Source organism: Phyllostomus hastatus, unplaced genomic scaffold (genome assembly GCF_019186645.2).
Source record: "Phyllostomus hastatus isolate PE091 unplaced genomic scaffold, TTU_PhHast_1.1 phas_contig_402, whole genome shotgun sequence".
Classification (NCBI taxonomy): Eukaryota; Metazoa; Chordata; class Mammalia; order Chiroptera; family Phyllostomidae; genus Phyllostomus; species Phyllostomus hastatus.
Genome location: NW_025333873.1, coordinates 877554 through 948229, shown reverse-complemented (window position 1 = coordinate 948229; position 70676 = coordinate 877554). Strand labels below are relative to the sequence as shown.

General features: G+C 49.7%; 1 protein-coding gene across 3 annotated transcripts; it reads left to right on the top strand.

The window, feature by feature from the left end:
• Positions 1-11594: 11594 nt before the first annotated feature.
• Positions 11595-50023, top strand: LBH (LBH regulator of WNT signaling pathway). 3 transcript variants are annotated; one of them, XM_045844624.1, is made up of 3 exons: positions 11595-11745; positions 27134-27236; positions 47393-50023. In XM_045844624.1, the coding sequence occupies exons 2-3, from the start codon at positions 27159-27161 to the stop codon at positions 47579-47581; spliced, it is 267 nt and encodes an 88-aa protein (XP_045700580.1). In that variant the 5' UTR covers positions 11595-11745; positions 27134-27158; the 3' UTR covers positions 47582-50023. The 3 variants fall into 3 exon arrangements, with proteins under 3 accessions (XP_045700580.1, XP_045700581.1, XP_045700579.1); XM_045844625.1 differs by lacking the exon at positions 11595-11745 and adding an exon at positions 18576-18694; XM_045844623.1 differs by lacking the exon at positions 11595-11745 and adding an exon at positions 24327-24566.
• The last annotated feature ends 20653 nt before the right edge of the window (positions 50024-70676 follow it).

Genomic DNA, 70676 nt, shown 5'->3' with positions numbered 1-70676 from the left:
AAGGATGCACTGTAGCTGGCCTTCAGGTGATGAGCTCTTTCTGGGCATTTAACTATGAAAATCTTGCTATCAGAGACTCTGACTTAATTGGTCTGAGGAGGGACGGGTGCACCAATTTTTAAAAAAGCTCCCAAGATAATTCTAATGCAACATCCAGGTTGAGAACTATTAGACCACGTAATGTCAAGTCTCCAGCTTTAAACTTCAGATAACTTGTTGTTCATGTAAACTCAGCACACACTTCTGCACACCGCTGTATGCCAGGTACCATGTGAGGCTCCAGAGACAGGGGATCAGTCCCAGTTCTTATCTGGGAGGTTCCCGCAGTCTAGCAAGGGAGATAAAACACACAGAATTAATTTTATCTGGAGGCCCCACAAATGAAAGAGTGAAACAGAGAATGAAAATGAAAAAGTGAAACAGAGAAATGTTGCTTGGATCGTACAAATAAAAGGAGAGGCAGGGGCAGGGGCCTGAGTCTGTCTCCTCCATCGTCGTTAATCTACGCCCCCCCCTCCCCCAGGCCCCCCTTCCTCCCAGAGGGAACAGAACAGGGATCAGATAGGAGCACAGTGAAGTTGCAGGGCAGACACCTGGCTCTCGGATTTGAATTCTGGGAGCGAATGAGCAGGGCTCTGGGAGGCTGCCGTGGGTAGCCTTCCAGACTAGGTGAATCTTAATGCAGGAATGCATTACCTTCCCACAGGTTGCAAAGGCTGAGCTGGGGGTGACTTCCAGCAGTTCGCCTGCCAAAACTGTCAAGTAACTAAAGTCACCTTCTTACCCTCCTCCCACCTCTTTTTTTGAGTACTTCTCCAGCCCCCCCCCCCCACCTTTGGGTGCTTGTCTTCCCAGATGGCCTCAGCTGGTCCCCTCACTGGTCTGTGCCCCTCACCCATCCATCCAGGCTTACCTGTCCCCAGATTACCTGTGCTGCAGGCGTGAGTGAGCTGGGTTGGACTCCACATCGGGCTATGAATGACCAAGAAACCTGCTCAAGAACATTATGGAAGTCTGTTCCTCCAAATGTCAGCAGGAATTCAGGAAGGACATATATTTTAATAAATGCAAAGCCAGGCAGCCCCCAAATTAAATTATTCCACTAAATTGGGCAACTAGATTTTGGCAAAAGAAAAAAAATAAAATACACCCTAAGCATGACCCTTGCCCTTACTTCTGGGCTTCAGCCCATGCGGTCATAGCAGGTCCTCTCCCACAAGGACAGAGCCCTTGCCCGCCGGCAGAGCCAGCCAAAGAGGAGATGGGCTGCTGCCTGAGCGGATGTCTCCACTGGAAACCTTTCGTGAGGTCGTAAAGGGAGGCTTGGGAGCAGGACTCTCGGAACAATGGGTAGGGTGTTGGATACTTTTAATGTGCCTTACAGGGAACCTCTAAAAACCACTTGGTGACCTGTTTTTAGCTGCCTTCCCATTCTGCAATTCTTCAAAATATTTGAAAGGAATCCAGGAAGTCTCCTACAAAAGTAGGAGAGCAATGACAGTCCTGCAAAGCGGTAAATATGTCCTCGAATCCTCTCTGGGACAGGATCACTCCAACAGGTGGCTATTATACCGGTTTTACAAATAAGGAAATTGAGGCTCAAAGAAGCTGCAAGATTTGCCCAACATCCCACAAAAGACCAATGGTTCGCCCTGGCCGAGGGGCTGAGCTGGGTGGAGCACTGTCCCATACACCGAGAAGGCTACAGGTTTGACCTCTTGTCAGGCGTGTGCGGGAAGCAACTGACCGATGTTCTCGCTCACATCGATGTTTCTCTTTCCCTTCCTCTCTCCCTAAAACCAATAACCACATTCTTGGGTGAGATTACAAAAAAAAAAAAAGGATAAGTGGTTCGAGCCCAGGTTTCCGGCCTTTTAATGTGATGCTCATAGTATGATAGCGTGACTTGTATTCTGCTCAGACACAGTTTTGCTCTTACTGAGTATTTATCTTCAGGAAAGAAAATGATCTCAAAGAAGAAATGGTTGTGGGGGAATTGGATGGGTGGGTTAGCTGTCAGGGCAATGCTCAGGAGTCACCAGGAGGGGGCAGAAGTCTGCCATTCTAGATGTTTACATTCTTTCAAGTCAGCCTGGGAATGAGTGTAGTGAGACCTGTTCACTGAGAGGGACAAGGAGAAAGCAGGAAAGAGCCAGTGCGGACTGTTGGGGAGGCCAGTTGCAGGTGGCATGCATCTGAGAGCCAGCAGCTTGGAAAGAAAAGCCCTCCCCGCTGTGGCCACACTCAGAGACCAACAGCAGCTCAAAGTGTGAGCATACACAGGATTTAAATACAAACCACCCAAGATTCGGGTCCTCCATCTACCATTGTCCAGCCTGTGCCACCTTCTCCCTCTGTGCCTGCTTCTGCAACCATGAGAAGAACATCATAGCAACTGCCTCACAGCAGCATTGGAATAATTGGGTAAAAGCACTTAGCAAACGTTAAAATATGCCCACTGGCTAGTGGAGGTGAATTCAAATGCTGCCCCACCCCCACCCCAGTGCCCCTCACTACTACTAGCACATGACTTGGTGACAGGGTGGTCACGAGCGGCCTGTGCTGGGAGGCTGGGGGAGGAGGCCTGGGCTGGCACTGAGGTGGTGGGCAGAGGGAGAAGGAGATGCCGCTGCTCCCATTCTCTGGTCAGAGTCACTTGACCTCAGGATGCTCCATCTTCATGTGGTGTGCTCCGGATGGGCTCCTGTCCCCTAGGGTCCTATGTCCTCAGAGGAGAGCCCCAAGCATCCCTGGGCAGGAGCTGAGAGGCCCAATTCAGCAACATGACCCGGCTCCCTCAGCTCCAGGGACCACGGTGGGAGTCCCTGCGCAGCCTGATGGCCCAGAGCTGAAATGCCACGGTGAGGCTAAGCACGTGAGACCATGCCCATGACCCGTACCCCTTGTCACAGCAACAGGAGCTTACAGCTCTGCCGGGAGCAGGACTTCCTGTCCCATCACAACAACATCCTGAGAGGCAGGTCAGGCAAGTACAGCTTTAACCCGGGTTTGGTTGGGTTTGGTTTGTTTTCTTCAGATGAAGAAACTCTTGGCAAGTTTAGCTGATTTGCCCAAAGTCACCAGCGGTTAAAAACAAAACAAAACTCAGAACCCAGTGTCATGGCTTTCAAACATCCCCTTGCAATGGTGTTCCCACCAACAGAGATCTGCCCTCTCTCTCTCTTTAAACTTCTGCTATATAGTCATCATTTTCAACTTCTAGTACATTATCATTATCAGGCTATGCAAAGAGCCTCTCTTGTTTTGTTTGGTTTACTTTTATTTCATTCCCATCATCCCCAATTTGTATTTGTACACTCCCTCCAATTTGGTTCCTTCCTTCCTTCCTTCCTTCCTTCCTTCCTTCCTTCCTTCCTTCCTTCCCTCCATCAGAAGCCTGAGTCACATACATTTCTGTGTTTATGATTTTTAAAACAAGCATTTTGTTGTTTCTGATTGTTCACAACTCACGGATGCTCATTTCTGGTCCTTTATCTGCTATATTCCCGGTCATTTCCATCTTATATTCGTGTGCTACGTTCATCCTCCACTCTTGCCGTCCCTAGCTGTATTACTTGCTGCTCATACTCACTTTGTTCTATTCTCAATGGCTTCTGATTTATTTTATATTCTTCTGAATGTAAATGATCACCTTGGAGTTGTTCCCCTGCTTGTTTTGTATTAGTTGTGTATTTACCAGACATGCTCTGAGTCCTTCACGCAAGTCGGTGACAGTGATGTCCAGAATCAGTCACTTGAGGTCAGTTCTCAACTGTCACATGAAAGTCCAAGGAATCCCTTCTAAGGCAAGCAGCATCGTGGGCAGTCCCGCTTTCATCTGGAGCCTGGTGCAGCCCCCACACACTCTCTAACCCTTGACTGAGGGAGCGGTGCCGTCTGACAGAACTTCCACAACGAAGGGAATGTTCTCCGGTTTGGGCCTCTCCAGTGTGGTAGCTACTAGCAACAGGTGGCTTCTGAGCAGTGGCGCTGTGACTCATGTAGCTGGGGAGCTAAATTTTAATGAACTAAAATAATGCTTTACAAAAATCCTAAGATGCTCATGAAAATTATTTTTCAGTTCATCAGTGGTAAAGATTACGTTGCTTTATTTTCACATTAAACTCACCCATATTCCAAAAGAAGCCTTACTTGGTCACAGCTTTTAAAATACACCGTTGATACCATTAGCTAACTGTGTTTTTTATTTTATATTTTATATTATACAATTATGAAATTATATTTTATTTATAATTTTTATATCGACATTCAAACATGAAATAGCATTGTAATTTTTTTTTAAAGATTTTATTTATTTATTTTTAGAGAGGGAAGGGAGGGAGATAGAGAGAGAAACATCAATGTGCAGTTGCTGGGGGTTATGGCCTGCAACCCATGCATGTACCCTGGCTAGGAATCGAACCTGGGACACTTTGGTTCCCAGCCCGCGCTCAATCCACTGAGCTACGCCAGCCAGGGCTGCATTGTAATTTTTTTAACTGTTCTTATCTGACTTTGTAATAAAAGTTAAACAAATCTCATAGCAAAGAAGAAACTGATTTCTGTTTTCTGGAACAATTCATCTATAATCAGGGGACTGGCTTATCCTTACAAGTGAGTAAAACTAATCTATAACCATCTGACACCTATGGGTCTTTGATTATATTATAATTCTATTTTTTAAAAAGATTTTATTTATTGATTTCCAGACAGAGGAGAGGGGAAGGAGAAGGAGAGGGAGAGAAACATCAGTGTGTGGTTGCCTCTTGCACACCCCCTGCTGGGGACCTGGTGTGTAACCCAGGCATGTGCCCTGCCTGGGAACTGAACTGGTGACCATTTGGTTTGCAGGCTGGTGCTCAGTCTACTGAGCCACACCAGCTGGGGGGTAATTCTAATTAAACACATGATACCTAGGTTTGCTATTTGTTCTTCCAATTTTGGAATTTCATATTTCTCTAGAATTCCATCAATTTTAATGAGTCACCAAATTACAGTTCTTCATAATATTGTTAGTTTAAAACTTTTCGTTGTGTTTGTTTCTTCCCATAGTAATCACATGTTTACATCTTCTCCTTTTTCCTCCATTAGTTGTCATGCATTTGTATATTTTATAACTTTCCTAAAAAAGCAGCATGTTTAATGTCTTGTCGCTGTACTCTGTGTCTCTGCTGACCTTATGTATATGTTTCTCCCCCTCCTCCACTTTTTCCTCCTCCTTCCCCTTTTCAGGTTTACTCTGGAGCTTTTTTCTAGGTTCCTCCTTGCATGGAACAATTAGCTTCAAGAATGTTTCACAAAGGGGTTTGGAAGAGCCATCCGAAGCTTTATCTCCCTGATACCATTTTTATGTTTCTTGCTTTTAAATGAGAGTTTGGCTAGATACAATATTTAGGTTTGGAGTCCTTTTCCATCAACACTTTCAAAGATTACTTCATTGTCTTCTTGCGTCCACTTTTGCTGCCAAGGTTTCCTGTCATTCCAATTCTTCTTTCTCTGTGACTGATTTACTTTTTTTCATTATAAATGTTTTGAGAATTTTCTCTTTGTCATTAATATTCTTAAATTTTACTCCAGTACATTTAGGTGTGAGTTTCTTTTTTATCTACCTTGTTTAACACTGAGTCCTTTCAATCTGAAGTTTTATGTTTTCTTTATTCCTAAGAAGTTCTCAGTCATTATACCTTCAAATATATCCTTTCTGTGTAATTTGTTTTCCCACCCTGGCTCCAAAGCCTGTGACCCCAACCACTACACTCCTCTCTCTCTGAAAAAAACAGTCAACATGTTGCTGCCAGTGTCTGTTTACGTACCGCCTCCCTTCACCACCCTGTGAGGGGCAGTGACAGTGTCCTATCTTGTCTCTGTGTCCTTAGGGCATCCGTGCCCCCTGGGTGTTGAATGAATGAATGCATGAATGCATGAAGAGCATGGAGGAGTGGGGCAGCAACTGAGCAGCATGACTGCACTGCGTGTCTACACCCTGGTGCATGACCTCTACCAGGGTGGCCGCCCCTTTAGCAGACCCCGCCCTGTGGGAGTAAGCACCTGGGGCAGCTGGTCTAGCCTAGCTGTGCTCCAAGATAGTAACCTGGGATGAGTGCCTGCCGCATCCTCCCCCAGCTCCACATTTGGCCTGAAGCTCCACCCAGACAGCTGTGGGATCCTGCTGGGAACCCACCTGACTTCTTCCTGTCCAGCTGGGGAACCTGGAGCACGTTGTCCTCTTTGACCCCCAGTTTTCTCTTGCATAACTTGGGGATAACGTCACACCCTGTCCAGTTGCCAGAGGTGTAAGGGGCAGCAGAGGAGATGTGAGAGTGCTTTGTGGGTGTGGAGGGCTGCACATGACAAGGTGCAGCTGTCACCGGGGACAGAGCACAGTGTACGTAAGAACCGTGAGCCTGGAGTCTGCGTTCTGAGTCCTTAACCTAATTCCACTTCCTTAGGGGGGCGGGGACCAGGCTCCCCACAGGTCTGTGGCTCTTCCTGTCCTTGGAAGGAAACTTCTGGGAACCAGAGTCAGCTTCCGCCCAGAGGGAGAGGCAACTTCAGGCTGGTGATTCCATCCACTCTTCACCCTCCCCTCCCACACCTCACCTACCCCTTTGCACTGGATCACCGCAGTCCATCCCCTGAGTGTCCCCTCCTCTAGTTTCCCTCAGTCCACCTACTGGCCTTCCCTGTTTGTGAGAGGGCCCCGTCCTCTGAGCATTTCTCTTCTCCTCTGCCCAGCAGAACTGCCTTTGCTATATCTCTTTTTAAAAATGTATTTTATTGGTTATGCCATTACAGTTGTCCCATTTCCCCCCTTTATTCGCCTCTGCCCTGCACACCCCCTCCCACCATCATTCCCTCACCTTAGTTCATGTCCATGGGTCATACATATAAATTCTTCAGCTCCTCCATTTCCCATGTTATTCTTAACCTCCCCCGTCTATTTTGTACCTACCATTTATGCTTCTTGTTCTGTGTGCCTTTTTGCCTTTGCTATATCTAATGACCCTGCTCTGAGCTAGGGTTAAGCTGAGGAAGTCAATCGAAGGGTCCCCTGGGTGACAGATGATATGGGCTCAGTCCTCATAAGTTACATGCTGGTATTCTCTCTCTCAATAAGGCGCCCGAAGTCTCACTCCAAAGGGGCAGCCACGGCGGAGATGTCAGGTCCCGCAGCAGCCCAGTGCCGGGGAGGAGAGAAGGAGACGTTCTAAGGCCTCCAAACAGCCCCCTTGAGTGGTGATGTCGAATCTTGGGAAATGCTCTCTTGGTTTCTAAGGCACAGACATTTTCCTGGATGAGATTCTTCTGGACCGAGGCTTTCTGCCCTAGAACCACCCCCTCACTTTCAGCTTTTCTGAATGGCCACTCCCAGCAACCTTTGAACATTTATCGATTCATGCTTTTCCTACCATCGCCTCCATTTGTTTTACCTGGATCTGAAGCCCTCTCAGTAGTCCTGCCTTTCTGATCTTCTTTCATGAAAGTCTTTCTTGTCTCTAATTTGGGGGGTGGGGATCTTTTTAAATAGCTTTTTAGAAAGAAGGTTTCAAGTGTGAGGTAGGAGATTGGGTTGGGTTATCTTGGGCGCTGTCCTGCCCTAAACGCATTGATTCTGTGAAATCTGCAGTGTGGTTAATGCTAAACTAGCCCCACTGAAAATCACGAATGATTCCTCCTTCAACTATGTGCCTGATGCCCTTTTACTTAATGAGGAGATGCAGCACTAACCAGCAAGTTCTTGTCTGGTGTTAAGATTAGTGGTTTAATCGGGCATTATCTCATCTGAACATTCAAACCAGCCACATTTTCAGTGTGTCATGAAAATGCTGTCTTAGCAATGACTATAATAGATAACCTACAATATACCAGGTACTCTCCCAAGTACTTTACATACATTAACCTATTAATTTCGCACAGTCCCGCCCTGAGATAATCAACATTTTCATCCCTACACTACAGAAGGGAAAACTGAGGCATAGACAGAGGGGGTGAGTAATTTGCCCTGGATGGGAATCAGTGCAGGATAGAGCAGGGGTTCAAACTCAGCGGTCTGCCCTCTTACCCATGACCCATACTATCTCCTAAAACCCAGCCAATATTATCATGCACCCCCCATACGGAAGGTTGCTGGCATCTGCCCTCCCAGGAGGCTGTTACAACCTTCTCCCTTACCCCCTTATCATTGCAATGCGTGTCTGGGTTTGACTTTTTGCACACTGGCAACATTGGCAGAATGAGGAGACAGCTGAAAGAGATAACTACTATCAGTCAAGAAAATGAAGCCACAGTAAGAAATAGGAAGTGAGCAGTTTTGAGTCAAAGTTAAGTCCTGCTGGAGAGAGGGGCAGAGGAGGAAATGAGGGGTGTTTGGAAGGCTTGGGAATTATAAGTGCGTGCCATACAAAACAAAGTGAATACAATGAGACCATCAAAATCCTAGAGATGTCGATTTCATCTATAGAATTTCAGCTGAAGTCCCACAGGGTGTTGGGTTTTGTTTTATTTGGTTTGGAACGAGACAATCTGATCCCTGAATTGATTTGGAAGAGCAAAGGGCCAACAATAACTGAGAGGGAATTTTGAAAAAGTACAAGGTGGAGGAACTCACCCTATCCAAACGTATTATGAAAATATTTAGTAACGAAGACAATGCCTTGGGCCAAAGGATGGACCAGCGGAGCAGAACACGGAGCCCGGCCTCCGGCTCGCCCATGTTTGGGAACAACGACGGCAGAGATGAAGTTACAAAGCCACGTGGAATGGGCGGCTGTTAAATAAAGGAGTCCTAGGAGAACTGCTATACACGAGGAAAATACAAAGTTAGATTTCCATTTTAGATCAGGGAGATGTAATCCAGGTGGATTAAAGATTTGAAATGAGAAGCAAAAAACACAAGGTGAAAATATAGAAAAATTCTTCATGACCTTAAGATAACAAAGGATTAAAAAAACCCTACAAAATAGAAACAAAAAACTGATCATTTTGATTACATTTAAATTAACTTCTGTAACAAAAGGCCACTGTTACAAAGTGAAAAACAAGCCATAGCCTGGGATAAATATAGAATGTTTAGAAATCTCTCAGATTAGCCCTGGCTGGTGTACCTCAGTGGACTGAGCACTGGACTGCAAAGCAAAGGGTCACAGGTTCAATTCCCAGTCAGGGCACATGCCTGGGTTGCAGGCCAGGTCCCCTGTGGGGGTTCACAGGAGGCAACCACACACTGATATTTCTCTCCCTCTCTTTCTCCCTCCCTTCCCCCTCTCTAAAAATAAATAAAATCTTTTAGAAAAAGGAAAAGAACAACAAAACAGCTTAAAAAATCTCTCAAATTAATTAGAAAAAGATAACAAAGGGAAATGCACAAAGAACATGAACTATCAGTTTGTAGAAGAGGAATGCTAGAAGGTCCATAAAAATGCAGAAAGATGCTTGCTCTCACTATTCATCACAGAAACGCAAATCAAAATAATAATAAAGTGCCATTCATACCTACCAGGTCTGCAGAAATTTACACCAGCTGATGTCAGTGTCAGCACAGACCTGTTAAATCGCAGAGCCTCCTTCCCTGCTGGTGGGACCGTGAGTTCATACCAGTACTTTGGAGAGCAACTGAGCAATAACTAGTAAAATTATAGGTGGTCAGGTCCAGAAACTGCACTTCTAAGCACATAGTCTTGCATGTGTGCACAAGGAAACGTGTGCTGAATGTTTGCTGCGGTAGGGGGACAACCTGAACGTCCATCGACATGAGAGAATGAGTGACTGAAGTGTGTTCCACGACGAAATACAACAAGCATGTGTCCGCAGAGATAAAAATCTCACAATTGCAGGGCTAAATAAGAAATACTTATGCAGAATATTGCGATTATATATATACATATACATATATGTGTGTGTGTGTGTGTGTGTGTGTATATATATATATATACATATATGGTTTAAAAGCCAGCATAATAATACTTTAAAATTTTAATGGGTACATAAAAATTTACTCAAAATAGTAAAAATCTATAAAAACATGCCTAGAATAAAGAACACTGAGTTCAAAACAATGCTTAGCTCTGGGAAATGAGGGAGGAGAATAGGATGGGGAGGAATACAGGGAGAAGGTCAGCTGTGTCTTTAATATTTACTCTCTTTAAAGTTAAAAAAAAACTTGAAGCAAATAAGGCGATCTGCTAATATTTGCTAAAGTTGATGTGGACATCATTAATGGTGCTCGCCAAATGTTTCTGGATCTCTGTTTTCCTACTGGATTGCATTTCCCGCCCATTTTGAAATTAGGGGTGGCCTAGAGACTTACTTGGGCCCATGAACTGGAGTGGAAGGGGCTCATGTTTCTGGCCTCATGAGCCAGCGCACAAAAGCTTTGGTCAACACAGTGGCTCAGAGACAACATTTCTCTCCTCCCCAGTCCCTGAGCAGCCTGCTATCCCCAGGTGACCCATGGAGGACAGGTAGGTGAACGAGAAATGAATCTTCATGGTTTTCAACCACTGAGATCTGGGGATGTTTGTTACCACAGCACAACCAAGTTCATCCTGACAGATATAACTGGGAAGTAGATCCACAGGGGTCTGCCGTATCAGTCTGTGGTTTTACCTACATGTTAACAATTACAAATACAATTTTAGAACAGTTTCTAAAATAGCCTGGATTAATTATATTTCTCCGTTCATGGCACATTGTCTTTACTGGTCTGGCAAGGCCCCTCTCTTGTTTTATTAGCTCTTATTTTCTTGATGAGTACTTTAGACTTGGGATGGAAGCAGAGTTGAACTACAGGAGCGTCTGCATCACCCTCCCAGCGGGAGTCCAGGTTTCTCCAGGACTGTCTGCTGGCCATCAGCTTGTGGGGGCCAGAAGTCCAGTTAGAAAGTTTAGCTCTTCTCCAGAGAAATGTAAACAAGCAACCGTGGTCAATGCAATGGCCCCACCTATTGCCGACTCTTTGTTTGGCCTTCAGAAACATCATTTCATCCTTTGTCCCCAGTCTCTGATGTATGTGGAGGCAGTGGGCTCGGCCCCAGGGAGTCCCTCTCCTACCCTCCAACCCCAGAGCCAGCACCTGCCTTCCATCCCCATGGACCAGCAACTGTTTTCCCAGACTCAAGTCACCTTGGTGAGAAATGCTAGTACAACTTTCCCACACCTCTTGGACTCTAGCTTCCTTTTCTGGGCTGCTTGCAAACCCCTTCGGGGAGCAAAACCCCCGAAAGGGGTGGGGGGAGGAGGTGGAGGGATGGGAGAAGGAAGAGAAACTCCACGCTCTCGTCCAGTTCTGTTCCGTACTGCACAGCAAAACACAAGCGGTGCCTGAAGTCGCCGTGAAACGCGATGCCTTTGAGAAGTTCCATGGAAAGAATGACATCATGACCAACCACTCCCCCACCCCACCTTTTTTCCAGTGGGAGTGAGAAATAAATAGACTGACACATTTTCCAGTCAGGGAGCAATTCTGGAGAGCAAGTTTACCTTGGCACCGGCGCTCAGGTGGGGCTGTGAGAAACCTTATCTGTGCTTGCCCAGTAAACAAGGAGCCCTCAATCTCCCTGGAGCCTTGGCCACTCAGCAGGTAACCGCAGGAGGCAGGTGAGCAGGGTGAGCTGAGGGCTGGCCAGAACCACTGCAGAGCCAGCCCGGCCCCAGCCCTGTGTTGGGTAAATAGCACCGCGATTAGATCGACAGACTCGTCTGTCGACTTGGTTTCCAAGAGAAATGCCATCAAATCCGGATTCACAGGTAAAATTGACATGCCTTAATTTGAGGATTCTCAAACTGTAATGTGCATATGGCCGCCTGGGGAGCTCGTTAAAACGCAGCTTCTGGTTCAGAAGAGTGGGGCAGTGGGGAGAAATTGCACTTCCGACAAGCCGCCTACGTGGTGACGCTGACGATGCCGTTCTAAGGCCCACACTGTGAGCCAGCAAAAGGGGGATGTTCGGGTGACCGTGTGCCTGTTACATAGTCAAAATAGCCACCACATAAGGGGCTCCGCCTGCCTCTGGTGCTGACGGGTGCTGCACCAGGTATTTTCTGTCCTCTAGCTCTTTCACGCTTCGCACCAACTCTGCACGGCGGGCGTGACTGTCCCTGCCCTCTCCTTGGCAGGCAGGGACGTTGAAGCTCAGGGAGGTTAATTTGTGCTATAGATGTGTCATTTCCAAGAGATTTTATTACTACCTTTCCTTCCCTTCCCAGTGATCTGAAATAACCCAAAGACAAAGGAAAATAAACACCCCAGGGTAGGGCTGAGCATTGTCTGCTCGTGGCGCTTGGCCCTCTGGACACCCGACGATGAGTAATTCCCTTTGTACAGAATCATCAGGTCCAAGTGCGGGAATTCAGGAATCCTAGACTCAACACTTGACCCAGTAAGTCCCAATCTCTGTAGTGATAATTGCTCAGAAAGGTGGACAAGTCTGGTTTGCAAACCCTTCCAGGGCTGATGTGTTCACCCCCAGGACATGCCGTTTGAGGCTCTTAATACCAGGAGGAGATGCCTGGATGAGTCAGCTTGGAAAGAATGCCTCTTAAGGGCCATTCAGGACTGCGGGAGGAAAAGAAAAAATGCCCCGACTTGTGGAAACACCAAAGCGAAGGCAATTAGAACCAACTGACCCACCTGGAAATAAATAATTAAATGCCTCGAAGAACTGTGATGTGCCCTTGCAAAACCCAGACAGCTTCCAAGTACGAACTTGCGTCATGTCTGGATCTCAGGGAGCGAGGTGGCCTGCCTGGCCGATCCGGGCTGCACACCACACGCAGGGCCTTGTGGGGAAAACGTGAGACTCTCCCCCGAGACCCTTGGAAGACCCGCATTGTGGTGACCGGCAGCCAGTTGGGCTGCTCCAGGGCTCCCTGAGCACTGGAACCTCATCCACGACAAGAGAAGGCCCAGATAAGCCCAGGATTTGCACAGCAGGGTGGGGAGGGCTCCGGCCCCCCTGGAGCAGCAGCTCACCTCCACCGTTGGACGCCGCTACACGGAACAGACGCAGAGGGCAAGTGTCAAGACAAACGGAAGGCCTGCAAAGAAGACGTCTTTAATTGTTTTTTCTTTTCTTTCTTTTTTTTTTTTTACATATTACCTCACTCAAGAAAGTATTTGAGGGCGTTTACAGAAACCACCTAAAATAGAACAAAGTTTAAAAAATAGGAAGAGAGAATACTAGGAGGAGGGAAAATGAAAGGTAAAAAGAACAGAGCCCGGTGTGGTATCTTCTCAAAGACTGTAGGGTCCGTGCACTTGGACTAAGGTATCTTCAAATCATGCCCCAACTTCCTAACCTAAAAACCAAAACTGCAAGAAAAGCACACACGGCACCCCTTTGTAGCTATGATGTAAAATAATGAAGCAATTGCTGCAGAGAAGCACATCTGTTCCTGACGCTGAGGCTCCCCATGGGGCCTCCTGGGGACAAGCAGAAGACACCGTGGAATGTCATGGAGAGTGTCCTCGACACCAGCTCTGAGGGAAACCTTATGGGGTCGTTTCATGGGGATGTTTCTTTTAACGCTCCAGTGCATGCTGGTGGCCATGCCAATGTCTAGGCCATTGAGAGAAGTTACGGAAGACTCTAGAATGACTCTGCTGAGCTGACTGAACCCCAGGATAAAAACCAGAGGCAAAGAACTGTTTTGGGAAGCTGCCAATTTCTAAGCACCCCCTTCTTGCCCTGCCTTTCTGGGAGTCTGAATTTAGGCTTCTCTCCAGATCTCTTGTGCCCCCACTCAGTGCTTCGGGGAATGAATCCCTACCACTTCCAGCAAAAGAAATGACCCTGAAGGGCAAGGCAAAGGACACTACGTGTAGCCCATTCACACGCTGGGAGCAACGATCTCCCAGCATGCCCTGCTGAGCACAGAGCGGTCTCCTCTCCTGGGACGAGCATTGGCTGAGGAGCCAGGGGACCAAGTGCCGGTCCTGAGTTCACCATTCACTGAACTGAGAAAAGGCAAGTCCTCTTTCTGGGCCTTAGTTTTGTTGCTTGCAAAATAGAGACAACGAATCAGTCTCCAATCTGTCCCTTCCCTGAGGATTCTACCAGCTGCAGTCCTCTGCAGTGCATGGCAAACTGAAGAGAGGCCATGAACAATCGTTGTAGAATTTGTGGTCTGTGACAGAAATAAAAATGTGTCCCTAGGATCCCCTTTCCAGGGAGGACCTGCTGCCCGGCTGTGGTGAGTGGGGTCTGCAAACTACCTCCAGCTGTCAGCTCCTTCCAGGTCCGTCTCTGTCCAGAGAGCCACCTCTCCCAAGATCATGCTGTCCCCCAGGACGGCCCGCAGTTAAGATGGAGAGAGTCAGGGGAACAAAGGTCTGGGCATTGTACTGCCATGCAGGACACTCTGACGGTTAATACTGGCTCCGAACTTCCACGTAGGCTTGCTTGGCTGGGATTTGCTGAGCCTGCATCTCGATTAGACTTCTTTCTTGGCCCAAGCCCGCATTTTCCCCATTCTGTCCATCCGCGTTGGTCCCAAACCTGTCTCTGCATCTGCCTCTGAAAAGCCCAGCCTGCAGCAGGGGCCAGCACCCGCAGCACAGACTCCCAGGCACAGGCCCCTTGGAACAGAAGCCTCAGTTAGCTGCCGCGGACCCGGGAGCGAGAGAAACAGCTAGCGCAGGTGGTGAAACGGCCCGGGAGCCGCAGCGGCAACTCTGCGGGCAGTCGTCATGCGGAAGCCCCAGCCGTCGGAACCAGACAGGACCCTGTCCTTCTCACGCCAGCCTCTGGAGTCGGCCTTCCCTGCAGATGGTGCCACTTTTCCCGTCACCCAAGCTCAAGAACTCCAAGGCTTTTCCGGTTCCCTCTCCCTCCTGCTCCCACATCCAAACAGTCCCTGAGTTCCAAAGCCTCCATCTCTGCCTCGCCTCTCACCGTCACCCGCACCTCCCACCAACACAACCTCCCCCTCGGGCCTTCGCCATAGCCCCCTCGCTGACCTCCGTCTCTCCCGGTCACCCGCCCCTTCTTGCGATCGAGGTGTCTCTGTGAGCACGGAGACGCCCCCCTCCGCTGCTCCCTGCCATCGCTGTGCAGAAGGGAGGGATGCCAGCTCCTCTGGAGTCACACCAGGCCCTCACACCTGTTTCCCCTGAAGTCACTGGGAGGTGTTCGTTGCTGCTTGTGACAAATACCCAAACACAAACAAAGGTGGTAAAACAATGTGAATTGGATGAGAGGTTTCTGTTTCTATTTGCATTGAGGTCAGCGTTATTTCCAGAAAACAGAGCGCTCGTTCGACGGCCGCGATGCCCCTGGCACGCAAGTGCGTGTGCTTGTGTGGACACGCAGAGGTCCCGAGAACAAAAGACCTGGGTGACTTGCTGGCAGCGGATCCCAGGGTGTTTCTTAATGTTGCTTGTTGAACAAACGGTGCTCGGATGCCCGTGTCCCCATCTGTGGAAGGGCGGGCTGTGAAGGTGGGAGGCTGCCCGCCTGCCCGTGGGGACTATAGTGTAACCATCCTGGACTGCCATGGGGGTGTGGTAACTCACGCACCTGTGTGCTTCGGGCCAAGGTGTTGGCAAGTGCAAGACCCGGTGCAAATAAAGAAATGTGCTACAGAGGGGGAGAGAAGGGACATCAGTCACTATGTGTGGCACCGTTCTCTTCTAAAACAACTGGCTTGGCCTCTCTTGGGGGTTTCTGCCTCTACTATGTTTTCCTGTTGACAAGCAACAAAATGAAATAACTGATGTGGCTTTCTCTTTCCCTTCTTTACTGTTCATCTTCAAGCAGATCCAGCAGAGTGTCACTTAGGACTGTACTTTTCTGCCAAGGCAGACGAGTGCTTGCCACCGTTGCTCCCTTACTGAGCGATGAGCTGAGGGCAGGGAATAAATATCAAGCCCATTTCACAGAAGAGTAAGCTGAGGCCAGACAAGTGAAGAGACCTATTGGTTCTCTTATTAAGCACATCAGACAACATCATATCTGGTGTGAAATTCATCAGTTTTTTTTATATTTGCTTCTTAAATGGAGCAGTGAGTAAGCATCATGGAAGGTTTAGGGTCCTGGGGACGAGGCAATAGCCTGAGAGGACCCTGTGCCTTTGTGGGAAGGGGACCCTGTCTAGTAGGGAGCTGGAAGCAGAGTGAGTCAGGGCTTGCACTGGTGCATTCTCCAACCACCTGCAAATGAAAAAGAGCAGATGGGTAGAAGTGGGGAACACACCCGCACCCGCCCCCCCACAGCCTCTAGAAAGACTCAAGCACACAAGGTGATCTTTTTCAACAGTGACATCAGAGGCATTAAAGAATGACTTAGAAAACAGCCTCGGGAGCATTGCCTTCAGTCTTCCTGGTTTCCTTTCCAAGACAAGGCCTGGCTAAGACATCGGTGGCCAGGCACTCGCCGAGAGGGCGGGCGGGGAGTGCGAGGCCAGGTGCCCGGAGTCCGGCAGGCTTCAGAAGTCAGGGCAGAAGGTGTGGGAGGCCCGGCACCCCACTGCCCTCAGGAGCTGGCAAGCAGTCATGTCACTGGCTCTCCCCAAGTCCCTGATGTGCCACACTGTCTGCTCACCAGGCTTAGAAACCATTCACAGAAGCCTCTGCTGCCCAGAGGGCCTGTGAACTAAGCCTGTGAAAAGGCATTTCTCGCCATCGTGACTTGTCATCAGCTTTGCACAAGCTGGCGCAGGACTTCTGCCGTGGGGTCAGGGTCACCTCTGCGGGTGCACACCTGGACTTCTTGGCCGGGCCTGGGCCTGGGCAAGCCCACTTACAGGAGTCCCCTTAGGTCTGAAGCCCTGTCCCTTCTTCGTAAACAGGGAGGAAGGAAAAGGTCGTCTGAGACCTTTTCTTATTGCCCTCCCATTGGCCACCGGAGTTAATTCACTAAAATGCCGTCGTCGTATCAGAGCAGAGGTCAAGGATTCTCAGCAGGCCCCTCCATAGGGCTGTGACCGACGCGGAAAGTCATTTTACAGTTGTTTCCGCTGACTGCGCCCACCCCAGCCCTTCGAGGGGTTTCCTTCCTCCCCCATCTCACCCTGGCTTCACACGTTAACCATTTGCCATCGCCAGCCTCCTCGACCACAGAGGTCTTACCCCACTCACCCTGCCTGGAATGCCACTCGTGGGCAGAGGCCTCGGAGGCATTGCGAGCATGTCATTCCCACAATAGCGTGAATTTATGTGTCAGATCAAGTTCGCTCGCCTGGCAGCTGCGTGAGGTTAGGGAGCTGAGGGATGAACGTTTCAATGGAAGAGGAAAGGAGAGTTTTGGAGTTGGGGAAGCTGTTATGAAGGGAGCATGGGTGTGTGTGTGTGTTTATCAGTGGGTGCCTGGGGCAGGTCAAAGGGAGGTGTGAAACAAGAGGGACTAGAAAGGGGAAGTCTCAGGAGAAACTTTTCGTATAAACCCAATTTGACCTACTTAACACTTCTGCTTAGGCCCCACCTAACTGCATGAGAAACGCTGCTATTTACTCCAATAATGCAGAGGGGAGGGAAACTGGGTTGGTTTGGCTAGCAGGAGTGCCAGAAGTTTTTTCCTGCTAGAAATGCTGTGCCCAGTCCGTTCTGCAGAGTGCAAAGCCCTTTAAGAACAAGTAAGAATTTCATTGAGCATGCAGACCTGAAGTCCTGGCAGCTCTTGTGCCCCTCCCAAGATCTAGAGTCTTCTGATCACTCCCAGCTCCCAGCACACCCCTGGCACGCTCCCCACCCTGAGCCTCGGTTTATGGCGTTCTTGTCACTGGGACGGCCCTTCTCTGGCTTCTACTCATGTTTGGAGGCCAGCTCAGTGGCATCCTTTCCCTTTAGCCTCCCCCGATACCATTCACTTGTTCAACAACTATTTCTTGAGTGCCTACTATGTGCCAGCACTCTTCCAGGTGGTAGAGGTACAGCAGGGAAGAAAAGAGAATCAATCCTTCCTCCACTAGAGTTTATAATCGGGTGGTCAGCACCCCTCTCCCCCAAATCGGAGTAATCCTACCACCTCCGTGGTCACATGCCCCTGCTGCAGCAGTTATGGTACAGCTGGGCTTCTAGAGGCCTGGCCTCTGGTCCTCCCAGTCTTCCCGGGACGGACGCCGTGCCACGCACCAAAGGTAGCTCCTGGTTTCTTTAGAAAAACAACTGGCGAGTAGCAAATCTGGGAGGAAGGGTGGAGGCTCAAGGTCTTCTCTGCGAACTGCACTCACACAGCAAGTGTGGCGTGCTCACTCCGCTTTGTGATGGTGTAGGGGATCACTAGAGCAACGTGGGCAATTTGTCTGAAAGCCGTGTTGGCCTACCACTTAAAGTGTGTGTTTATGTGGGGTGGTCGTGCGGGTGATGGAGACGGGAGAGGGCTAGAGTTCTCCTACAACAATCCCTTGAAGCACCACCATCGGGCGTGTACTAGGTGCTTGATACCTGTTGGTAGAACTGTTGAAAGGGCATCAAGGTGTAATAGGGACCCAGCTATCTGATCCCCGGGCTGGGCACCCTGTGGGTGTGAAGCACACCTGGGCCTCCAGCCGGCCGGTGGGAGCTCGGGTTACGGGGGGCTGGCACAGGCCGATCAGCAGGAGCTGCTTCTGGTGCATAATTCACCGCTGCTCCCTCCTCTGCGGAGGAGCGGTAGTGGGTGTGAAACCAGCAGGGACACAGCTGCCCCTGGAGGAAACTAGCCACATCCTGTATATTTGAAAAGAAAACTGAAAGTGCTTTTCTTCACAAGAAACTATTGTAAGTGTTTTTCCTCTTTTTTTCATACCCCTCCCCTCACGCAGAGGGGAGCTTCTCTGGTCCAGAGGTGCGGGTGAAACGGCACAGGGGAGTGGGGGTGGGGGGGACAGAGAGGTGTGAGGGAAATGTGGATGGTTCCGTGGCCGGGGCCCTCTGTCTAATCTGGGGAAGATACCAGCCTGCAGGACCCCTACCCCCACCCCCGGCCTGGGGAGCCCTCTGCTATATGATATGTGTCCTGGTGATAGCAACCTCTTTTCTGGCTGTTAAAGTGCATTCCTGGGTAGCTGTGGAAAGAGAGAAAGCATGCTGGAGTCGGGGCTAGGGCAGGAATGTGAGTATTTCCTTAATTGGACACGAGAGCCTTGAACTGGTTCCAGTTTTAGTGTTTTCTTTTAAGAGCCTGGACCCTAAAGATTCCATGGAGTTTTCTTGCTCTGAAAAATCCCTTTGCTTCAAAGGCCCCTTGATAGAAATAAAGAAAAAACCAGAACTGCATCTCTTTGATACTGGGGAAGGCAAGAGTTCACGAGCTGCCAGATCCCAGGCTTCTTATGGGGGCGAGAGGGTCCTGGGCAGGAAGGAGGAGGCTCCTGCCCCGACGGCCCAGGCGAGGGAGAGTGCCCACGGGCTTCGTAGGGGCCTCAGAGCCTCAGGGTGGGCTTCAAGGCACCTTCCTCTGGAGCATTTAGAGAAGCTGTTTCTCTCGGCCTCATCAGCACCCTGAGAGCGAAAAGAGACGTCTACTGCCTGCTTTATTGCTGTTAGGAGTCTGAGACACAGGGGCCACGCAACTTGCCAGAGGACTTCCAGCAAAGCCGGAAAGGAGCCTGAGGGTTTCTCCGGTGGGTTCGGGTTGCTTGGCATTGTGGCCGGCTAACTCCCTAACAGCCAAGATGGGAAAGGACGCCCACACTCTCAGTCCTCGCCCATTCGTCAAGTGTCCGGAGCCCACTGGACACTTGAGGGAGGCACGGGGGCCTGGAGGCACTGGGGCGGTGTGGGGCGGGAGCGGTGAGGGAGATGCCTGGACACTGGCGCCACCGCAGTGCCCGGCAGAACTAGAGCCTGACTACTTGCCTCTCCCCCCCGAGAGCTGGAGACTTCAGTCAAGGGGCTCCAGGGGGAAACGGGGTGGCCGGAGATGCAAGTGAGGGAAAAACTAAAGCAGATGCAATCAGCTCTGCCGATCCCCCTCTTTCCCCCAACACCTTAAAAACAAGCCGTGTGTGTGCTCAGTGCTTTCCAACTCGCCCAGTGTTTTCATAACATTATCTCATTTCAGCCTCACATCAACCCACACACATTCTTGCCTTTCAGATTTCTTATGTACTCAAACAAGTTCCACCGAAAATTTGGCTAGAAACTCCCCTTCTCCTATTCTTCCCCCCCCGCCCCTTAAACCTCAGGCCTTTTTGACTGATACTTTGAAGAAGCTCCCAGATTCCCCAGGATGGGGAGGTGGAATTTATTTTGCTAACCGTGCCCGCCTGAAGGACACCAGTAGTCCTGGACTCTGTTATTGGCACCGACACTTTTGTTTTTAGTTTATAGTTTAGCTGTTAAAACAAACAAACAAAGCCACAGAGGCCAGGGTGGATGTTGTATTGTGGGGAAAACATAGGCATTGGAGCCGGTAAGCCCCAGAATCGACTGCTGGTTCAGCCGAATGAGAGCCACGTGGCCATGCCCAAGCCTCAACCTCTCGGAGCCTCTCTTTCTTCATCCGTAAAATGGGGGCGATGGCGATTATGTCTTCAAGTTGTCCCGAGGCACAGATGTGCTAACAGACACAGGTGTGCCTCAGCAAACAGGGAAGTTCCCTGTAGCCAACCAAAGGACCAGCTTCACCATGACTAAGCAAATTGAACGCCATACCGTCTTCTTGCAAGCCAGGAGGGAGAAAGAGTGTGGGAATATGTTGCTAAATGAATTTAAATGGGGGCATTTTTACTCAAAGGATAATTAGCTACATGTCTTGCATACTGAGGTATGCAGACATTTGAGGTAACTTTAATGAGATATAAAGCTCAGTACCTTTATTTTTTAAAAAAATATTTTTGATTGATTTTTTTTTTAGATAGAAGGAGGGGAGAGAGAGAGAGGGAAACATCGATTTGTTGTTCCACTTCTTTCTGATTGGTTGATTTCTGACTGGGGATCAAACCCACAACCTTGGCTTTATTGGGACAACACTTTAACCAACTGAGCTGCCCTGCCGGGGCACCTTTCTTCTTTTTTAAATCCTTATTTTAGGTGAGGAGGAAAAGGAGCTGGAGAACTGGATTTATGTAATGTTAAAAAACAAAGCAGTTCTGATTACGCTGGGGTTTTTGTTGAAGCAGAATTGCGATTCGACCCTTTAGTTCCTGGGACAAGGCTGGAAGGCGGGAGGGAGTGCAGCGCGCTCTGACGGGGTATTTAGTTCACTGATCTGCGTGTAGTAGATGCTCATTAAATATTGGTGGTGGACTGAGGTGGTTTAGAGTCCAGATCGTGTATTTGCTTCTGGGGCTGACTTCTTGGCAAGCGCATTGCAAGGCGTAGGGCTGTAGTGGAAAGAACACTGGACAATGTGCCTGAAGGCCTGCGTTCAGGTTCCATCTACACCACTCAATAGCCTGGTGACCTTGGACCTGCCATTTGATCTCTTAGGTGTCTTCTCACCTGTAAAATGAGGAAACTGGATTAGGTGATTGGGAAGGTCTCTCTCAGCTTTCTGAGGCTCTAAGTAACTTCACTTGCTTTTGTTTCTGTTTCTTCATTTATTCAAAGGCCATGGGGAGAGAAACCTCACAGGATATTAAGAAGAAATGGTCAGTCTGCATGACAAATACTCTGTGTCTTTAGAGATCTGAAGGAAATGTAGTAACCCAGAACTGTGTAACAGAGTAGCTGTGTGATCTTTGGCAAGCCTCTCATTTATTTCAGCCTCCGTTTGCATATTTGTAAATTGGGGGGCTGGAAGTTGTGCTATGTTACTCTTATGTTCTCTTGGAATCTGTGTTTATGAAAATGCTTTGAAAAACCACAGGGCACTATATAAAGTGTTACGATTGAGGAATGGCATACTTGCTATAGTTGTGTCAACGTTCAGCCCTGTGCCTCCCATATTTTCAAATGAATGGATGTGTCACTGTGGTCCCAGAAGGGAAACAGAAAGTGTAGATTTCAGGTCACAACCTAAGGCTTACTTTCTATTCCAACTTACTGATGGAGGTGACATTCAGTTAAAAATGGGTATTAATTCAACGTTTCCTGTAGAGTAGGCACCAGGTAAGTATCTCAATGTTCTCCAGTGCAGGCGGTCCAGTGCAGGGCAGATATCGGTTGGTGGAGTTCTTATTTTCCACAATCTGCTCCAAAATAAGGCCATTTTGACACTTCAGAGGTGTGTGTGGGGGGGTTTACTTTCTGAGTTTTGCAAGTTTCACAAAGCAATAACCGCAGATATAACACGGTGCTATTGCTCTGTAAAAATGGTAAGGCAAGTCCTTTCACCCAGGTCTTGCCAGGGATTGTTGCTACTGAGGAAAAATGGCAGAAGACGTCTGTCCTGCTTTTGCCTAGCGCCTAGCACAGGGCCCCAGACATCCCAGCCTGGAAGCCAGCCCTCCACGCAGTGGTTTTTCCTTTGGTTCCAGTAATGACCATGCCACACCCAGCCTTTGAGAAGCTTCCCCACCCTACCCAAACAGAACAAACAGCCGCCCCCGCCCCCCAGCAGTAACCCTATACCTAGAGCACCCCCCAGCAGCTCCTCTCCGTAGAATCATTGCCCTCCATCCAGACACCACCTCCAGAGGACCAGAGTGGAGGTGGTACTTGGCAGCACAAGTCAGCTACTGATGTATCTTGTGAGGCAGGAGGTGGGGAGAGACTCCTGAATTTCACTGCTTGGAGGGAGCGATTAGGGGGCTTGCCTCGCAGCTGCCTTTTCCTAGAAAGTACACTGTTTTTACTCAGGTTGTGTGTACGAATGGCCAAAAAAAGCAAAACTGTTTTTGATTATTCTTACCACTTCTTTTTAATATATCAGTCACTATCAATTCTTACCTATGTTTATTTGGGTTGGCTGGGGAGAGCTGATGCAAAGTATGAGGGCCTGCTACGCCCTCACCGTCACTCCTACCATCCTTTACTTGAGATGGGATTATGTGTTCCCACTTTTAAGCACAAATAAATGGACTTCTATATGTTCACTACCTTTCTTTTTTTTTTTTTAAGATTTTATTTATTTATTTTTAGAGAGGGAAGGGAGGGAGAAAGAGAGAGAGAGAAACATCAATGTGCGGTTGCTGGGGGCTGTGGCCTGTGGCCTGCAACCCAGGCATGTGCCCTGACTGGGAATCAACCCTGCAATGCTTTGGTTCGCAGCCTGCGCTCAGTCCACTGAGCTACGCCTGCCAGGGCCGTTCACTACCTTTCAAAGTGCTGACTGACTTCAAAGCACGTTTAATTTTGGCAAGTTTTTGATACCCCCCCACATACACACATACGTCCTCCACCCCCAGGAAAGTGGTTTTGTAGGGCCATTTTACACCAGTTTTGGGGCAGAGGTGTGAAGCAATACACTCCAGCCACAGAGGGGCAGACTCCCAGCCTGGCTCTGGAGGCTGCGTGGACTGACCTCCTGGACAGACCCGTGGAGTTGCAATTCCTGAGCAGTGTGAAGGGGTTCCGCTGAAGTGCTTTGTTTCTTCTCTTTGTATCATATCTGGGAGCCAAGGCTGGGGCGGGGGGTGTGCTCGAGCCGCGCCCACCCGCACCCATGCCGCGTGCCGCCGGCGTGTGTGTATGTGTCCAGCGAAAAAACCCTAAGACAACACGCCACTTCCTTTCTCACGAACAAAACCCTCCGTAGGCCTCAGTGTTGCAGCATTGCGAGGTAGCCCCTTGCAAGCTAAGGCGACCCCCGCTGGTCCTCAGTCTCTCCAGCTCTGTGTCCCCTCCCACCTACCCAACGTCTCCTCTTAGGTGGTGTTCTAATTTCCCCACAGCTTGGAAGGTACAGAGAGGACGCACCTTGGGCCCAGGTATCGAGGTGCCACCGTGGGCAAGGATGTCAGGGAGAGGCCTAGTTTAGGGGATAATTTCTCAAGCAGGGTCCTCAGATGTGGCTCAGGGACCGCGACTGACTGCGTGCAAAGGAGAGTGCTGGTGCCAGGCGGCCAGGGTCGAGGTATGATGCCCTCCGCCGGCGGCAGAGCGGCCACCAAGCAGTCACATCCAGAGAGGGCCCAGCGCTCTCCTCAGGCCCACGGCCCTCCGACTCTGAGTCCCCAGGGGTGAGTGCAGGGAGGGGGCGCCAAGGCGGGCGGGTTTGTATGCAAGCGGAGTTGACATTGAACTCCAGCCCCAGTGTGTGCGTGTGTGCGTGCGCGCATGCCCACGCGCGTGCCTGCCTGTGAGTCCTGGGCAGGCGGCCGGGCTAGAAGCTGCAGCAAACCACGGCCCTCAAGTAGCAGAGCCGAGCGCGCCCCCGAGCTGCGGCTCGCAGGATCTGCGAGCACTGAAGCCATTCATGATTTTGGTGACGTTATTCCAGGAGTGGGCGATGGGGGCGGGGCCTCCGGGCCGAGCCCCGCCCCCCGCCCCTATAAATAGGGCTTCCTGGGCTCTTTGTCGGGCCGCGAGCTCGGTGGAGATCTCAGAGCTCAGTCTGTTTTGCCGACGCAACTGGCATCTGGGCTGTCTCCGGAAGGCGGACCGGCGAACGCCCAGTGCCCGTATTCGACCTCCTGCTCCCTGCCTGCCGAGTCTGTCTGCGCCCGTGACATCCTTACTCGGGACGCAGTGACCGTTTTTAAATCACAAGGGCGTGGGTCAGCCTCCCCTAGGACTTCATGTCTGTATATTTCCCCATTCACTGGTGAGTATCCTGCGCACCTCGGCGGGTATCCGTCTAGCGACTGTAGCTGCCAGGCCCAAGTGCCTGCTCGTGCCGGCTCCGGTGCAAGAGGAGCAGGCGGTGCGGGCGCCGGGCACTAACCCGCCTCCCAAACCCGCGCTGGAGTCAACGTCAAGGTTGCAAAGATGGGGGTAGGGGGAGGTGGTTCTGAGAACATCCAGACAAAGGAAGTGAACTGCAAGCCCTCACTGGAAGGACGTCTGGGAAGGTGTATACACGGTGGTGATGGTGTGGGGGAGAACCAGAGGTCACGCCTGAACCCCGCTAATAAAACTCCGTGCGCTGAGGGCTGCGGGAGGCGCGAGCCCCGCCTGGCGCTGGGGGCTTCTGCTTTCCTCGAGCCCCTCCCCTTTTTCTTTTTGTTTGCTTGCAAGTCTCAGCTTCGAGGCCGGCGGCAGCGGGGCTGAGCTGGTGCGGCAGCCGCGTTTGCAGAGCCAAGAGGGGTGGGGGGGAACCCCCCTCCCCACACGTAACCCGTCCGAAGCCACAAGCAGCAGCACAAGCGCATGCTGCACCTTCCTGACACCTTCCCTCTCCTTACCCCTTAAAAACCAACGCGCTTTTTGGGGGGCCTGGGCTGGGGAGGAGCTGCCCTCTCTGGCCCCAGCCTTAAGGAGCCTGGGCTAGCCATGGCGTGGCGGAGATTTACATCTGACTGGGGATTGGGGCTGGAAGGGATGCGCTTCGGCACCCCGCTCATTGCGGAGCGAGGCCCCAGGCCGCTGGGACTTGAGTGCCGGCTGCTGCTTCCTTCCTGCTCTGGGGAGGAGGAGGAGCGACGGGGTGGGGGGGGGAGTTGGGGGGGGTTGGGGGGCGGCGAGCGCTGGAGGCTTCGGAGCGCGCTCTCAGGTGCGGGGCCGAGAGCCCTGCAGGCTCTAGCTTAGTGCGGTCCTGCCCAGCCCTGGCACCAGAAAGTTCATGCTTCTCTCTTCAACTTTTCGGGCCCGCCCGAGCAGCGAGCGCCCCTACACCAGGCGAACAGCCCGGCGAGAGCCCTATGCGTTCTCGCTCTTCGGGCCCAGTTCTTTGGAGGGAGGCGCGGAGTTTGGGGGGTGGGGGTGGAGGGTGGGTCCGCGGCAGCCTTTCCAAGACCCAGGAGGGAAACTGCTTTTGGAGTCCCAGCTCCTGACCCGAAACTTCCACCGAAACCCAGCATCTTCTCTTAGACCCCCATCCTCTGGGGCTCACCTTCCCCACCGCCTAGCGGTGTGTGAGCAGCCAGGTGCCGGATGGGTGAGAGTGCAGGTTGGCTACTGGGGGCTTTGTGCCGCCGGTCACTCCCAACTTGCCAAGGCTCTAACCTCTTAGAGCCCATGGGGGTTATCTTCCCCTAAGAAAGTAAGATTTGGGGGTATTGTATAGGTGATTAGCACATCATAGTTTGCAGTGCTCCCCCCACCCCCCAGATGAGCCGTTTAGCGTGATTGTGAGGTATGCATTATTAGCATCGGGGTATCAGACGAATAGGGCACCTGTGGCTCAGAGAAGTTGTATGACTTGTTGAAGATCACACAGCTCTTGAGTGGCAGAGATTGGACCAGAAACTGTCGCTTCTGTTTCCAAGTCCAATGCCATTTCTATCCCATAGTAACCATAAGATGAAGAAGCGTTTGGTACCCCTGTTTTCTTAGGAATAGTCTCTCTAAAGCCTGTTCCGCTTTTTCAGTTTTTTTAAAACCATGTGTCAAGTCAAGAAAATATTGGATGCTTTGTAGCGAGGACATTGACTTGGGTATGCACCATTCGGCATTGTGCTTTCGGGACCCGGTATGTGCCCATGCGCTGTGTGAGGATAATGGGACGTTTGTGTCCTGCTTACAGAGGACAAAGCACTTTCACATGTCTGCCATCGGTGGGCCAGCTTGGCCCCTCTGGAAATTTCCTTTGCCATCAGAGTCTGGGCATCCTGAAGGCTTTTAATCCAGGGGATGTTTTTCAAGCTGTGAGTTTGCAGCTGCCGTGGCTGGGACCGAGAAGGGGGTTGCATGGCAGATGTGAAGCTTGCAGGAAGCTGACCCCTTGGGGCTTTAAATGGGACATTTTGCAGAAAGAAGCACCACAGGGACGGAGAGAAATTTAGGAAGGCAGTATTATTAGACTTGGTTTCCCTGAGGTTGACCTGTTGTTATTATGTAATAATATTATGCAGTTCCCCTGGAGAAGGGTTGAATTGTTTTTAATAGAGACAGCTGGGCTCAGCTACCTACCGTTTGGTTTTTTTTTCTAGTTTTGTCACTTAAAAGTAAATCCAGAGTCGCCCTGCCTGAGTGGGAATGGGGACTCGTACCAGAGAGGAGGGGTTTGCCGGGGAGGTTCTCAGACAATGGGCTTTGTTGCTGGAGGCTGAGAGCCCCCTGCCCCAGACTTGAAAGGCACTGCCTCAGGGTGTGAGTTTGTTTTTCTGCGAGTTCGGTTTTCGAACACCTCTCCTGCGCCTCCAGACAGTGCCCTGAGCCAACAGCAGTGGGCACCCAGAGAGGAATGTGCGAGTGTGTGTTTGTTGACTTTCGGCCTGGGTCTCTTGGCAGCCCCGACTACCTGAGATCGGCCGAGATGACTGAGGTGATGATGAGCACCCCATCCATGGAGGAGATTGGCCTCAACCCCCAAAAGGATGGCCTTTCGTATCAGGTGAGTTCAATACTGGGTTCCTTTGAGCTCTTCAGAGCCTGGTGTCTTTTGCTGGGCTTGGTGGCAAACTTGCTTCTGTATCCTAGTGCCACTTAAAAGAGCTGTGTGACCTTGGGGCAGTCCCCTAATGGCAGTAAGCCACAGTGTCTTCATCCGTAAAATGGGGCACCAATGTACTTGACCTCACAGAATTGTGAAGATTCGACATGGTGAGAGGCGTGTGGAAGGCATTCACAGTCCCTGGGACACAGTGAGGGTTCAGCCAGGATGAGCCAACGCCGTTAATTAGTCGTCCTGGCGGCTGTGGGCTCTCCCGCTCATGGCAGCTGGGAGGAAGTAATTTGTGCAGGCAGCTCAGACAGAACTTCCCTTCCCAGCCATGCCTCGGGCAGTGGCACCGTTGCTGTGAGGGGCAGCTCATGGGGAAGGGTGGTCTGGTGGAGGAATAGCTACATCAAACGCTGCTTTCGTCCTCAGGCTGATGGTTGACCAACCGATTCTAACAGAATTAATGTTCCAACTACTTAGAGTTGTGGAGAGCTTTCCCCAGAGAGAGGCTATGTCACGGGTGCCGTTGCTGGAATCCAGCCTAGCAGTTGTCCTGTGTCGGGGATTCAAAATACATACAGGCCCCCCAAAAGTGACCTAAGGGAGAGCTTTGGATTCTCAGCACAGTGCTCTTTCTGGCCTGCCATGATGCTCTTCCAGGCCCCCCACCCTCACCCCGGTGGCTTCAGAATACCTTTGGCTCCCTGTGGGGTAGATGGGAGGAGAGTACTGAGGCTGTTACATTTGGGGGAGGAAGGATCTGTTTTTAAGGGAAGATCTGGAGGCTAGGGAAATTGTGTAGCATATCTGGTCTGGGGGAGAAAACTGGGGGTGTGGTGGGACCACTCAGCAGACATTAACTGAATGTCCGCTGGGGGCCACACCCTGTACGGGCGGTCCCCATTCACTCGTGGCCATCACGCTGAGCTGGGAATTCTGGCTCTGCTCCACGGATGAGGAAACAGCCTCAGACTGACTAGGCTACTTGGGTCTCAAACTACAAAGCCTTGCTCTTCTGACGGATCATGTGTCTGTACCTTGGGTTGGTCCTTGGCTAGAATCCAGACTTGCTCCGGCTAGACATTCCTTAGAACCATTCCAGAGGCATGTGTTTTGTAAAGGAAGGAACAAACAGAAAACCAGGTGGGTGCCGTGGAGGGAGGGTGAGCAGAGACTGCCTAGATGAAAGGTGAGTTCGGGTGAAGTCGATTGGCAGGTGACAGCAGAGCCACCCACAGACATGACTGGGAGGTTCTAGAAGGCCCCTTTGTTTTGTGTCAGTGTGGTCGCCTCTTTTGATGGCTGGAAATAAATATTCAGGTGGCCTGAGGGGTGTGGGGGGGGGGATACCCCTCCCTGGTAGTTTTATACCCTCCACGCCCAGAGTGGGTCCGAGTGCCGCAACCGAAGGCCCCACAGCTTGTGGGAGAGGAGAAGTTTCCTGGCTCACCAGCTGGGCTGTTTTCAAATACCAGTTTCCAAGCCACTGAATCAGACTGAATCTCTTTGTGGTTGCAGGTGAGATTTTCTTTCAATTCTGAGTTTTAGATTTCCATCACAGAACCTTTCCAAACACGGGCGTCGGTATGTGTTGTGTGCGCTTTTTATATTCTCCTTTTGAATATGTCCCGGGATAAAGGGCCGGGTCCTTCAGGGTACTTTTCTCAACCCTTCGAGTCCTTCAGGCCATTCTGCTGGGGCTGAGGGACAGGGCAGGTGGCGATGAAGGACAGGGCTGCCACCCTGGGTGAGGAAGGCTGAGTTGGGGCCCCAGTGGCCTGAATGGAAAATCAGATAACCTCTGGGTTCCTGCAGTGTCCTGGTGCTGCCGGAGAAGAGGGCCCTCAAACCTCCCCTGCAGTGCTGGACTGGGAGGGCCACCACCCCGTTCTCACAGCCCCTCAGGATTCTCGTCCCTGCTGCCTGGCTGGGGACTACTGTCCAGTTTCAAAATACCTGGAACTTCAAAGTCTGTCACAAGGTTTCAGAAAGGGCTTCTGGTTGCCTGATGAAGAGAAAGGAGAGAGGTTATCATCTCTAACCAGACAGCATATACTGGCTGCTTGATCTGTGGAACATGCTGTGCTGGGCGCTCGCACAGAGAGGGTTCAGGGCTCCCGTGGGAAGCCAGCAGGTACGTAACACCTGGAACGCAGGCAGTCTGGTGGAGCATGCAGACGCCATGGTCCCTCTGGGTGTGGGTGGCAATGAGAAGCCTTGAATTGAGGCCAGTCTGGGACTGGTCTTAAGTGAACACTGGGACTTTGAGAAGACACCTCTGTCTCCAGTATAATTTCGTTGCGTCTCCAGATAGCCCTTGGCTTGCCCCTATTGATGTCAGGTGCAGGGCTCTGCAGAGAGCTGGCTTGACAATCGCCGTATTACGGCTATTCTCTGAACGGCTCAAAGCTGGTGCCTTCCAATTAAACACATTCCCGCCAGAGCTCTGGGGATTGGCTGCAACTGCACTGGGCCAGAGCCCGTCCTCTGAGCATGCTCAGGCTGGGCCCAGACCTGGGGGCGGAGGATCTCAGAGCTGTTCTTGGCATCCTGCCTGGGGGTAATAATAGCATGCGGCTTTTTACTGAGACCCGCTTTTCCAAGGAACCGAAAGTGGGAAAGAGACATCAATCCTAACTTGGCAGATGAAATAGAATCTCAGGCTTGTGATTTGACCTTGAAACAAGGTCATAAAATAAATAGGCATACTGGGCTTGGTCGCTTATTCTCCCACCTTCCAGACCTGCTGAGAAAGCAGTTTTCTTGATTTCTCCACCCCAGCTATGACCTCTCGTAACACCTGTGGCGTGCTGTGCTTTGACATGATGCCGCCCTGGGTTTTGAGGACGTGGATCCCGCCTTACCTTCTCGCTGCCCAGGTGTCTGAAGGCAGGGGATGACTTCTTACCCTCTTTGTGCCCATCAGCCATCACCCTCCTCACACCATTTCCCAAACCAAGGTGCCTGCCGGCTCAGGGCCTTCACAGGGCATCACAGGTGATGGTTTCAGCGATGGCCAGTCTCCTGCTTCTAAAGCTGGCCGCGCTCACTTCTGCTTTCGGACCTGTCAGGGCCTCGTCAGTCTCATGCCTGTCCCGGCTCCACATGGAAGCCTTGTTATGCCCTGAAAGTTTCGGGTAAGCCCTGTCTCTTGCGCTTAGGGAGCTAGTGCTATTTTGTGAGTAGGTATAAAGACCGGCAGAGCCGGTGCCTTGTTTTGTCTTCACGTTTCTTTAGAGAGCCAGTTCAGTGTGAGGCATTCATGTCTTTGTGTACTCACTTGGCATGAATTATAACACCCACTGGGTGGGCGAGTAAATGGTTCCTAGAAAGTCTGAGTACATTTCAGGCTGGCTGGGGGTGGCAGCCAGCTCACCGGGGCTGAGTGGGAGGGTCTCATTGAGGACATGCACGGCCCTGACGGTTACAACTCCCGTCCCACACTACATCTGTGGGCCTCCTGCTGTCCTGCCCTGAGGGAGGATGGCTGCCCTCTAAGGCCTTCTTCCTTTCCCTGCTCCAAGGAGGCCGGTCTGTGCCTCCCTGCAGGGCCTGGCACTACCGGCTGTAAGAATGTGGCATTTTGGAATGCCCCTCTGACTGGGTCTCCTTTGCTGCTGCCCCTCATTGGCCTGGGTCCCGAATGGGGAAGGGTCCTGGGCATTTGCTTGAGGATGCTGATGCTGCCACAACCCAACTGGCCCCAGCACAGCATGCTGAGACTTCCTGCCCTTGCTTTGGTCTGGATTGAGACAGGCTTCTTAATTTGCATTAAAAAAAAAACAAAACTGGTCCCTTCTAAAGCATCTGGACCAAGATCTGATAACTTTGTCTTTCCCTAGGTTCTCTAAATTCCTCTCTGATCAGTACACAAATCCCTTACCAGTGCCCTTTGGATTCCTTCTGCTGTTCTTGGTCATATGCTCCTGTCATCTGATGTCCATCAGCCAGTCACACAGGCAGGGTCGGGGGTGGGGGCGGTGTGCGTTGTAAACCAGAGGGAGCGAGGTCTTCACACTCCGCTGTGCCTCCCTGTGCCTCCCCTCGGTGCCCGTGCCTTCCCTTTGATCCACAGAGCGTCCATGTCTGACCCTGCATTTCCCGAGACAGGAGGGAGGGATAGCCTGGTGTTTAATATGATAAGGAGGAGGGGCGGCGGGCAGTAACTTCTTGCCACAGCCCTGGCATTTGCTTCCAGCAGTCCCGAGAGCCTCGGTTCTATCTCTGCATTAGGTCTAAAGCACCGTGCTGGCCGAGAGCTAGCTTCTTCCAGGACGGAATTTCCCAGCCTCTTCTATCTCTCTGGCCCAATAATAGCTGATTCCTTTCTCTCCCCCTCCTCACTCTTTATTGGAAGCAGCAATTCCTCTCTCCGAGAACAGCCTTGATGTAATCACGCAGGTCAGGCTGCAGTTCAGAAACACTCTGTCTTCGTTCACATCTACGCCGAGCCTTCCTTTTTGAAGACCCCCTGAGCCTGGCTTTCCCTGACCCGTTCCCACCTTTGTAAATATGTGTGTTGAAATATGTGATGGGTTGAGCTTCTTCTCTGAGTTAAGCCCCCAGAGAGGTTCCCGCTCCGTGTCCCTGCCTCTGTCTCCCACAAGCCCCTGCTCACGAGGTTGTTCGAGGCATCACTCATCAACCACCTCCGTCTCTTTTTCCTCGTGCCCCTTGTCACATTGGTTACCCCCAGCTGTGGGACCCTACGTGTCTGCCGAGCCGCCACATGGAAGTCCCACGGCCACCAGGAAATCATCTGTCACAACCTCAGACTTAAAAGGTCTCGGTTGTCCCCGGAGAGATACAAAGCTAAAATTCCAAAGCACTCGGCAGGAGACACCCAGCCGTGGACACAACGTGTTTCTGGAACCACAGCGAGTTTTCTTTCTCCTGTCCCTACCTGCTCCACCCCTTCCCTCCTCAGTTCAAATCCCAGTTCTGTAATGCAGCGAGGGCAGTCAGGGCCACACGGTGTAGAGGCCCCGGGAGTCCGTTTCTCTGAGTGGCGTTGGGCCCGCTTCTGCACAGGCTGCCTGTTTTTGGGCAGTGGACGCTCTGTTCAATACACGCTCTGTTCAGATCCAGTCCACTTTGTAGGAGGGATGCAGCACCTTCCTTCCTAGGACCAAGTCCTTGACGCACACCGTGTGTTCTCTCTGTTGGAATGCCCTTGGGTTAGGGCCTGCAGGGGGCTGGGATCACTCCCGTGGGGGGCTCCCCCCTGCACGCACACTGTGGTCACAACAGTGAGTCTGTAGCCTGTCCAGGGAGAGAACAAGCTTCCTTCACTTTCCTAGCCAACATGCTGCACACTGGAGCCATACAACTGGCCTTCTCTCAAAGGGCCTGTGTTAGGCCTGACGCCTCTTAAGCGCTGGTGTGTTCCTCACTCCTTAGAGCTGGGTCTGTGTCTTAGACCGCGCTTTGTTCCTACAGTGCTGGACGCAGTGTCCTACAACAGTTGCTCACTGAGGGCTGAGTGATTGGTCGGACCCTGCCTCCCCTTTCGTGCGCTGCGAATGAGCCCTCGTCCATGGCATAGACTTTTGTAGGCTCAGCATTTTCTCTACGTCAGCTCAGTCTCCAAGTCGGATGGAAAGGAGGGTTGTACCATTAGAGAAAGGGATGAGTTTGGGTGGCGAATCTTGTGACTGGAGCCAAGAGCTATTCCTGGGTGTCTAGTGAATGTCCTGAAATGATCCTTCAGGCCCGAGTCCTAAAATTATCCTTGCAGGTTATGAAGACAGGCCCTCATTCACACGGAGCTCAGAGCTGATAGGGCTTCACTCCTTTCCAGCCTCCTAGTCACCGTGCTGCCTCTGCTGCCTGTCACTTCGCCACCTGTCCTTCCCTTGCCCGCGAGCCCACCCCCAGAGGACTCTGTATCAGGAAACTGAAGCCTGTGTCTGCGGCTTTACTCCTCAGCTTATTGCACAGACCTGTGTGATAGCAAAAATTAAAATTAGCCAAAGTTTCACCAGGCTATTTCCCAGCTCACACTGCGATCTCAAGAGATGTTTGGGAGCTCTCTCGGTCCCCTCCCCGTGCGAGCTGATTGCCTTGCGCTGTCAAAAGCTCCTTTTTGGTAAACTGTATGGAAGAGGCACTCAAGCATTTAGCTGAAGCAGCATCGACTGCTTGCTTCTCAGCAATCACAGAGAGTTTTCTGCCTAACAATAAAAGGGATTCTATTGGAGCCCATGGGAAGGAAGGTTCCGGATTTCTCAAAGTAGAATTGGCCTGAGGAAGGAGGCCATTCACAAACCTCAGTCCAGAGGTGGTTGGTCTCTAGGTCTGACTTTTCCCAAATTTGAACCAGAACGTGGTTCCCAGGCAGAATTAATAGAATGCCTTGAATTTAATAGTGGTTCTGAGGCAGAATTGGTGGTATACCTTCTGCTTTTATTTTGGACCATGGAAACACTGGTTTTGCCCATCCTGGATTGGAAGACCATCCGCGGCTTTCCCGAGGGTGTGTGTTTGTGTGTGTGTTATAATTATAGTGGTAATATTTATTCCTTTTAAAATTTGGGAAACCATAGGAAACTGCTAAAAAACACCCATGTTCTTATTATTGAACTATTTTGGTATGTTTATTTCTAGAATACTACTATGCAATTTATACATGTTCTTAAAATGGAGATAATACTGTGTATACTGTAGTGAATCTTTTTTCACTTACTACAATATTGTGACCCTGTTCCTGTCACTTGCCTTTCTTTGTAAAATGGCATTTTGTTTTGTAATGTACCGCATCTTATTGCTGAATGTTTAGGTTACATGTTTTGTTCTTATAAAAAGCTCTGCTCTGAGCCACATTTAGGATAAATCTCTGTATAGGTCTGATTCATTTCCTTGGAATAAATTCCTGGAAGTGGCGTCACTGATTCAAAGAGATTCAACATTATTAAACCTGTTGATTGTATATTACCTTGAAAACAGAAAACAAATCAAAGCGTTTATCAAAATATGAGCTCCCGGCATTGAAAGCTCTAGCAAATAGAACCCGAGGGGTGTAAAATCTATAGAGATGGAATAATAGAGGAACTCTGTGGACTGAGTCAGAAAGGTGTTTGGTTATTCCGAAGTGGTTAGGGGACATTGTGCGTCTTCTTCTAGTTTGCTAATTGCTTATTTTGAGCAGAGATGATAGCAGTTGATGCTGTTCAGGCAGTTAGCCAGCATTGCAAAAGAGTTGGTGAGGATATCCTTATCTCACAGTGGGTATGTTGACAAAATTACACACTTACATTTGTATGCAAATATACACAGTGCCCTCCTTACCTGCTGTTTTCATTGGAGCCTGTAAGAACTTAAGGAAGACCAGTGAAGTCGCCTCAGCCCGGAGACCCATGAGGGTTGGACAGATGGACAGTTAGCACCCTGAGCCGTCTTGGTACTCCTGGGGCTCTGGGTCCGGCTCGTGGGGTGGTCATGGTTTGGATATGCTGCTTCCCTGAAATCAAGGATGGGCTCCTGGAGGCAGATCTGAACATGACGGAAGTCTCGGGCCCCGTGCTCAAGGGCCTCTCACCCACCCACTCTGCAAGGTTGCAGGCGCTTGGCACCAAGTAATCAGCCTTGGCCAGGGGTCCGGTAGGGTCCACATACTCCTGATGGTTTAAAAAGTTAATTTAGGTGTTACCCAGACAAACTCTTTAAAATGTTAGTGTATTTTTATGGTTACTGCCTATAATGAGTAATATTAGTTTTCCATTTATATACTGATAGTTTCCTTTTTCAAGAAAATACTTTTTAAATAAGTGAGTAAAGTGAAAATATAATCAAGCCATCGTGTGTGCAGGGACGTGAAGGAACAATGACTTCCTGTGGCCAACATCGCTGCCGTTCCCACAAAGGGATTATTTTTCCTTCCAGAGTTAAATGTATCCTCTTAGATGGACGCGTTCTTAAAGATTAGCTAGAACTCAATTACAATTTCTGTATTTCTCTGGTCATTTGCTCCCTTGGATATAACATTTGAAGGTCAGGACCCTTCCTGGCTATGTTCCTTGGCATCCTCATATTGGAGGTTTTTACGCCAAATTACTTTTTAATGCATAAAATGGCCTGTGTATCTCTTCCTTCATGCCTTAACAAAGTGCTAAAACAGGAGGACAGCTGCCCCTGGGGTTCGCAGAAACTTTCCAAGGGATATGACAACAGAGAGCGTTTTCGGAAAATCAATTTCCACATCTTCAACTTCCTCTGTTGCTTTTCTAAAATTGCACTTCCTGAGGACCGACTTCACCAGCTTTCTTTCCCTACCTTTCCTATCGCGGTTGTCCTCCTCCCGCTTATTAGAGAAAGACCCGCCTCTCACCCTCCTGAATATTTTAAGATGCTTTTCCCCAGGATATAGAAACCTTGGTAGCACTGAACAAATGAATCATTAAAAATGTTACTCTCTAGGAAGCTCCATAAATTCCATCTATCTATCACATTAAGACTCCAATCTCAAAAAATGTACCTCTGCATTTAATAATTGTTTGTGGTATGTTTATTGATCAGTTGTGTACTAATAGCTGCAATAAGCCAATTCAGAATTTTTTTTTATTAATAAGCCATGAGACATAAGTCATGAGACATAAAACCTTAAGCCAATTTACATACACAAATACATCTTTTTTTGCAGAGAAGTATGAAAAGCTAATGACTTTAAGACTCTCCAACATAAAAATATATTAAGAAAAATCCTATAGGGAAGTAAACTGCAAATTCATTTTTGAGTACAGGATGACTTAGGAGTGTGTTTATGAATTTCTTTACAGGTGATTGTTGATACCAAATTTTTGAGGTGATGATCAGGCACTGAGTGCATTTAAGAGGGGCATGAACGTTTTATTTTAAAATGTGAAGATTTATGATGTGTCAGAAGTTTTAGGTGCCAGTTTAAAAAACGTGTGAAAAGAGACACCGTTTTTCAAAATTCTTTTACTGGGAACACAAGCAAAATTTTGGACATATACAACGTCCTTGGAATCAAAACTGCGGCGCTGTGGTGTCTGGCGGGGTAGTGGGGGCGGCGGTGGAGGGCGCCTTTGCGACGGGGCGGCGTTCAGGCCCAGGTGGGAAGGCACTCTGACGTTCCAGGGTGCTGGGCCGGAGAGGGGTTCTTTGGACACTGCCAGTGACGCGGGCCTCAGACGCTGTCAGCACAGCCACCGTTGGTGTCAGCTCAGGCAACTCTCGTCACCACTTTGGGCCTGAAGATGTCCTATCTTTAAGGGAGAGGGGATTGTATCGTTTTTGTTAGAACGTTGTAAGACGAGGGGAAATCCACCAGGCTGATGCTCCATCAGTCCCTGGAGTTAAAAAATTTTCCTTAGGTCAGCCTTTCAGACATTGAAGGCAGCTTTTATGTCCCCCTTAAATCTTTCAAGTTGATTTCTCCTTCCCTTTCTCTCTCCCTCCCCCTCTCTAAAAAAATAAAATCTTTTAAAAATAAAATGAAATAAAATAAAATATATTGACCTTCAGCCTTGACTTACACGGCCATCACCCCGAGGGTATTTGTTCCCTCTAGGGCAGTGGTTCTCACACTTTTTCATCTTAGCCCCTTTTATATCCTTAAAAATGATTTAGGACCCCCAGAGATACTTGTTTATGTGGACTGTGTTTTCTGATTATACCTTTTGTGGATTATATATTTTTAAATTTTATTTATTAATTCCTTTATAAATAACAACAAACCCATTTCATGTTAATAGAGATAACAGTTTATAATAAAAACAAATCTGTTTTCCAAAACAAGAAAAGTTTAGTGAGAAGAAAGGCATTGTTTTACATTTTTGCAAATCTCTTTGGTGTCTGTCTTAACAGAGACAGCCAGATTTTCATACCCGCTTCTGCCTCCAGTCTGTTGTGGTGTGGTGTTTAGAGTAAAGGAGGAAAATCTGGCCTGTCAGATATGTAGTTAGAAAAGGAAGAAATATTTTAATAGTCTTTTAATATGTTTTTCTTTGATAGTTCACCTAAACTCTACAAGTGGTGGTTTCTCAAAGGTTAGTGGCCATGTGGAATCTGAAATCTTATCAATGAACTTCCTGTACACTTACACTGAAGTCCATTAGTCTGTTTTGCACTTTGAACAAACCTATTTACCCATGCTTGGTTTTGTACTACAGTGCATCGATCAGTTGGAAAATATAGGTTCGCTGAATTATGCACATCTTCCAAATGTTAACACATTTCATTATATAATGTCAAAAAAAATATTTGTTAATATCTCCACTGGCTTCATCAGAAGTTCATCAAGTATTAGGAAACGGCCAAGCTTACAGTAGCTGAAACAAGTTTTCCAAAATTCTGGTTTTTGCTCGAAAGCTCAATTTCTGTCACTGGTAACAAATACCATCAGTCATTTTCTCTGAAGGGAGAAGCTCGCTTTGTTCATTTTTGAGGGCATGTCTGGTAAATAACCAAGTCTCAATAACCACAGTTTGTTGGTCATTTTCTCAAGCAGAAAGGGTACTCGGGAAAGGTGGCTAGTTCAGCTTGCAACTCAATCACGTAAGTGCTTTTTGTCCCTTGAGACAACCTCTGGGCTCTTATATGCAGCAAAAGTGTTTCATGCTGACTTTCCACTTCATCACATACAATATTAAAACAGCATGCACTTGAGTAAATATTTAATAAAATTACTGCTTCATTGCAAGCATTACATTTTTTTTTTTCAGTTGTGAGCAGGTATAGTTCGTATCCCTGCATTTACTAGTTCTCGCTTAAGGTGCCAGCAATATGGCCCACCATTGTTTTTTATACCACTAGTGCAAGTATTAATGCAGGGAAAGCGACAGATAACACCTTAGTGCTATTAAGAAAATATTTAACTCCATGGACACTCCCTCTCTGAAAGCACCTTGGGAACTGAGCCTTGAGAACCACTGTTCTAGACTGAGCAGCATACGTCTGATCAGCCGAAGCAGGACCTTGACCTTCCTGTTAGTGTGGATGGCCTCCGTGAGATGAGTGGATCACTAATACAGCTGTGTTTGCTTCAGTGTTTTAAGCATCGTTACTGCAGTTATGACCAGCTAAGACCCTCAGGCCTTTTTCTCAGGACCTACTACCAAGCAAGGCTTCCTTTTGGGAGGGAAAAACGGTTTTTAACTTACAGACACATAAACCAGCTGATCCCCTCACTTTGGGACAAGGTGAGTTGGCGATGATGGATGATGTCACCCAAAAGTGGAGCTGTCTCACAGGTTGAAGGAAGGTGAAAGTGTAGTGTAGACCAGGGAATCATCGGCCTAAGATGGACAGGGGAAGCCAGGAAGCTGCCTGAGTCTGGAGAAAATCCTAGAATGACCCTGAGTCCGGGAAGGCACAGGGAAGATGAGGTTAGACAGGTCAGGTGAACCTGAGCAGGGTCATGAGAAGCAGGAGAGAGAATAAGGCCGAAGCAGGCTGCCTGCCCTGGTCCTGTGCTGCGGGGGTAGCTGCTGGTGCCTGGGACTGAGCCAAGGCCATGGGGCAGGGCTGTAAGGAAGCCTAGAGACTTGAAAGACGTGTTCCCATACAGGGGTGGGCTTGGAAGCCACGTGGTCGGGGTTAGGAAGGGAACCCCAGACAATGATGGGGAGGCTGTAGGACCAGGCCAAATCTTCAAGATTTTTGTCTCCAAAACAACAAAAAAAAATGAGGGAATGGTTGGAAATGACAGCCATGTCAGTCTGGGCTTTGTGAGAGAGTGGGGTGGGGGGGGGGGCAGTGGCCATGGGGCATTTGGGAAGCACCAATGGGGAAGGATAGAAAAGGGATCTCCCAACCCCAGAGGCCCAGAGGTGACTCAGAGGTATGTCTTCCTTCCAAAGGGCAATGATGATTTAGTTGATGGGATGTGGGTATTTTAAACCAGCTATGCTAGATAACTGAGTTTCTTCTCACTGCCCTGGAACACTTGGAGAAACATTCTTTAACATTCCAAAAGCTCAGTCGGCTCACTGGGCCCATAGAGTTATCAGTAGCAATTAGTGCTAATTAATTGGAATTTGAAACTCTTGACTTGCAGGATGGGTGTGTGTTTGAGAGATGTTTATGAAAGATGGTGTTTATCCAGTGGATTTCCTTCCTTTTAAGTCAAGGCTAGAAGTTTAAGCATCTTTAATCCAAAGGAAGGAGATCCAACAGTTGTTGTAAAGCCTCAAATCTCTGCTCAAGTCTCCTGTGGGATTAAAAACAACGGAGAAGGGTAGGAGAGGGTGAGGTGGATATTCCACAGCCCCAGTCGGTCCAGGGCAGATGTGAGTGAGCTAAGAGTCTCAAGGATGGCAAATGAGGCGACTCCCATCTGAGTGGAGACTGGAGAAAGGTCCGCCCTCCCAGAATCCAATCAGTAGCCACTCTGCCTCTTTGCTGTAATTCTTCCTGTTCCTACCAGCCACATTTCATTTCAAAAAGTCAGTAAAATGTAAGTGCAAATAAAGATGATCATGATGGTGTTGATGATAAGACAGCAGGAGGTAAGTATTTCAAAGAATATAATTCTTGCCTTCACCTATTGTTAGGGGGCAAAAAGTAGGGTGTACTCTTCATTTGAATTAGCTGCTGCTCATTCATTCAACCCTTGGAGAGCAGGATGCTGGTAGAGGCCTGCCCATTGTTAGAAACCAGCTCCTCCTAGGAAGGAATAAACACACAGGCCAGTCCATTGTTGTTCTCCAGGAAAAAGGAGAAACCCAGACTTTGGGAAACCGAGGGGCAGGAGGGGTCTGACTTACCCCTGCAGTCGGCGGAGGGGGGAGTGCATAATGGGAAGACCCTCCAGCACTAGGGGCTTCCACTGAAAGACCAGGATCTGGACAAGGGAATGGATTCCATTCGAGCTGGCAACCCTTGCCCTGGGAAAACAGAGGCACTGGGACAGAAGCAATGAAGTCAAACCATTTCTGCACAGAACCTGGCCTAGAATTTGAGAGCACAAGCCCAGGAGTGTTGCTAACTTGCTCCTGTCCCAAGCCGTAGCTACTGGCTTTCCAGTCCCTCACTCTAAATGGTCCTTGGAGACCTCCGCTATACCTAAAAAGAAACATCATTAGGAATTTAAAGTTTATAGGACATGTTCACACGTACTTGTGTTTCCTTTTCTCCAAAGCCCTATAAGGTGGGAATTTGCATTAAAAGTTTTTTTCTTTTAATTATATTTTATTGATTATGCTATTACAGGTGTTCTAATTTTCCCCCCTTGTCCCCCTCCACCCAGCAACCCCCATTCCCTCAGGCAGTCCCCACACCATTGTTCACTCCTATGGGTCATGCATGTAAGGTCTGTGGCTAACTCCATTTCTCATACTGTACTTTACATCCCCTTGGCTATTCTGTAACTGCCTATTTGTACTTCTTAATCCCCTCACCTCCTCACCCACTCTCCCACACCCCCCTCCCACCTGGCAACCATCAAAATGCTCTCCATATCCATGATTCTGTCTCTGGTCTTCTTGTTCACTTAGTTTTTTAGATTTAATTGTTGATGAGTATGTATTTATTGCCATTTTATTGTTCATAGTTCTCATCTTTTTCTTATATAAGTCACTTTAACATTTCATGTAATAATGGTTTGGCGATGATGAACTCTTTTAGTTTTTTCTTGACTGGGAAGCTCTTTAGCTGCCCTTCTATTCTAAACGATGTCTTTGCTGGGTAGAGCAATCTTGGCTGTAGGTCCCTGCTTTCCATGACTTTGAATATTTCTTGCCAATCCCTTTTAGCCTGCAAAGTTTCTTTTGAGAAATCAGCTGACAGTCTTACAGGAACTCCTCTGTAGATAACTAACTGCTTTTCTCTTGCTGCTTTTAAGATTTTCTTTTTAACCATTGGCATTTTCATTATGATGTGTTTTGGTGGGGGCCTCTTTTCATCCATCTTATTTGGGACTCTCTGCTTCCTGGACTTGCCTATTTCCTTCACCAAATTAGGGAAGTTTTCTTTCATTATTACTTCCAATAGCTTTCCAATTTCTTGCTCTTTCTGTTCTCCTCCTGGCACCCCTATGATGTGAATGTTGGGATGCTTGAAGTTGTCCCAGAGGCTGTGTACACTATCCTTGCTTTTTTTGCATTCTTTTTTCTTCTTGTTGTTCTGATTAGTTGTTTTTTGCTTCCTTATGTTCCAAATCATTGATTTCACTCGAGACTTCATTCACCCTACTGTTGTTTCCCTGTAAATTGTTATTTATTTCAATTAGTGTATCCTTTGTTTCTGGCTGGATCTTTTTTATGCTGTTGAAGTCTTCACTAAGTTCCTTCAGGGTCCTTATAATCAGTGTTTTGAACTCTGCATCTGATAGATTGGCTATCTCCATTTTGTTTAGTTCTTCTTCTGGAGTTTTGATCTGTTCTTTCATTTGGGTCATATTTCTTTGTCTCCTCATTTTGGCATCCTAACATGAGAATTAGCATTAATCCCAATTTATAGACGAAGGGTGGGGCATGGGCCTCTGCTTCTTTGAGCCTGTCAGGAACTGTGCTGGGGCTGAACATGCATCATGGGAGTCTTCCAACAATACTGTAACACAGAAATCCCCACCTCATTTTACTGAGGAGGCAACTGAGGCTCAGAGAACTTAACAATGACTTGACCATGGTCATAGAGTAATATACACAGGGCCAGGTCAAAGCCAGATCTTTCAGACCCCTGCGGGAGTGGCCATTTTTCATATAGGGTGTTGGAAGCTGACTTTTTCTCCCTCTGGAACCAGAGAAGGGAGAAGCTTACCATGTAGTTTCATACACAGGGGCAGATCACTCTCAGCTCCTTGGGGAGCTCCTCCGTTATTCATCTCAGGCCCTCTGCCCTATCTCCCCTGTCTACCCCGCCCCTGCCTGCCTCTGTTCCACCCCAGTAAAGGGGAGCAGGATGTTCGACCTCCCGGGGTCTCAGCTTGCAGAGCTGGTAATTAGCCCTTTGTGTCCAGTTAAGCACCTTTCATCTCCTCTACCTGCCGGTGTCCGCTTTCCCTATTAGCATCTCTCAGCTCTTTGCCGAGCCCTCTGCCCTCTTTGTGGCCAGCTCAGGTTGTTTGTCAGGAATGATGGCTGAGGGACGCACATGCACTCAGGGGAGGGCTGGGCCGACCAGAGTCACTCACATTTTCCATCCTAGGTGCCAGCCATCTCTCTCCTCTCCCTGCCCCAGAGACAGCCAGGTTTAGGTCACCTGGCTTAGAGGCAGACAGTTGATAGCTAGGCCCCCAAATTTCAGGCCTTTGGAACCCTGGTGTTGCCTTTCAGTTCCCCTCCATGGCTGAAATGGGAGCTGACTGACTGGCAACTTCTATACTTAAAGCAAAAAGCCTGCTGACTAATTCCTCATCTCCAGGGGCTCACCTTCAGCCCCAGACTGCTCTGCTCTGAGGCTGCTTGTGTTGGTCTGTCAGCCGCACAGCCCGAGTCTTCCTGGACAGTCTTGCTTTCACTGTCCTCATATTTACACCTTTATGTTCGTGCCGCCCAATGCAATCGCTGTTTGCATTTCTACTTAAATAGATCATATACTTTTATATGAATAAAATTTAAAATTTTAGCCTCATGCCCTGGCTGGCATAGCTCAGTGGATTGAGCTCGGGCTGCGAACCAAAGTGTCGCAGGTTCGATTCCCAGTCAGGGCACATGCCTGGGTTGCAGGCCATGACCTCCAGCAACCGCACATTGATGTTTCTCTCTCTCTCTTTCTCCCTCCCTTCCCTCTCTAAAAATAAATAAATAAAATCTTAAAAAAAATTTTTAGCCTCATTCACCTGCTCAGGAGCCACGTGTGCCCAGCGGCTACTGTTGCGCAGCACAGATGGGAAATGTGCATGTGCACAGAAAGTTCTATCAGGTAGCTCTGACTTACACAGCCAGAAAATCTAGCATCTTAGCATCCGAGCCACAGCTCACAGGCTGTTTCCCTCCTAGGCATTCCTAAAGTTCCCTTAATCTTCCAAGTGAACCTATCGGAGTTCCCAAGACATCAGGGCCTGTTGGCATTTGAAGCCACCTGACTGACAAAGGATGCCTCCGAAGACATGTCTCCTTATAAAATCCACCATTACCAAGTTTGAATGCCCGCTATTTCTACACAGTGGGACGGACATATGGGGCCCGGGATATTCTTGACGTGTGTGATCTTCAAAACATCACTTCGTCTGCGAAAGAGGGAACTTGGTGTCTCTTAGTTTTATCCAAGCCATCAGGTCTGACAGCCGAACGTGACAGCTGGATGTGGAATCCAGTGCTGGCCGAGGGAGGGAGTGGCAGAGCGGGGAGGATCACAGCTGGGCATGGCTGCTTCTAGATCTGCCCTTCCCGGGGGTGAGGCTGTAAAATGCCTGTCAGAGCCTCCCCGTCGTCCTTTCTGGACCTCTTAGATATGAATGAGCCTGTGCTGCAGAATGAAGAGAAAGGATTTTTTTTTTTTTTTGTCTTTCCCTCACCCAGAGAGAAGGGGCACTTTGGGGTAAGAGGTTTAACCAGAAGCAGTTTCTTTTTGGAGCAGGGGCAGTTCCTTATTCCCTGCCAGTTCCTGCAGGCAAACAGCACGCCGGCTGGCTTGCTGCTTCAGCCCTACCTGTCATGTGCTTGGCAAGGCTGACTTGAGTCCTTTTTTCCACTGCCTTCCCCACCCCATCAAATAGCAGTTGCAACCTCTCATTTTTCTGCTGCCTAGATGATTAAAAAGCATGACTTAGTGGAAAAATCTTGACCTCCTTAGGGTCAGCCTCTTAAGCAGCTGTCGTAGATAAGATTGTGCTGGCAAGATACTCAGCAATACTTTGCAAGCCTTCTGTCTGTCTGCACGGAAATGAGGAGCTGTTTGCTTCTGGGTGCCTTTGTTTGTCTCTGGCGAGAGCTACAATTTTCAGAGGCATAAATTGGTATTATCTGATAATAGAATAAAATCTCTGATGGAAGGGTTAGATTATTATAGTGATTTTAAAAAATGTAATTAACAGGCCCTGTCAAAAAAAAATTGTTTCCTTTTTTTGGAGGAAGCCCGCTTTGAACAATTCGGGGAGGGAGCAAAGTTCTCTGGCAACTAAGCACTATCAGAAGTTCAATGCTCAGACTTCCCCCAAGGACTTAAAAGGCTTAATTGTGCAGTTCTTGGTATGAAAGGCATTGTTTGGAGTTATTTTAATTACTGTGTTAGTATTGCTGCCTCTCCATTGCAGATTGAACATTCACCATAGTCCTGTTGATGCTGCTCCAGAAAGGACATTCCAGTTTGAATTTAGCGTATGTCCTCAAAGCGTTTTATTGCATTTGCATTTGCCAAGGACTTGTATCCGTCTGGTGGGAGAGGAAGGTCACTCTGCTTCTTGGAAGGAGAAATGGAGGAAAGGGTGGCCGAGAGGAGTTGGTTGGGGTTTGATGTCAAGGGCATAGTGAGAATCTGGGGTCTGTGGCTTGCCACCGTGTGTTACCAAGTCCTTCAGGCCTGAGTTTGGGTCCTGGATCAGCCACTCCCTAGCTCTGTGGGCTTGAGGAAGTCACTTGCCCTCTCTGTGCTTCAGTTTCCCGATCTGTAGACTAGGGGTCACACCACTACATGCTTTGCAGGACTACTGTAAAGGTAGAGGCTCTGGCCAGCAAACATGCGCGGCATATCTTCCATCATCATCCATATTTTAATATCCTCTTCCCCACACCTGCCAATTTTAGTTAAAGATCTGTTCCCGCCTTAAAGTAACTTTCACGCTCTCCACCCTTACCGTTCCCCTCCTCCTACTCTTGGTCTTGCTGCGTCTCGTCCCTTTACGGGTGATCATAGTTAGAAACTGGTTATCACCTGTCTCAGCTGAGGAGTCACAGGGTAGGCGCAGCCCTGGGCTTGAGGTCTGAGGGTAGAGGCGGGGGAACGAGTCTGCCCTGGGCCAGGTGTCCGTCTCCCCATGATAGGCCACAGCTCTGTCTCAGGTCCTGCAGGTTTAGAACACCTGTGTGGACTGGGAAGCCCAGCTTCTGGACCCGGCTGCCCAGAGGGTCATCTTGGGGCCTCCAGCAGTCAAATGGGCAGACTCTTGCCCACACTTCCTGGTCAGTTTTCTATCTGTGAAATGGGCACGTTCACCAGTGACATCCACTCATTTTCCAAAAGGTACAGGCATTGAAAAGGGAAGATCTGGGTTTAAACCCTCAGAGCCGAGGGCCTCACTGTTCCTGGTGCGGGGTAGGGGCCGCAGGTGAGGAGACCTGAAGGAGGTGATGTCTAGAGAGCGTTGAGGACTGCAGCACGCTCTCAGTCGTTGGGGCTCCCCTCGGTCACCGCCTGGGCCTGTGCTTGGGACGGTACCTTGTGTCGTCACGCGCCAGGAGGGGCTCCAGCTCCGCGGGAGGAGTGAGCAGGGGTCCAAATCGGCCACTTGACCCTCTCTGGGCACAGCACACTCGGGGTCTGCGAGCAGAGCACAGTCCGTGGGCCGAACTGCAGCGTCCGCCGCACCAGGAAGAGATGGCCGTCAGTGGGGTCGGCCTGCCCCATGCTTTCTTCCCAGCCCCTCCCCATGCCCCTCCCCTGCCCTGTTTTCCTCCTGGCTGCCATTAGGGTACTTTTTATAAGGCTTGTTAAATCTTTAATGATGCCTGGTTGTGCAGCTGGCTTAAGGCTTAATCCCCAGCAATAGTGCTTTATTGGATAAATGGTTAATAATCACTTGTCTGCAGGGATTTTGGGGAGGTTTCGTTGAGGTTCCCATGATTCCTGGGAGCTCCGCGTGACTTGTGACATGGTCAGTGACTTGGCTGGGACAGTGCTGCTTGGGGTTAGGGTGCAGTAACATGGGGCATCCTCATAGCGCCGCGGAGGTTGGGAAGGCCTGAGGTTACAGGGGGGCACGTCTCCCCCTGGGGAACAGAGGATGCCTGCCTGTTGCCATGGGCTTGTGTGGATCCGAGCCAGGTGTGGGCAATCCCCAGGATCTCTTCAAATATGTGTCCGCCCACTCCTGGTTTTGGTTTCCTCCCCCCCCCCCCCCCCGCACCATTAACAGGCTGTGTGACCTCAAACAAGTCTCCTGACCCCTTTGGGCCTCAGTCTCCTCATCTCTCAAATGCAGAGGTGGGAAGAGACGGCCTTGAAGGTGCCGTGTGATTCTGTGAGCCACAGCGTCCCAAACAGAGGCTTCCCTCTAGCTCTGGGATGTGTCACTGAGGGCTGTGAATGGCAAGGGACCAGCAGCCCTTCGGCTTAAGTACTTAATCTTCTGGGCAAAGAATTGGGTCAGCTGTAGTCACAGGGCTGTGTGTACGTGGGGGACGCACAGAGGCGTCAGTTTTATAGCTTGGTTTGGGGTTTCTCCCAGCTCCGGGCAGGACACACACTAGGAATTGTTTTTCAAAGCCTTGTTGATCGGGCTCAGGAGAGCAAAGTAAATCCTTCCAGGTTCAGAGCCGTCAAGGAGTCAGGAGTTGTTCACAGGTGAAAAGGGAGCCCGGAACTTGGTGGGGGCCTCCCCCTTAGCCCTTACTTGGCCTTGACTTCACAGCTGCAGCAAGATCAGGACCCGTGCATTGGAGGAGTGTGGGTGCACTGGGGCTCGGGCCTGGGAGTCAGACAGACCTGGGTCTGAATCTCCTTCCATCCCTCATCTGCAGCCTGCATGCTGCCGGCGACCTCCTTCTCCAAGCCCAAGATTCTTTACACTAGTATCAGCAACCCCTGCTTTTCAGTAAGAGCATGCTAGTTCAGAATTACCTATGTAGAGCACCTGGCAGCTGGCTCGTACCAGGTGCTAATCCGGGAAAGAATTTAACCTGTGGGGCCTGTCACACGCTTTGGACTGCTAGGGTCAAACCCTTGCTGTAAACGGAGATGTGGCTTACTGGGGATGATGTGATTTTGAATTCTTTTATCAGAAATAAAACACAACGAAAAGTGCACACAGGGCTACCCCACCTTTTAGACTCAGCGGTGCTGCCCTGAACACTTTCAGCTTCAGACCGAGGGATGGCTTCCCGTGTTTCCCCAGAGTTTGCTTCATGGCTCCTGCCTGACACTGCTCCCCCCACTATCCCAGGGCAGCATACAGCAGGTGCTCAGTCCTGCACGTGCATGTGAAGCGAAGGAATGGACTTGCTCTTTTTCAGTCCGTACGTGACCGGGTGCTCGCTCTGCTTCTATTTCAGATCTTCCCCGACCCGTCAGACTTTGACCGCTGCTGCAAACTGAAGGACCGCCTGCCCTCCATCGTGGTGGAGCCCACGGAGGGGGAGGTGGAGAGTGGGGAGCTGCGGTGGCCCCCCGAGGAGTTCTTGGTCCAGGAGGATGAGCAGGACAACTGTGAAGAGACAGCGAAAGAGGACAAGGAGCAGTAGAGTCCCCACCGACTCCCACCGGGTCACACCAGACAGCATCTGCACCTGAACTTGTGTTCTTTCCTATTGTGATGGAAGAAGAGAGTGAGCCATAGTCGTTCGGGGACATCAGACGATGGCTTCTGTTTGCACCTGCGAGTCACTGAGTTGGTCTTCTTTCCTTTCCTTTTCTTTTGTTGAACTGTGTGGAGCAGTGGAGCCCTCTGCGACACTCTGCAAGGCCTTCTGAGAAAGGAAGCTGCTTAGAGCAGGGGTGGGGGGTGCGGCAAGCTTTGCTCTTTGAGATCATTATCTGAACTCAAGCAGCTAGAGGCACTGGTGGGATTCCACTGGGCTCTGGGGTTGGGGGGGGTTGTGGGGGATGTTCACGGAGCAAGTAACACTTGGGGTAAGAAAACAAATGTGAGACAAAAAAGAAAACACACGTTTTAAAGAAAACGTTGGGCAGAGACTTGCAGCCAGGAAGCACCACTCGGTGAGCGTTTGCTCCGGCTGCTGGGGCATCAGACGACAAAGTCTTCATTTCTCTCTCCGGCTTCACCCACCGCCAGCCTTTGCTTTTATTTCGGGTGTGTTTTCTCTTACCGGGCAGGCGGGTAAAGGAGAGCAAGTATAACCTGGCTGCCTGCAAAGCCAGCTGGAGGTGATGCTCGCTAAAGGAAAAGGTCTCCCATTCCTTCTCCGAGGACCCGCAGTTCCAGCTGTGGCAGGTCCTCATACCTGCGGTCATCTGGAGTATTTTTCTAATAGGCAGCATTTTGGAGCTTCTCTCCCCCGTTTATCCTTTTTGCCCATCCCCACTCTGCCCTTTTGGGAGCAGTGGGACTACTGCCTGCCCTTGATGGAGGACTGATGTGGGCACTTGGTCCTCCCCAGCTGCTTCCCCTCAGAGACTTGCTCTGAGTCTGAGCAGAGGCACAGAGCAGGCGGGCTCTCCCAGGCTGGCCCCTCCCCCTTCCCACCAGGGCCCTGCCCTGCCCCAGGCCACAACCATCAGGCAGAGGTGGCTCCCAGCCCTGCAGTGGGTTCCAGCCAGCCTGGTCAGCTGCAGTACCCACTCCCACAGGGACTCTTGGCCTGTTTTCCTGATGGGAGCTGAGTGGAAAGCAGGAGGCTTTTTCTGTTTCTTGTTGGAGAGCTGAGTTTAGTGCAGGTCTGGAGGGCTGGTAAGCCTGGGAATTATTGGGCGGGGGTGAGGAGGCTCTTGTGCAGCAGCCTGGAGATGGAGTTGAAACTGAAGTGTGTCACGACATCCCTGGCCTCTCCCTGAGTGTTCTGGATGCAGGTGGGAGGACAGCATGGGGAGGGAGCGTGAAACGGGGGTCTTCATCACTCCCCACCTCCCACCTGTCCCCTGCAAGGGCACAGTTACACCAGAAAGTTAGCCTTGGACTTAGAGCTTCGTATAGTTCGGAACCACCAGGAGCGGCAGGATACAGAACAAACCTCAAACCGTCTCTGTCTCAGAGAGGTCTGTGCCGCCAGGAGGGGGCCTCGAGAACCTCCCTGGGGCTGAACTCTGCCCATCCAGGCACCCACATGTCCCCTCAGGTGTCCAGTCAGTCCAGGGTGACCCCGGTTTTGAATTTGCGTATAAGGTTGTATTTAATACCTCAAGGGTAGTGTGGCTCTGGGGAACGTGGGGCGGGGGGCCAGGCTGTGCTGTGGACACATCGGCAGGATTGGGTTCTGGGCAGCCAACACTCTCCCATCCCCCTGCTCCCTCCCTCTGTGTGGTCTGCTTGTGTTACACACACCGACGGCAATAACTTCTTCCAGCTCCTCGAGGAAGTGGGAGAGGCCCGCAGCCTGCCTGGAGGTGGGGAGGTTCTCTCTCTTGCTCTCCCTTCCCTTCTGTCTCGGCTGCAGAGAGCTTTTCCTCCGACTCTCATTCTCTCGCAGCGGCATTTCTCATCCTGTGCCTCCCTTGTGGGTGGGGTCTTGCCTTTTAATCCTGTGTTTCCGTGTGCCCCTCTCATGTGCTCCCCGGTATCATCTGTCCGTGTGACGGGAACATGCTTGTAAACTGCCTAACAGATCTACTTTGTGTATATGTGTGTTTATGGGGGTGGTTTATTTTTGCTGGCCGCGAGGCCCCTTTGTACGACCATGCGGAGTCTGAGCAGGCCAGAGGCGGACAGCTGACGTTGGGACCCTCAGCGGTGAGCCTGTTGGGGGGACCCAGCCGCTCTTGGGCAAGTGGCTGAGCTCCTGTCTGGCCTCCTCTTTTTTTTTTTTTTTTTAAGTATCTTGTGTGTATTTCTAACTGATTGTATTGGAAAATAAGCCTAGTATTTCAATAGAAATGCCTGTTGTAAGATGAACCTCCTGTAAGTTCTATCTGTTCTTTTTTGAGGCTCAGGGAGAAACTAGCTTTTTTTCCCCCCGAAACTACTTTTTGTCACTGTGACAGTTGTAAATAAAGTTTGAAAATGCTTTCCACGCTGGTCTGGTTTCCTTCTTCCTTCCTGTCCCACTGGAACAGAGAGAGCACGAAAGAAACCAAGGTGCAACTCTCGAGGGAGGCTGGGCGGCGGGGAGCCCCATATGCGGTTCCCTGCATGTCACCTGCTGGCCCTTCTGGGCTGGGCCCACCCATATATATATATATATTTTTTAATCACTTGCTGAATGAAAGCAGCTTGTTTTTCTATGCTGGTGGTTCCTGACTCTGGATGTACATCAGAATTACCAAGAAGTCTTTAAACATTATACAAATACCTGGGTGCTACACACCAGGATTTGGCTTTCAATAGGCTGGGGTGAGGTGGAAACATTAGTAGTTTTTAGAATCACCTGGGGAAATTTTAACATACAGCCATCGTTTACAACCACCCTTCTAAGGGAAGAGAAATACCCAAGATATGTTGTGAGTTTGTTCACAGAAACTCAGGGGTGTGGCCAAAGAAAGCGCAGCACTCATTAAGACCATTTCCTGAGTGCTGCCACTCACCTGGCATGGGTGGACATGGGTGGTCAAAGGGTGGTTTACACCACCCTTACACCATGGGTGGAGGTTGGTGTAAACAATCTAGCAGTGGTCCCAGCCCTCAGGCACTGCTTTGGTGTCAAATTCAGTGACAAACATGGTGGAGGGCAAGGCCGGAAGAAGAGGGAAGAGTACGGTCACGAAGGACATCTGAAGCGACAAGGGGCAGGAGAAGAGGGGATGAGGTGCGTGGAAAGAACGCTTCTGGCAGAGAGAAGGCTTGGAATGAGCTTGGCTAGTGGGGGTGGGGAGGAGGAGATAGCGCAAGGAGGGTTGCACAGCCTGGGTGAAGAGTTTGCATTTTATTCTAAGTGCAGGGCATTGAAAGGTATAGTTTACATGCTTATACAATCTGGCTGAATGGAAACGGATCTGGAGTGGACACCATGGGAGGCCCGGAGGCCAGGACGGAGGCTTGTGGAGGTCAGAGAGACAGAAGGTGGTGCTTTGTGAAAAAATTTTTTCGACATTTTTCTAACCCAAGGCTGAATTGTCCTTCTATTTTCCTCCAATAACCCGAGGGTGGAGTTTATGAGAACACAGCCCCCTTGAATATAGCACCTCATGAAACTGTCTTTATTTCCAGATGCATTGTCTATGTAGAAAATCCTATGAAAATCTACAGAAAAAAAAAGCTACTAGAACTGATATGTGAGTTAGGTATGGTTTCAGGATCTAAGATCAAAATATAAAAATGGACTTTCTATATATAGTAGCAATAAATAATTGGAAGTTGACATTTAAAATGCCACTTACATTAGCATCAAAAGATAAATTATTTAGGGATAAATCTGACAAAAGACATGTAAAACCTCTTCCATGACAACTACAAAACACTGCTGGGAGAAATTAAGTAAAACCTGCATAAACAGAAAGGTATACCATGTTCATGGATCTGAAAATGCAATGTTAAGCTGTCATCATATCCAAACTGGTCTATAGATTCAACATACTCAAAATCCCAGTAAGCTTTTTGTGTAGAAACTGATCATCTGATTCTGAAATCCATATGGAAATGCAAAGAACCTAGAATAATCAAAACAATTTTGAAGAAGAACATAATTTGAAAAAGATCGAAGAACTCAGTTTTTAAAGCTACAGTCAGCAACACAAGGTAGTACTGGCATCTAGACAGACAAATAGATCTGTGGAACACAATAGCGAGTCCAAAAATAAATGCACACATTTATGGCCAATTGATTCTGACAAAGCCAACTCAGTGGAGAAAGGACAGTCTTTTCAACAAATGGCGCTGGAACAATTGAATGGCCGTCTGCAAATAGTCCCTGGGGATGGAAACATGAGTCTTCACTTCTGTCACTCATTGTTTTCATGAAATTTTCTAAATAGAATAATTATTCATTGAGAAATAAATTCCTTTTACATGTTGGCCAATCACTTCAATACTGTCCCTGTTTCACCCCGGGTCACCTCCTTTCTCCCGAAGAAGGAGCATTGGATGGCAGCTGGTGACCTTGGCTGTGTATTCAGGCTGACTTGCATTCAAGTCCTGCCCTGCCCCTTCCTCCATATGCCATTTGGAGCCCATTTCTTAATGTCCAGGATCCTCAGTGTTCTCTATGAAACGGAGATAAGGCCAGTACCTCCTGCACAGGTGTGTGGACTCTGAGCACTCTGCAGGTGCCCCACGAGTCAGGGTTTTCTCCTCCCTTTGCCTGGAAGATCTGGTGTCTACGGAGCTAGTTCCTGCCTTCTCTTCCCTGCTTCTTGCTCTGGGACGTTTGCGCACACCAGAGTCAAGGGGAGCCTCAAGGTAAAGAAGACACCTCCCTACCTGCAAACCCAGCTCCCTTAGTCTGCCCCTGTTGTTCATCACTGTGGGTGTTTGGGGGGCAGAAAGCAGGGAGAAAAAGAGACTTTAATGCCTTCTGCCCATCAAAATATTGAGGAGGGAAGTGGGAGACATCTCCCATGAAGATGGGCCCGATGCCTGGCTCCTTTTAAAGAGGGGATCCTTGGACAGAGACCTGTCGGAAGTGATGGTTGAGCTTTGTATATATTGAGGAGAGATTTCAGGCAGGGTGACACCCGTGCAAAGCCTCTACGGTAGAAATGGACTTGGCCTTTCTGAGGAATATCTGTGAATCTGGCGTGGCTGGAGTACAGAGAGGAATAGCTACAGTTACATACCACAGAGAATCACTATTGCCCATTGTGAGAAGCCCCCTGGGGAAGGACACAGGCTCACCCGGCATCCAGCCCCTGAAGGTCTACTGGTCAGGCCATCCAGAGCTATGTGACTCCTGACAAACAGCAGTCAGTACTGACAGACCCGAGGCACTGTCACATCCTGAAGGGACTTCTGGATCACCAAAGAATGACGATCCAGGTAGAACTCAGGTAGAATTCAGTTTGTGCATCTATCCTCCGATTGCTGAAGGGAGGTTTATGGCTACGAGAATGGCCTCTGAGCTCAAACTCCTGGCCCTACCTCTTACTAACTAGGTGCAAGCTACTTGCAAAAGTGACTTTTGTTTTGTGTGCCTCCCTTTTCTCACCTGTAAAATGAGTACCTGCTTCACAGAATTGTGGTGAAGTTTACATGCATGACTACAAGCAACTTGCTTAGAACTGTACCAGGCACATAGTAAGTGCTCAAGAAACATTAGCGATCATGGTGGGCAGAATAATGCCTCCCACTCCCAGAGACGTACATGTCCTAATCCCAGGAGCCTGTGAACATGTTATGTTACATGGCAGCTGGACATTAAGGTTGCAGGTGGAATTAAGGTTGCTGACCTTGATTTGGGAAGAACCTGGATCATCCAGGTGAGTCCAATCTGATCACAATTATCTTTACAACGAAAGTGGGGAGGCACAGGAGTGTCGGAGCCAGAGAGAGGTTTGAAGATGAAACACCGCTGGCTTTGGAGGTGGAGGAAGGGGCTCCTGGCCGAGGAATTCAAGTACCTCTAGAAACTGGAAAAAGCAAGGAAATGATTCTCCTGAAATCTCCCAGAAACACCTTGATCGTAGCCAAGTGACACCCATTTCAGACTTCTGACTTCAAGAATGATAAGATTATAAATTTGTGTTAAGTCATTAATTTTATGATAATTTGTTACAGACACACTAGGAAATGAATACAGCCATTGTTGTCACAACTATAACGACGATGATGACGATCACATAGACTTTTCCTGTGTAGCTTCAGAGAGCTGGGTGGCCATGAACAAGAGGGGGTCCTAGGCAGGCCAAGGCCACGTTCCAGCAGCTGGGGCCCACTCCTTCCTGAGGCTCAGTGCCTTCTCTGGGGGTCACCAGGCAGAGATGTCTGTCAGATGGAGGGGGCACCGCTGCACTGAGACTGGATAAATTTGAGGCTGCAAAACCCTTATGTTAGAATTTTGCAAATTAGTAATAAATGTGTGATATATTCATCAGTATAATCTATGAGTCAGACTAGTCCTCGAAATACTCTCTTCTCACCACTTACCTTGATAGAAGGTCCTACTTCAAAACGTGATTCATTTGCAATACTTCCTTTGCCATCCCCCCGCCCCCAGTGTGAATTCCTTCTTTTCAAATATCAGCTACCATCTACGGCACTTTGGGCTATCGGTTTACCTTCATTTCTTCTAATTCTCACAACAGTTTTGCAAAGTGTGGGTCTTCACAGATAGAATTTTTGGATGTTTTTTTCCTTTGCACAAACTGCATTTAGCACTGATGGAAGTCATACAAAATGGCGAAACTAGGGGACTTCGCCTTTCAAATCCCATCATATTAGCACTCGATTATTTACATTTTTGTTTCTTTCTAGTCATTGTTCCTCTTTCTCACCGGAATGTGCTCAGTGAATATACTTTTTCCCGTAAAGCAGGCCTGTTTGATGTTATTTTATTATAGAGGAGGTAGCTGAGGTAAGAGGGCCTCACAATGAACCAACTTTGGAACAAGAAGGAGACAGGTTAGAATCGGGAGTGTGCTGCTGGTAAATGTGTACGGAGGAGCTGGCTTTCCAAAGGTGTAAAGAAAAAAAAATGTCCTGATTTGCAGCATTTGCCAATTTCCATGGTGTAAATGCACCCATCACGGCTGCTTTTGTGGGCAAGCCACCCAGCCTGTCTGTGCTTCAGCTTCCTTTGCTGTAAAACGGACATGGCTCCAAGCCCAGGGCCGTGCCTGGTCCAGAGGCCTCTCTACACCCGAGTGCCCTCCCCTTGTTCAGCCAAGAGAAATCCTCCAGAAAGAAATGTCTAGTACAGTATTTTTCAAACTGACTTGTGAATCCTGATTGGGTTGTGAAACTGATTTACTTGTGGGTTGCAGCTAGAATTTTTTTTTAAAGAAAGAAAGCAAATAGAAAAGACTAAATAGAACAGAAAAAAAATCCAAACCCCAAGTGCAGCAGACATGGGAAGATCACATGTTATTTCCTGAAATTTTTGTTTCATTCCTACATATGTATGGATGTCTGGACTAGGTCATGAAAAAAGATATTTTTCCTGCAATAGGTCAAAGTCAAAACAGTTTGAGAACCACTGACTTAGTGAACCTAACTTTCTAGAAAGTGTACTTTTACCTTGTAGAGTTGTGTGGTGAGAGGAAGCTAGCATGTCCTTCTCTGCAGAGGAAATGGGGCTGGGGTACCCAAGGGCAGAGCCTGGGTGGCCAGTGTATATGTGTGTTTGGTGGGGGGTGAGGGCCGGGGAGGACAAGCCAGGGAAGGCCACAATGCCCTTCGTGGACCCCGAGTCCGGGTTGGGCTGCAGGCCACCCTTGGATCGCCTGGTGAGCACTGGAGGAGGAAGGGAACCTTGCATGAGGAGGAAGCTGCACAGGAAATCCTGGCTGCAAGCTCACCGCTGCTGGAACCCACCGCAGCAGCTACCAGACACCTACGGTAGCGCCATTAGATAAAAATAACCCATGGGGTCCGTAGCCCTGCTATGCAGGGGTAGGGGCAGGCTGTCTGGAGGGCTGAAAGGTCACCAGGCTGCAGCTGCTGCCTCCCGCTGTGCTATGCCTTGATTTCCTGACCGCTAATTAGAGGGCAGTGTTCCAGGTGAAGGTCATTTGGGCTGGTGCCAGGAATGAGGCCCCCTCCCCCCAGGGTCTCTGCTCCCCTGCTCTCTTGCACAGGGTGATAGGAAAATGCATTCATGCTAAGACCTTAAGTTCTGAATGTACCCCCCAGGTGGGCTTTCATCTTAAAAGAGGGTCCCAGGAGGACCTACCCAGAGCTTATCTCACAGGGGGTGGGGGGATGTTCAGGGCATCGTGAGGTCAGGGACCTCCCTGGGAGCCCTCCAAGACTCTCCCTTGGCTATGGCAGGATCGGACTCTGGGCTGAACCCAAAGCACCTCCAGCTCTTCCCCAAAGGCCCTCTCTAGGCTGAAGAGACAGGCTCCCTGGGTGCCCACAGTGCCCAAGTTCTGCCAGCTATCCCTCCTCCAGCACACGGGGGAGCAGAGGGAGGAGGCAAGGGTCACACCAAATGTTATTTTACGACAACAGTTTATAGAGGATCCGTAGCCAGCTCTGGAACACAGAGACCAGCCTCTCCTGTTCACTTCTGGCCTCACAGTTTGCCGGCTAATAATTTGGTATTAACCAATTCTTGGCTTCCCCGCCCGTCCCAGAAGCACCTGCATCCCTCAAAGACTGGCAGAAGTCACAAGAACACTGTGCCCTCCGTTTGCCATACACACATCTGACCTTTTCATTCACATACACAGGACAGAACTCGGGTGTGTGTGTAAATTTGGATGGGGCAGAAGTTACATCTATAGTTTCATTAAAACACTAAGTGGAAGTTAGCATCCGCTGCTGTTAGGAACGTAGGCAACAACGCACAGCGGGGGCAGTGGCACCTGTGACTGTCACCAGCAGCAATCACATAGATTTTCGTTCTCCCACTACGCTTGTGGCAGGTACCTTGGATTACTGTCTATGATCCAGGCTACCGCAGCATCACGCGTGCAGCTGGATCGAATTAGGTAAAGCATTAATAAAGGAGGATCCTTGTGACTTTACCACAAATGTTTTTTTAAAAAAATCTCTCGATAGCTATATCATAGCCTAATGGGTTTTCTCTGCAACTCTCTGCGTTTTACTGAATTCATTGAAAGCATTACTCTATGAAGAGGATTAAAACTCCTTCAAGGGTCTGTAGCACAAAAAAAAAAAAAATGTAAGAACCTCCTGAGGCCCCAGCGCTGCCCCAGCAGAGCTGACGAGGGGTGTGGAAAAGCAAGGAGGCCCTACCCTTACCCCCAGGGGCTCGAAACCAAGAGAAAAGCCCATAAGCAAACGAACAACTGCGCACTAACCTGGAGGGCGCTGTGAAGGCGGAGCTTCTGTAGACGGAAGGCGCCCCTGGGCAGTGCCTGGGAAGGCCGCAGAGCACGTAGCCGCTGCTTCAGGTCAGACTCTCGCTGGTTCACGGCCATCTCTGGCCTACGAGGTGAGAGCCCGGCTACCTAACCCACCCTGGGCTCCTCCTTAGCATCTCAGCCCCTGGCCTGGACCCATCCCCACTGCCTCTACCTGAGACGTTTCCAGGACTTCAGGTTCTAAAACTGGGAGTATGGGGGTGAATCAACCTACTTGGAAGCCCCTTCCCCCTTTTACCTAGGACCTATTGGACTGCCTGGAATTTGGGTCCACTTATTCCCATAAGCACCTGCTCTGTCTCTTTGTCTGTTTCCGTGTGGACCTGTTACTTTGGGTCTCTCTCTGGCTCTCACTCTCTCCCTGTCTACCCAATTTCCCAAACTCTCCCAAGTCCCCAGCTCCCGGCTGTCAAGTGACTTGAAATTTTCATTTCCCTGCGTGCCTGTAAAGCACTACTTGCTCTTTGTTTTTAATTGAGGCATAATTTACATACAGTTCTCAGTTCCCATGTGAATAGTCAGTGAAGGTTTATACACCCATAAAACCACCACCCAGGTCTAGATAGAGAATGTCACACCCCAGAAGCCTTCCAAGTATGGTTGCCCTGTCACTTACTCCTCCACAGAGTGACCACTAGTGTGACCCCCACCACCTCCATGGAAATGGGATCCAGCCCTCTCTACCACTTAGGAGCACACCTGCCCTGCCCTGCCCTGCCCTGCCCTTTGGGAAGCTGCTAATGGCCCCACCGTGTCCAGCCTGGCTGTGGGGAGCCGCCTCAGCAGGATCTTCATGAAACAGGGATGGACTGAGGATGCAGGGGAAACATTAGACCTCACAGCTGGAGGGAGTAAATGCCTCATTTTCAAGTGAGGACTTCTGGGCTCCTAGACTCATCACAGAGGGACAGTTCACCAGCTCGCTCCTTTATTTGACCTGCAGTGACCAGGCTCAGGAAAACAGCCCATTCAGAGAGGCTAGAATCTAGGATCCCAGCGCAATACCCTCCCTTTAAACCCTGCTGTCTCCTTTGGGCAAAAGCCAGGGCCAATTGCTGCCAGCCGGGAGGTTTTTGCCTGGGGAAAGGCAGAGCAGGCTTCCTGCGTGTCCAGTGCTTCTCCCCGCCCAGGTGCCCCTCGTGCCTGAAACTGCAGGGCTGCAGAGCTGTGGTTCTCAACGCTTGCTGCACATGAGAATCACGGAGGAGCTTAAAAAATCCTCAAAGCCTGGGCCTTACCAGCCTAGACCAATAAAAGCAATGTCACTGAGACTGAGATGCAAACGCCAGTATTTTTAAAAAACTTCCCAGGCGGTTCCAATGTTCTCAGCTGAGCTTTACAGCAGAAGCACTTCTCAAACTTTGCACGTGAATCTCTGGGGGCTCTTGTTACAAATGCAGATTTTATTCCAGCAGGTGCAGAGTGGGGCCTGATATTCTGCATTTCTAACAAGCTTCGGGGGAGGCCAATGTTGCTGGTGAAACCCAGGAAACAGACCTTGAGGAGCAAAGACTGTAGCGGACCATTCCGCCCCATTCTGTCTGCCTCCCAGTTCTTCTTTGTATAAATAGATCTTGCAATGATTCATTTTTCAGTTTGGCCCTTAAACATAAGGCTCCCCCACCCCAATAATTACATACTTACCGACCTTTCCCAGGAAAGGGTACAATAATTTACCACGTGATTGCTATGTGCTGGATATTATTGTCAACACCTTTGAGGAGAGAGAAATAAGGAGGTTAAAAATATGATGGACAACATCGACGAGAGACATACAGAGCAGAAATGGAATATTTAATGCCATCCAATGGGGCTTCCAAAGGAGATGAGAAGGAAAATAAAGGGGTGTGATATTCAACAGGAAAATGGATGAGAATTTGTCATAAATTATTAAAAGCAACATTCCACAGATGCTTTTAATCTGCTAAATCTCGCCCCCCCCCAAAATAGAGAAACAGACCTCTGGACATAACAAATTAAAATATAGAAACCCTGAGATAAAAAGCAAATCTTAAAAGCAGCCAGAAAGCAAAAGACCATGAACTTTGGTGGAATTAATATTAAATGACTTCTGAACCCCCACCCTCATGAAAAATAGTCTGAGGCATGACGGCCCCATTTTTTTAAAGAACTTCTTCTTTTTTTTTTCATTTTATTTATTTATTTTTAGAGAGTGAAGGGAGGGAGGGAGAGAGAGAGAGAGAGAGGGAAACATCAATGTGCGGTTGCTGAGGGTCATGGCCTGCAACCCAGGCATGTACCCTGACTGGGAATTGAACCTGCGACACTTTGGTTTGCAGCCCACGCTCAATCCACTGAGCTACGCCAGCCAGGGCTATGACGGCACCATTTTAATAAGGAGAAACGGTAGCTCAGAGGCCGACAGTACTGCTGGCAGTTTTCACTCTCAGGCACCAAGGCTCTCTTGACTAAATCACCTGTCCCTCCCTACGTCCGTTTAAAAATTGTGAGTATTAAGCTTTTGGATCTAATTAAAAATGGATCATGGAGGCCCTCTGATGCCATGCCTGGCCCAGTCAAACCTCCACCAAAACTTCCCGAAGGCTCCTTTCATTCTCACCAGTGTTCCTACCCCTCCCCCGCCCAGGCCGGGCCCCACTGCCCCAGCCCAGGGCCAGGGCGGGACTTCTCACCGGGAGCTTTAGAGAGAGCCATCCGGCTAGAATGCCCTTAAATAGCCTTCCTCCAAAACACCCCAGTCCCAGCTCGCCCCTCCATCCTTTACCCAACACCACCAGGTAAATTGGGGTGATGGGATCCTGGCCTAAGGGTCTCCCAACAGTCTTGCCACCAAAGAGAATTCCTCTCCAGAGGTGAGGGTTATGTGTTCCGGCAATGTGATAGCGATTTAAGGAGCCCCTCAACTGTCCCTTCCCCTAGGGCAGGACAGATGATAGTGACAGCAATGAAAGCCAGAATTCCCCAGCTAGTCTTGCCCATTGTCAGCTCTTAGCTGGTCTGGTAATCACTGGGCAGTGATGAGCACATTCTCTTGGGAAGCCTGTGTCTCTGTGGTCAGTGGAGGGAACTGTGGGCAGCTACTTCACAAACTCTCTTGGAGGTGTGACCGCACTGTCATAGCTGGGCATACGAGACCATCATGGGCCAGCAAGGCCAGCTGTCAGATGGGGGACGCCCTTGTGTGGTGGCAAGAGGATGGACTTTAGAGTGAGACAGACCTGGGTTCAAATCCTGCTCCCCCCAGCACTCGCTAACTGGCCCTGTGACTTAATTCTCTGGGTTTTAATTGCTTTGTCTGTAATTTGGAGAAAGACAATAGTAACCAAGTGGAGTAACTGTTGTATAGATCAGGCAAATACAACATCTGACATCTAGTGCACACCAGGTTGAAACAATTCTTTGCTGCTGTGAGGGTTACATGAAATGGTGCGCGTGGAAGGGGTCAGTTAGCTGAGCTCCCGGCTCACAGAAGGTGCTCACTAAATGTTCTCTGTGTCCTGTCCCTTTCTTGAGGACCATCTCTCTGATGCAGAACAAGCCGTTTCTCTGCTCTTCCTTCATCCCAGGTAATGAAGGAGTGTGGATGGAGCTGGAAGTTGGGCCTGAGATTACAATCTTCCACGCCTCCTCAAAGGCCTCCCTTCCTGTAGAGCCTCCTTTGACCATCTGCAGCCTGCGCCTTTGCTAAAACTCCTGGGACCAAGAAACTTCCAACCCGAGGCTTGGGGTGGTTATCTTAGGTGTTGGGGGTGGAAGAGAGAAGAATGTTGGTCTGTGGACTGGTTCTCGATGGCCCCAGCTCAAAAAGTGCTGTGGATAATCACTGTTTATCAACTCAACTCGTTGGAAAAAATGACTACAATTACATTTTACACATCAACAAAAAGGAAAAAATGAAAGCCCCGTTGGAATGTCTGAGTCACTCTTCAGAGCCTCTAAATTACCCTTCGTGCCTTACGACCCGTCTCCGTCCTGAGCAGGAGGAAAGTGCAGGACCCTGCAAGCTGGCTTCTGCCTGGCGCTTGCCAGCCTGGCCAGGAGTCCCTGCGGATCCCCTAAGAGCTGTTTGGAGGCTGAAATTAGATGGCAAAGAGTCACTAAAGGGATCAGTGGGGCGTGGAGGGTTGTTCTCGGACCTGCCCAGCGCTCTGAGCTGATGGGTGACTTAGGTGTGTCACTCACACGCAGGTACAAAAGCTGGGAGACATCATGTCAACAAGGAGACTCGCTGTCACTTGGGGCCAGCGTTTATGCCAAGATGCAAACCTTTCCTGTTTAAAAAGCAATAGCTTCACTTAGGAGCGTTGTGCCTCTTCTGCCGCCAGGTGTGTGCCATCTGACGCAGCCTCTGAAACAACCCATACGCCCCCTAAAAACTGGGTAAAAGTTAAACACTGATCTCTGCAATCACACTTTAAGTTCACAGACACAGTGGTATTAAGAGCCTTTGGGGGTCACACAGCCCTTTGAGAATCTAATGGAAGCTATGGTACAGACTCGCTCCCTATAAATACTACATGTTGCTCACCAAGGGAATTCCCAAGTCCCCCAAAGGGGCAGGATTTTCCTGGGACCCAAACTGAACCGGACAGACTTACCCGAAAAAAACCCTTGCAGGGAATTTGTTGTGAAGTATCCCTTCTGTCCTGGGAATCCCTCTCCCACTTCACCCCTTTTGTATGTTTTCTTAGACTCCACTTTGGCGAGTCGGGTTTGCTCGTATTGTCAAAAGAGAAGTAGCTCTGATACTGACGCCCATGGGTCCCCGTCCCGGGTCACGACACCCCCGGCTCTCTCCTTTCAGCTCATTCTGATACCAGGACATTCTTTCCAAACTGGGAAATTAGGTCAGGCCAGCCCTGGCACAAAGTGCCCACTGTCAGGACCAGTGGGCCGCCCGGCCTCTCACGGGGCACTCCTTGTGCCTCCAGCACCGGGACTCTCTCGCAGCCAAAACCATGATCCCTGGTCCCCCAAAGGGGACGGTATCGAAGGACAAGGTAAGACAGGTTTCCAGGATGCAGGCGCACACTATGATACTCAGGGCTTCCAGAGTCTTGGCTATTGTCCATTCATTCTTAGGCTTGGTCATTAAATCTGTGGGCTGCAGTGGGCGGTGAGCAACAGGTCTGGGCTGGAGAAGGCTGTTTACAAGGCGGTTTTATGCCCGCCTGTCTGTCTGAACTTTGGACCACGTGTCTACCACAGCAGTACAGTAATTATCAATAATGATAATGATGACTTCTTACATTTGACATTTTGCCCTGTGTAAAGTGCTTATGCATATATTTCTATTGTGAAATATACACAAAATGTGCCATTTTAACTGTGGTTAAGTGTCCAATTCAGTGGCATTAAGTACACTTGTAATTTTGTGCAGTAGCATCACTACCCATTTCCAGAACTTTCTCATCATCCCAGCCAGGAACCCTGAACTACTTTGTCTCAGTGAATTAGCCTATTCTAGGTGCCTCATGTAAGTGGAATCACATAACATTGGTCCTTTTGTGAACAGTTTTTTTCAATTAGCAAAAGTGTTTTCAGGTTCACCCACGTTGTAGAATTTCATTACTTTTTATGGTTGAACAATATTCCATTGTACGCGTGTGGTACTGCATTGTGTGCGTCGGTTGATGGACATCTGGGCTGTTTCCAATGCTCGGCTGTTGTGAACAGTGGTGTTATGGACACGGTGTGCAAATATCTGTCTGAGTTCCTGCTTTCACTTGTTTTGGGTACTACCTAGGAGTGGAATTTCTGGATCATGTGGTGATTTTATTACATTCCGCTATTTATATTGCAATGAACAACTCTTACTTGATTGCAGCCACTTAAACAGGAGAATGCTGAAGCTCAGACAAGCGAAGAAAATTAAATCACTCGGTGGAGGTTGCTAATTTAGGGACCGCCAATATTCCTGGGCCCAGGGCTGGGACTAGTGAGGTGAGGCACCTAGGGTACAAAATTTAGGACCCACTCTCAGGTTCGTGGGACTCCCTCACCAGGGCCACCTTAGCTGTTAGGCACAGTAACCGACAGTGTCTGGGGCCCAGGACAATTTGGGGGGCTGTGAAAACATTTTTATATATTTTAAAATCAGAAGAACAAAGGAAATATAATCTGGCTTGGGTTTTATTGGTCTTTATGTCAATGCAATTTAAAAATATAAATTTTAATATGTATTTTTGTTAAGGAGGAAGGGATCCACAAAGGCAAAAAGTGACTAGGGCCTGAAAGTCAGCAGGGCTCCTGCTCTGAAAGTGAGTGTCTCAATGAGAGCTTGGGAATTTGAGGAGGCCTTCATTTTCAGGTATCCTGCAATGACAGACCCTGTACTGTCACTAAGCCCAGAGGAGGTGCCTCCTTAAATTTTGTATCCTTAGCACCTGGCTTGCCTCAACCCAAGCTTGACCTGGCCCCTCCCAGCACTCCGGGCAAGAGTTCCTCATTTGGTAGCAGCTTTGTGTTACTCAGGGAAGGTTGGCCTGAAGGAAGCCAGCTTTCATCATGAAAAGGCTAGGTGTTTGCCCTGCAGGGGCCACCATGGACCCACCCCCAGGACCCTCACTCGTAACATTTACACCACCTGTTCCATTTTGTGGAGTTCGTCACATCTCTAATTATTTTTATTTTATGTAGAAAGTCTGCATTTCTTTCCCAAACCATTAGCTAATCTTGCCAATGTGTAAGGACCAGAAAAGAAAAGATTTCCTCTCTCAAGCTCTGCCTTTGGGCTCTTAATCTTCCTTACTGTTTCATTCAGGGAACCCCACTTCCCCCCACTTCCCAAGATAGTCATTTTATACTTACTTCTCTAGGAAGCAGGCATTTGGGAAGACAAGACATTTTACGTATTAATTAGCTCATCCCGCAAATCTTCACTGAGCAACTACTGTATGCGTAAGCACTGAGGGTACAAAAGTGGACAGAACAGTAGAAAATCCCCGCCTCTGTGGAGCTCACATTCTAGAAGGAGGAGCTGGACAATAAAATAAATAACAAAACGCACAGAGGGCCTGACAGTGACATGTAATGGAGAAAAATGAAATGGGGGATAAGGAAGGCCGAGTGCGGCTGGGCTGCTGTTTTAGGTTGGGTGGTCGTGCAAGATCGCACAGGGGTGGGATCACAGGAGGGAAGAGCGGGGGAGTGTGAGGAAAGGAGCCACGGGGTTCCTGGGAAGTGCATTCCAGAGAGAGAACTGCAAGTGGGGAACACAGGCCGAGACAGGGAGGGGCCAGAGAGACTGACACAAAGACGGCCTGGGGGGCGGGCTGTCAGGGGAGAGACCCTCTTTGGGGTTCCAACAGCTTCAGGTTCCTGTCCCTCCCTCGGGAGAGGCCCCCCTGGGTTCCAACCCTTGGGTTTCACCAGCTGTCCCTGGGTCACCTGCCCCTTTGTTTCTCCTTCTTGCTTCCCCCCACCCCCTCTCAGACGAGAAAGCACCCTGCGGACTTAGGCTCCATGGTGGAACAGATGCCCTGAGCTCACCCTCCAGCTCAGCCATGCTACCAGCCATGTAAACTTGAACGAGTCTCCTGAATCCCTTGAGCCTCTCTTCACTTCTAACTTGGAAGTGGAGGCTTCAACCAACCCCCACCCTGCCTGCCTCTCCACGCGGCTGTGAAATTACTTCAGGACGTATGTGGACGTGTTCTCCAGTTGTCAAATGCTGTATAAATGCAAGTGGTTATGACCCTGCCCCAGACCGTTTCTCCCAGCCTCCAACCACAAGCTCATGACTTAGCCGGCTCGCTGGCCCAGTGCCCTGTCGCTCAGCTCTGCGGCTGAGCCTCCACCTCAGTCCCACCCAGCCCGGGTTCCACCCAGCAGCTCTCTCCTTCCTGTTTCCTCCTCCTCTTACCTTTTGAGTTTTCCTATTGACTTGGTTACTCTGAATCAGCCCGCCCTTCAATGGCTTCTCAAAAATCTGCATTTTTTCCCTAAAGCTCCTTTGCTCTATGAAAGTCCCCACCTTCTCTGAGTGACTGGGCCCATCTACAGCCCCACCTAGCCTTCGGGCGGCGGGCGGGGGGGCGCTCCCCAACCCCCAGGCACCGTCATGTTACAAAGATAAAAACAGCTTCCCCAATGTGATCATGTTGGGGAGATTTCTCCCAATATTTAAAATAACCCAAGGCCCCTGCTCAGCTCCTCATCAGGGGCAGCCCTTTGGGCCACAACCAGGGAGGCTGGCTGGCGGGGGACCCGTAACATTGCTCAGCTGTCTCTTAAACACATTTGTCCTGCCAATAGCTACTCTCCATCTCTGGTGTAATTCGCCATCCTCTCTCAAAACTATTGCCATGGTCTCTGACTCTCTACTGAAATCTTGTTTCTTTCCCTAACCAGACGGTCATCCTCCCTGACCCGGAGTAAGCCTTTTAAAAACCGATTGCCACCCTCCTGCCTATAATCTCCTGTGGCTCCAAAGAGTCTGGAGGGTGAAACTCCAGTCCCTGAGTCTGGATGCACCACCCTTTGCAAAACCTGAGCAGAGCCCTTCCTCAGCCTCATCTCCCTCAATGCATCCTCCGAATACACATTCTTCAGATCTCATCTTTTCGACCTTCAGGAACATTGAAATATTGACTGCTTTGGGTTTCAAGACTGTCCCTAGATTCTTGTTTACGGGTTCTGTTGCCAACTCCTCTCTCCTTTCACTCAACCTCCGATGCAGGAGCGCCTCAGGTGTGGTCCTAGGCCGTCTTCTCTCCTCCCACCCCACACACTGTCCTTTTGCTAGGCAACCCCAGCCATGTCTCAAAAACACTATCCCTACATCCATGACACTCAAATTTGCACCCCTAGCCCAGACTTCTCTGAACTTCAGGTCTGTGTGTCCAACTGTCTGCTGGCCACTTAGATGGCTTGTAGGTGCCTTACACTCAATGTGTCCAAACTTGAACTTATGTCATGAGCCCCACAGTTGGTATTCTCCAGTGTCTTATTTCTCGGGATTGCCCAAACCAAAAATCTAGTAGTTCTTCTCGTTTACTACTGTCTATTCTACTTCCTAAAAGTACCCATCCTTGCTCTCCAGCTCCATCACCATGAGGCCACGCTACCACCTTCTATCACTTGGAGTAGAGCAATATTCTTTTTGTTCTTCTTCTTTTTTGAGGTGAGTCCTTCTAACTCAAGGGTCCTCAACCCCGGATATAGATTCAAATCACCTTGAGAACTTTTAAAAATCACTAATGCCCAAGCTTCGTTCCAGGCCAAGTAAAACAACCTCCGGGCATAGGCCCCCATCATCCTTATTCAAAGCTCCCGTCAGTTCTCACTGGGAAACTCGCTGATTGAACTGGTCTCCCCACACATGTTACTGCTCCTCTCCACTTTCCGCGTGGCAGCCAGAGGGGTCTTTTTCACAGTGCAACTCTTGACACCTCACTCCTCTTGCGTTTAGGGTCAAGATCAAAGCCTCCTGGTCCCATACCACCTCACTCTGCCTGCCTCCTGCACGACAGAGCACCCTGTCTGCCCTGGAGTACATTCTGGGACCCTGGGCCCTATGCCTCTTCTACTTTAGGACCGTCACACGTGCTGTTCCCTCTTCCTGGAATGCTTTGCCTGACTAATCCCACTCATCCTTCGAGAAACAGCTTAACTGGCTCTTCCTCAGGGAGGCCTTTCCTGATTCCCAGATCAAAAGAGCCCCGCTCTCACCCGCCTCCCGTAGCTTCCTCTTCCCCTTGACACGGGCTTAGCACAATTGCGAATAGAGTCATCGGTGTGATTTCTGTTTGTTTATTTTCAATCTTCCACCAGATTGAGAGAAGAAGGATTATGTCTGCCTCGTTATTTCTGCACCCTGGTACCTAACCCAATAATCCAGAGCCCAATCGGTTTTTAATAAAAATTTTACAGAATAATAATAAACAAACGCATACACTGTGTTTGGGGGTACATACAAACGTACCCCCCCAGTTTGGTACATTTTTTCCATCTGCCCGGAATGCCCCAGCCCCGTCCGCAGCCTCTGCACTCTTGCTCCTAGAGAATGCCTGCGTATCCCTCCTGATGTGGTTTTGAAGGCCCACGTCCACAATTCCTTCCTGGTGCCCGCAGGCGGAAATGAGCTTCCTCCTCCCCTGTGAGCTGATCGTCGGTTCCTTCCTGTGGTATTTTAGTTGCTTGCCATGGACCTTCTTCCTGCTGCAGCTCGACTCCGCGGTCACGTCCCTTCCAGTTCTTCCAGGGTTGATAACTCACTTGCTGGATGATGGAACAAATAAGTGAGCGAGTGTGGGCACGTGAATTAGTGTAACTTCAAAGTCATGAGTGTACATATGGATTGCCCCATAACGTATGTGCTGAACTGGGATGACAGTGGAGTTCTTGCGCTGCACCCCATCTGGCCAGGGCTTTGGGGTTTTCCTCTGGTGCTTCTCTAGACAGGTCTGGGGTGAGTCTTGGATGCAGGCTACTGGGTGGGCTTCTCGAGTGGGGCAGGCCATGGGGTCTCTGCTCCTGAGGGGTGAAGGGGAGGTGCTGTCCCAGCCCCACCCCTCCCCCATCGCTGGTGAGCTGTTTTCCTGGGAGAGCCTGATTCTGCTTTAGGTCCCAACTTGGAACCACTGAGTTGTTCAAAGCCAGTGGGCCTTAGTTCCAGACTGAGGATGGCAGGCAGAGACCAAGGCCAAGGTGGAGGGCGGTGAGGGTCTGCATGAAGGATGAGGAAATGAAGAGATGCTTCATAACCAGGCTCCTAAAATGGGAATTCTTGGTACTTTGCAGCAGCTGCTCCCTCCTGCCCAGGGCACCCATCCTAAGGAAGAGCCCGTGCACCCTCAGAACGACCGCAGGATACGTGTGGGTGCTAGGCGGGCAGCTGGGTGGGAGGCTCACCGTGTTGGTTCACGTCTGCTGACCAAGTGGAGAGAAGCAGAAGCGGGCCTGGGGGTGGGGGCAGGGGAAGTCATCTGGGGAAATGCAGCTGAGGCCCCCCCAGCACAGCCCCACCCTGCTGGTCCTCAGGCCCACTTTCTCTTCCCTTGACCAGCTCCACAGCCTGAATTACAAGGGTGAGGTGGGGGCGGGGAATGGCCTTTGGAAAAAGACCCCTGGTCATGTGTTAGGAACAGTGCCGGAGAGTGGGCAAGAGGCAGCTTTTCCAGGTCACAGCAAGGTGGACATTGCAGATGATAATGATAATAGCAGAAGCTAATGTTTACGGACATTTCCAAAGTACCAGGCCCAGCACTTTACACAGATTGTCCTATGTAACAACCTACCCATCCTCCCGTGTTTTCTGAGAACCTTCTGCACGTGCTGGATGCGGGGCTAAAGTATACGAGGAACCTGTAGTGCACCACCTCAACCGTCTGGCCTCACTGTCTCTGGGGCCCTGGGCTACCGGTTCTGCTCCAGCTGCTTCTCAGCCGACCAACTCGGCAGCAGCTCTGGCCGACTTCCAGTGGGCACAGTCTTGCAGTCCCCTCCCCTCATACCCACAGAGCACAACTCTCCTTCCTCCCTTGGGCTTCTGTTTCCTCTGAGGTGTGAGATGCCATTAATGGGCCTCCACGCACAACCCCAAAGGGTAAGATTAGGCAGACCTTTGACTAATGGGGACAGGACACAGTGGACACGTTATCCCCGCTTCCTCCTCCCTGAATGTGCTGTCCTGAGACTTCCACACCTGTTGGAAGATGGGCCCTTAATATCAAGCAATCCGTTTGTTCAATGTAAGCGGGGCCCGCTCAGTAGCAAACCGCATGTTGGTTCTCCTGGCTTCCTGCCTCACCTCCTTCCTTTTCGTTTGCTCTCACTTCACCAAATGCACCCCCTAAAAAGCAGTAGCATATTAGTGTATGCCTCTAGCTCTGCTTCCTGGGGCATCCAGGCTAAGGCAGGCTAGTGGGGAAACAGATAGGAACGCACATCAGTTATGCTAAGGAAAAAATAAGATCAGCAGAGAATTCCAGGCTGAAATTGGTGGGCTTTGCACTGTGATGAGTGGGAGCTGTGGTTTGCAGGAAGATCACTCTCGTGGGTGGGTGGAGGGGAGAAGTGAGGAAGTGGAGACTGAAGCCGAGAGTCCGGTGTGCTCCCGCCAGGTCTGGGAAGAGCAGGGCTGCTCAGGCAACTTTGGGTTACATACTTGTCAGGTGGGCTGTGGATGATTGCTCTGTTCTGGAACAAAGGGTGGGAGAGGGAAAGAAATTAGGCCTCGGCTGTGGAGCCTCACCTGTCCTTGACCTACATATCCCTGCCATCTGGTCGTGTCTGGGAGAGTTATATCTGGGGCCCTGGATCCTCTTGGGCCCCCTTGTCACTTACCTGTAAGAAGATGTCCATACCTGGTCAAATGTAGGGAGTTATGGGCCGGCATCTCTGATGTAAGACCCTGAAACCGAGTTCCGGGAAAACATTGCCTAAAATGACTAAACACCTCACCACAAGTGCTGCTCTGAGTCCTGGGCTCATTGGCCCCCTGGAACAGGACAACCTTAGGCCTTTGTTCCTCCTCAGAGAAAGGACTTTCCCAGGGAACCACCCATTAGTCTGGGCCTGGTAGAGCTTCCTTGGTCCAACCCTGTCCTGGTGGCCTTGACTTCATCCCTCAGGTGTCTGGCTGTGCTGCTTCCCATCTGTCTGACCCTACCATGTGCTCACCAACAAGCACCATGGAGGCTCCCTTCCCAGTCGTGATGGTTCCCATGGACACAAAGGTAATCACCCGCAACCATGGCAGGGAGTTCCAGGGAGCCAGAGTCTGGCTTTGCGTGCATGGCCAAGTTCTGGTGGAGGAAGGGCCAATTCAGTGTGAATAAAGTAGGCCAAAGTGCACTCTGCTGGACCTGAGCTCACCCACTGGACCTGAGGGAAGTGGAAAGTCTCTACCTGCGGGAAGGCCCAGCACTCCCGGCTTGCTAGCACGCGTTACCCACCAGCACAGAAAAGGTTTCGTTTATAGGAAACACTGGCAGCACCGCGGTGACTCACCAGGGGCCCCGGGCGTAGTCAGCTCCCACGTCTCCCCGCGGCGCGGGGGCCACGCCGACCAGCACCTCTTTCACTCCCTCCACCCGCGGCTCTCTCTGTGGGCACTTTTCTAGCACACGGCCGTGCTGGAACATGAAGACCACACCAGTCTTTCTCCCAGGTGCCTCTGTCCTCCCCTTCCCCCAGCATCGGCCCTTGAAAGGCCAGGCTGCCCTGGCTGTGGGGGACCACACATGCAGTCCCAGAGCAGGGAGAGCCAACCTGCCCAGGGAGGGAAGGTGGGGAGGGCACCGCTGACACTTTGCTCTGCTCGGGCCTTCCCGATCCCCGCAATTTGGGGCTGAAATTGTTTCTGCATGTCATTAGGCTGCTTAAAAGTGTCTTTACAGCTCACCGATGCTTTGCTGTCATTCTTCAAGCGCAGTGTCTGTTGTTATGCCCATCTATACATTTTTCATCTTAGACATTGTCGGTCTTTTTGTCTCTAGAACTTTGATTTGGGTCTTTTTTTAAAAGCATCTTTCATGTTTCTCCTAATAGTCCCCTGCTTTCCTCTGTCTTCTTGACTTTAAATAACTATTTTAAAATGTTTTTGTCTATTATTTTTTATTATCTGTGCTATTTCTCTATCTGTTCCTGTTGATTGGTTTTTCTCATTAAGAATTTTATTGTCCTTGTTCTTTGACACCTGATGATTTTTTATTGAATGCCAGAAAATGTGAATTTTACACTGCTGATGCTGATTTTTTCCCTTTAAATATTTTTTGAGCTTGATTCCGGGCCTTAATTAAGTTACCTGAAGCAGTCTGA

Coding starts and splice junctions, on each gene's coding strand:
- LBH (XM_045844623.1), top strand. CDS start 24,541: ATGTCTGTATATTTCCCCATTCACTG. Junction 24,567..27,133: donor GTATATTTCCCCATTCACTG/GTGAGTATCCTG, acceptor GTCTCTTGGCAG/CCCCGACTACCTGAGATCGG. Junction 27,237..47,392: donor AGGATGGCCTTTCGTATCAG/GTGAGTTCAATA, acceptor CTTCTATTTCAG/ATCTTCCCCGACCCGTCAGA.